Below are 72,089 nucleotides of genomic sequence, written 5' to 3' on the forward strand. Positions count from 1 at the left end.
CAGAAGCAGAATATATTGCTGCAGGAAGCTGTTATGCACAGATTCTTTGGATGAAGAATCAGTTACTGGATTATGGGGTAACATATTTTAAAATCCCTATTTACTGTGATAATCAAAGTGCTATTGCTATGACATGACAGGTAATCCAGTTCAACACTCAATAACAAAGCACATCAGCATTAGGTACCACTTCATAAGGGAACATGTGGATAAAGGTACAGTGGAACTGCACTTTGTTCCAACAGATCAACAACTAGCAGATATCTTCACAAAACCACTGTGTGAAGCTACTTTTACAAGATTGGTAAATGAACTTGGAATGGTTTCAGGTTCTTTCTCTAAATTTGCTTAGCTTTTGTTCTGATGCATCAGACTTTATGATCAGTATTTACAGAAATTACTCTCTTTGTGTATTCTGTGCTTAATTGAAAATTGCTTAAGTACTGATTGTTGTTTGATGTGAATTTCTAAACTCTGATAGTGAACTGACTGTTTCTGTGAATATTCAATCCTATGAGGATAAATGTGCTAGATGATGACCTAATAGTCTTTAACATACTAAAGATCCCATGTTAGAAGTAATGATTTATGTGGAAATCTATTGACACAAGCAAATTATGATATTGAGCTTAGTCACGTTTACATTGTCTATCTTATTACTAAGTCAAAAACTAGAATAATGTTTCTAATCTGTTAATTTCTGATGTTAGTAAATCTGATGGATGTACTAAGTGCTGATAAACCTCACTCATCAAAAGAAAAAGTAAAAGAAAAAGGAATAAAAATCAGGTACTCCTTTGAGATCTAGAGTAAAAATGTGGAAGGGACGACCCAAGTGCATTGCTGGTATTACGTATTATGCATCAGAAAAGCAAATAATTATTTTTCTTGGTGACTTTTCACACTCTATGATTACTGGAGAAATACTCTGATAAAAGCATAAATTCTGATAAGCAGTCGTGACTCACTTACACTGAGAAGCCATTGTAAAATGGAATTTCAAAAGATGCATAAAATAAGTACAAAATAGTTGAGGTGGACTCGTGCATGAACTCATTCAAAAGTAAACTTCAGAATAAATGACAGATTTTTAGTAAAGTTCTTAGTTATGCCTTATTTCTAAGATGTACTGAAGTGAATCAGACTTTACTCTTTGTCTGATATTTTGCTTAATGCACACACTTACACTCCATATGAATGATGAAAATTACTGTGGCGTTCAATGTTGTTTTAGATGAACAGTTTATGTGCCAGATTGCATAAATTCTGAGGACAAGTTCTGATGGAAGTTCTGATAAATAAGTTCCGAAGAACCGAAATCAAAATTTGTGTGAAGAATCACAGAGTTAGGCATTCATTTTTCAAGTTAAGAAATCATGTTCTGATGACTGTTAAGTTCTGATATAAGTCTAAGTGCTGATATTAAATTCTGATCCTCTATTTGACTTATTTGTGGTTAAAATCTGAAACAGTCTTATTTTAAATCAGAATATGTACGGGTGAGATATTAACAGTCAATACAATTAGGGTTAGTGGAAACGTACATGCACAGTAATATTTACTTGTTTCTTGTGCGCATTAAACCCTGTTTTACACTTCCAATGACTGTTTTTCTTCTTCCCAGTCTAGGGAGACTAGGTAGAATTATTTTTACCTATCAGCATTAAATTTCCTTGCATCTCCTGGCATTCTATTGCCTATATAAACCAACACCTCAAATCAGCCTACACATCATTTCTTTTCTCATATACTCACTCTCTTTTCCTTCATACCAACACAATCATGGTCAACTACAATATGTTTTTAAACTATGAGACCTTCAACATGGAGTTGAGCTGTGAGGACTGGCAGCAGGAATGGCACGTAACTGTCATTCCTGATAAGATTTGGGACTCGGTTCCCTAGGAGGTTCTCATACACCTCCTGTTCTTTTACATGGACTACCATCGCCATCTGGAGCGATTGGAAGAAGAAAGGTTGGAAGCTCTCCGCCAATAAGAGCGAATCATTCGACTCGCTATTCTTTTTATAGAGAGTCGGAAGAAGAAATAATTTGTTTTCTTCTTCCTGTTTTTCTTCATCGTCAGCTTTGTCCGGCTTCTTAGCCAAGGACAAAAGCTGTTGATGTTGGAGTTTGTAGCTTAGGACAGTCTTGTAATGTTCTGATGTAAATTTCAATTTTATGAATGTATTCTCTTAATATATTAATGGAATTTTATATTTTTGCAAGATTTTGTCTCTGAGATGTTTTAAATTCTGCTGCATTTTTAAATCCTGATATATCCATATTCTGATGACCATTTTAATTACTGATATAAATTAAGTTCTGATTTTAAAATATCAGTACTTCTTTACTTGATTTTTTTTTGGTCATTCTCACACTTGAATATTTTTACAGAATATTGGTTTTGCACTAAAAATGATTGAATAAGTGGGAACAGTTTAAATTTTGAATTAAAACTACTTTACCTCAATTAATGGGATTACTTAGTAAGTGGAACGGTTTTTCCTTGAAAAACTGCATGTGATAGGTAATGATTACTGTTTTCACGTGCCCATTAACTATTCATTATTGCTGCATGTTTGACAGGTGTCCAACGGTTATTTTTTTTCACCATGTATAAGTAAGAGAGATAGAAGATTATACCATCTTTTATTTACTTTTACACTTTATCTCTCTTTCTTTACTTTTACTCTCTCTCATCTCCTGATGTTGGTTTTCATACAGACATTTTATCAAATACCTTACAGGCAACCTAAATTCTCAAATTTTTTTAATGGCACCTAAGGATTTGATTATAGATGGAGCCAAGTTCGTTCCCAACAATTATGCTGCCATCTTAAATCATGATGAAGCTCCGTCTGAGTTGCATTTTGTGCAAGATCTTCTCGCACACAGTGAAATTGGGTATGCATTGACCCAGCCACCAGTCTTTTCCAGCCAACAAGTTTTGACGTTTTGGCGGACTGGGCATTTTGATAATGGTGGTGCTATTGGTACTCCCAGCATTATTTTTAAAGTCAATAATGTTGAACATGTGGTAACTCCTGGAACAGTTCGTCAAGCTCTACGTTTACCAGAAGGCTGTATTTTCTCAATACCGGAGGAACCAGTTCTACAGCAGCTCATGGTTAATTTGGGGTATGAGAAGAGTTTGGCTAAGCTTGGACAGTTGAAACGAGCTCATATCAGAAAGGAATGGAGATTTTTCTCCGACTGCATCACTAAAGCCTTCGGGAATAAGTGTTCCAACTTTGATGCCATTCCAATAATGAGTCAGCACATCGGGTATGCTATTATTAACCAAACTTATTTTGATTTTGCAAGTGCTGTGCTAGGTTTTATAGGGGATAGGACGACAGTGTCACACCCCTAACTTAACAAACTAAATAAATATAACTATTACAATATTTAAAAGAATGTAAACATAACCGAATCCAAGATCTTACAATTTAGGGTTTGGAACAGCCCAACACTACCATCTATTACAACTGATTTTTAATATCGAGTCCTCACACAAAACAATCTTTTATTCTACCTGAGCTCTGACATACGCATCGACGTCACAGGTCTTACATGCTGGCTGCTTGAACCTAATCATAGCTGCTAGCTGTAATATCAGGGTAAAGCAAGGAGTGAGCCAAATGCTCAACAAGTGCTAAACTATATGATACAAAACATGAATCGAGAGATATATATAAAAGAATGACATTGTGAGGACATAACCAATAATAACAATAGATAAAACTTTGGGTGATGGCATCATTTGCTTGAATCAAAACATTTTCAAAATCATAACTTAAACAAAATCATTTTATGACGCTACGGATTATAGCCGGTGATCAGCCGCGAAGTAATCCCGAACCTCGCTAGGTTCTAAAACATTAATGGGATCCCTAGGCAACTTTTAAACCTACAATATAAATGTGGAAAGGACTCGCGCCTCAATTCAGATCCACTATTCAAGAAAACATTTATCCCCCGTTGGGATTGAAAATCCACATTTTAATCATTTCAAAAACTGATGCCGATTGATAATAAAATCTCTTAAACAGTAAACATTTTTATCAAGGGATTATAGATCAAATTTGAACACTGGAAATATGTCACAAAATGCCAGGGCCATGATCCACTAGACTTTACTTTATTAAGGTAATTGAAAAGTTTCCATATACAAGAACTTTGACAAGGTGTTCAAGCAAGGATATTGGATAATATGAAAGAGTAATGCCGAACTAGGCTTAAAGCAAGGATTGTAGACAAGGTATAGGTATTATAACATCATGAAGATAAGTATCAAAGGTTACAAGTATACTAGAGGTGTTAAGGTATAATGAAAGTGACCATTAGCTTAAGGTATCTCAGGATGTCAAACTTTAGGGTAAGGACAGAGTTATGAAACAATCATGAACAACTCCAAAGAATATCTGGTTTTTAAGTATCAAGGTAAGGTTTCTAGTGGGGTTCAAGCATTAGGGTGAGATGTCAAGATTTTAGGAATCAATAGTATGTTGATCGAGAGGATCAAACAAGTATTATAACAAATCTTTATTTTTATCATGACATTCCAATTACTTTGATGTACTAGCATGATAGGACCTTCGATCTACTTGCAATATGTAATTGAGGGTTCATGGCATTTTTATATAATACGAGAATAGATTTAAGAATCACTTGGTTCTAGTATATCAAGATTACTCAGGATACTCGCATCAATATATGAACTAATTAACACGCATTTGCAGTGTAAATGAAAAAGAGGTTGAATCACTTGCCTTGAGAAAGGCTGGTCTGGTCTGGCTGGTAGGAGCAACTGGAAGCTTCACTCGACCTTTATGGCAAGTTTACCCTCATCTCGAGATCCTACATAAATAATAATAATAATTCTCATTATAATATTCTTACCAACTTAACCTATTTACAACACAAATGGCACTTAGGCCTATATGCACGCAATTTATATTCACCTTATAAATATAATTTTACACATAGCCACATATACTCACATATCATATTTTAATACCAAATAATATCACACACACCATAATGCAACACTAGGTTTGGATGATCTCGACTCACAACTTAAGTCACTTGGTCGCTAAACTAGACAAAGTTTCCAAATTTTGGCTTCCTTACTCAATGTGCCTTTACTTAACTATCCAAAACCTATTGACCCTTACTTGGGCCTTTAACTCTAATGGCTTTATACTAACTTGCAACCATAATGGTCAACCTAGGTCTCACTCCTAAGTGTTCTAAAACTATGTGATAAATGAAAGTGCTCACTGGAGTAAATTTCAGAATGACATCTATGGTTTCTTGAGTGCATTAAACACTCTTAAACTACTAGTTTAACTCCAAAACTTCTTCACTAGACTCTTCTGACCATAAGGCATCTCCCAAACTTGATGTGGATCAAGGGCCTTGCTTGGGCCTCCTTGGGCCTAAGCTTAAAGTCCATGGTTCCCCCGTTTTTCTGGCAAAAAAACGCCCTGACTTGAACTAACTTGTGACACATGGTTCTAAACCAAATCCTATGAACTATGGCTGGAAAAACTCCTCTGACACTCCCTCTAACTAAGGCCCAACAGGACCTAATGAGGGCCTACCCATGACATGGTCAAAACATCCTATTTCTAAGTTGTAACAAAACTGTCCCCTGCTGGACAGATTTTGTGATTCCACTCGTACACCTAACCAAACGACTTATAAACCTCCAATAAACACCTAAAACCTTTTATATACTCCTAGTCCTAGCTTCTGGTGGCTTCGGCTTTAAAGTGCACAACCAATGCTCATTCAAAACTTCCCCATAACTAGTGCATCAAATCTTGCTAACACTAACTAATCCCTTTCCACCTTAACTCCCACTTAATAACCAAGCATCCAAATCTTTCCAAAGCAAACCTAATGTCTTAATTTCGTAAAATAGTGCCTCAACAGAAGGGGAGATCATCCATGCCCAAGAATCAACAATATGCAACTAAAAATATAACATGCAACTCATGGAAAACACATAACAAGATTTCGGCTAGGCATAAAGTTTAAATACTTACAAATTCCACTTGTACCTATTACTCATCCTTAATAATCATGAAATATATCTTCTCTTAACTATTAATAAGAAATTTATCATGGAAACAATCTATTTTAAGCACACATATTTTGAATTTATAGAATTTTAGACATAGCAACATGATTTCGAAAAGAGTAGCATGAAAAACATGGTTGATCATCATTTTAATATCTTAAAACTAGCATGTATGGATAAACATAAATATATAATGAAAATTCAGTAGCATGCAAAGGATTTTAAAGCATGATATCTCCATAAAACACTTAGTTAGCACATATATAAAATATATCTCATAGAGAGCTCTTGAATTCACAAGAATCGAGAGTTTCTCTTTGGAGATCACATAAGAACTACACATGCATCCATGGAACTTCAATATCCAAGTCACAAAACTCTTGGAAAGTATATATGATGAATGTAGGTAGAAGATTTACACTTGGGAAGATGAAGAATGAAATGAAAAATGGAAGGGGGTAGGGGAATGGGGCTTCGGCCGAGAGCAATGGTGGGAGGGGGAGGAGAGAAAAATGTGGTATGTTGGAGTGTGGAGTGAGTGGAATGACTTCTCCCACTTTGATTTTAGTTTTATGCTTTTTGGTTGACAAAATAATGAGTGGAAGTGAGAATGTACAAAAATGTCCTCTATCTAAAGTTAGGCCATTTTGCATACAAGGTTAGTGTGGTAATTTGGTAATCAACAAATGAGTTAGTGGGGTTGGAAAGGTCTTATTTGCCCTTTGAGAGAATAGAAGGGTGATTTGCATGCAAGGTCTTCTATCTAATTTGATAAATAATAAGCAACCAAATTTTCAAAAATTTATTTTTATATAATAAAATAAAAGTTCAAAAATTATAAAATTTATACCATAAAATAACTTGGATTTTTAGAGATTTTATAAAATCATTTTCAAAATTTGTGAACAAAATATCTTTTAAAAGAAAAATTTTCCAAGGCTTAGAATATTCCTTATAAATCAAAAATAAAGGAAATAATTAAACTTTTGCTTTGAAAAATCATATACTACACGTAACAATTTTATAATGCAGAAATTTTCACTCGCACAAACGTACAATTAGTGAACATATTTTTATTCAGCTTTAATATTATACCAAATCCACAAATAATATTACACGAAAATGCCGGTCGTAACATACTCTCCCCCTTAAGGGATTCTGTCCCCAGAATCTAAGAGAACAGATGAGGATACCGGGAACGCATATCAGACTCTAACTCCCAAGTTGATTCTTCGACCTTGGGGTTTCTCCAAAGTACTTTTACTAACTTTACCGACTTATTTCTAAGACTCTTTACTTGCCAGTCGAGTAATTTGACAGGTTGCTCCATAAATGACAGGCCTGCCTGAATTTCTACAGGTTCATATTCTATCACATGGCTGGCGTCAGGATTGTACTTCTTAAGCAACGACACATGGAACACATTATGCACATGCTGATACTGAGGTGGTAAGGCTAACTCGTAGGCTACCTTCCCCACTTGACTCAAAATTTCAAAAGGATCTATATATCTAGGTGTTAACTTCCCTTTCTTGCCAAATCTAGACAACCCTTTTCTCGGTGACACCTTCAACAAAATAGCTTCGCCTGCTTGGAATCGAACATCCTTACGTGCTGGATCCGCATACTTCCTCTGTCTATCTTGAGCAGCAAGCAACCTTCTCTGAATTAACTTGACTGTCTCATGTAGTTGTTGTACCAATTCTGAGCCTAGAATCCTTCCTTCTCCAACTTCATCCCAATTTGTCGGTGATCTATACTTTCGTCCGTACAAAGCTTCATATGGTGGCATGCCAATACTGGAGTGATAGATGTTGTTGTAAGAGAATTCAATCAATGGCAAGTGGTCATCCCAACTTCCTGCAAAATCGATTGCACAACTGCGAACATGTCCTTGATTATTTGAATTGTCCTTTCGCTCTGACCATCAGTCTGCGGGTGGTACGCCGTACTCATGTTCAACTTCGTGCCAAGACTTTCTTGAAATTGCTTCCAGAATCTCGAGTTAAATCGGGGATCTCTTTCTGAAACTATCAATACGGGTACTCCATTCCTTAGTACGATTTCACGCACATACAGATGAACCAATTTGTCCAGTGACGACTTGTCATTAATTGGAAAGAAATGCGCCGACTTCGTAAGGCGATCAACTATAACCCATATAGCGTCATGTCCGGATTTCGTTCGTGGTAGTCCCACTATAAAGTCCATAGCAATATTTTCCCATTTCCATTCTGGAATCTTTAGGGGCTGAATTAATCCGTTTGGTCGTTGATGTTCTACCTTCACTTTCTGACAAGTATAACACTTTGCAACCCATTCTGCCACGTCTCGTTTCATATTTGGCCACCAAAAGTTCTGCTTTAAGTCCCGATATATCTTGGTGCTTCCCGGGTGGATTGAAAATCTTGAATTGTGGGCTTCTTGCAGGAGCTCATTCTTCAATTCAGATACATGAGGAATCCAAATTCTTGAGGAAAACCTTAGTATACCTTGCTCATTCTTTTGAGTGCTGATCTCTTCTTCAGTTAGCTGATTCTTCTCTTTCTCCATTACTTCTTCCTGACATTTCCTTATCCTTTCCACTAGGGTTGGCTGAAAAGTCATTGCACAACAAACTTCTTCAACTTTTCCACAATCACAAAGTTCCAGTCCAAATTTCTTAATCTCTTCAGACAATTCTTTTGGTGTTGGTATCATATTCAGTCTCTCCTTCCTACTTAAAGCATCGGCTACAACATTCGCCTTTCCAGGATGGTAATTTATCGAGCAATTGTAGTCCTTGATCAATTCCAACCATCTCCTTTGCCTCATATTGAGCTCCTTCTGAGTGAAAATGTACTTTAAACTCTTGTGATCCGTATAGATTTCACACTTTTCTCCGTAGAGGTAATGTCTCCAAATCTTAAGTGCGAACACTATGGCGGCTAGTTCCAAATCATGCGTCGGGTACTTCAACTCATGTGGTTTCAACTGTCTTGATGCATACGCGATCACCTTACTGTGTTGCATTAACACACATCCCAATCCTTTATGTGAAGCGTCGCTGAATATCAGAAAGTTTCCTTGGTCATCTGGTAGTACTAACACCGGAGCTGTTACCAATCTCTGTTTCAACTCTTGAAAGCTATCATCACATTCTGCACTCCATTCGAACTTCTGATTCTTCCTGGTTAACTTAGTCAATGGCGTGGCAATTTTCGAAAAATCCTTGACAAACCTTCTATAGTACCCTGCCAATCCTAGAAAACTTAGCACTTCTATAGGTGTCTTTGGCCTCTCCCAACTCATAATCGCCTCAATCTTTGCCGGATCTACTTTAACTCCTTCATTTCCAATGACATGCCCCAAAAATTGAACTTCCTTTAACCAAAACTCACATTTAGAAAACTTGGCATACAACTTCTCTTGCCGCAGTATCTCCAATGCTATCCATAGATGCTGCTTATGTTCTTCTTCCGACTTTGAATAAATAAGGATGTCATCAATGAATACCACTACGAACTTGTCCAAATACTTTTTAAATACCAGATTCATCAGATCCATAAATGCGGCCGGGGCATTAGTCAATCCAAACGGCATTACTAGGAATTCATAATGTCCATATCTGGTCCTGAATGTTATCTTAGGAATATCTTCTTCCTTGATCTTTAATTGGTGGTATCCTGATCTCAAGTCAATCTTTGAAAAGCACTTTGCTCCTTTCAGCTGGTCAAAAAGGTCATCAATTCTTGGTAGCGGGTAGCGGTTCTTGATCGTTACCTTATTCAACTCCCGATAATCTATACATAGCCGCATACTTCCATCTTTTTTCTTTACAAATAGAACAGGTGCTCCCCATGGCGACGTACTTGGCCAAATCACTCCTTTATCCAATAATTCTTGTAGTTGGCTCGCCAACTCTTTCATTTCTGCGGGTGCCATCCTATATGGGGCCTTTGAAACTGGTTATGTGCCTGGAGCAAGGTTGATCTCAAATTCGATTTGTCGATCTGGCGGTAAGCCCGGTAGTTCGTCTGGAAACACATCTGAGAACTCGTTAACTACGGGGATATCTTCTATGCTGGGGTTGCCCTTTTTCTGAATCCACTACATAAGCTAGGAATGACTCACAACCTTTTCTAAGTAGCTTCTTAGCCTGAACGATTGTAAGAAACAGTTGCTCTTGCCTCTATCCCTTAAATACTACCTTCTGTCCATTCTTTATCTTTAAATATACTTTCTTGGTCTTACAATTAATCTGGGCGTTATTCTTCCCTAACCAATCCATACCTAAAATTATATCGAACTCTCCCAACTTGAAGAGTATCAAGTCGGCTAAAAACTTTTGCCCCGAAATATCGATCTCACACTTCGGACATAATTAATTCACAGGAATCTTCTCTTGGTTCGCAATTACCACATTTACTACCTCGCTCATAATCATTTTATCACATTGAAGTTTATCAACAAAAGTTTCTGATATGAAAGATCTTGTTGCTCCCGAATCAATCAATACTTTAGCTTTGACATTATTGAGTAAAAGTGTACCTGCTATCACCTCAGAGTTCTGAACAGCGTCCTTCATTTTCAGATCGAATGTCCTTGCCGTTGCTTGCAGAGTTGTTGTAGGTGGTGGAGGTAATGCCAATACCTCGGATGGCACGCTTGCATTGGTACTTGCCACATTCATTAGAGCTTTGACTGGTCCGGTTGCCTTGCACTCCCTAGCTATGTGTCAAGTCTTTCCACACTTGTAACATGTAACTCCCGGCTTCCGCATCTTGCACTCATTTGCCAAATGTCCCTTCTGGTTGCACCTATAGCATGTCATGCTCAGCTTATTACATACTCCGGGGTGCCTTCTTCCACAATGCTTGCATTCTGGTCTCTGGAACCTATTTTCTCCACTTGCCCTTGGCTTGCCTGGTTGTTCCCTTTCGATTCTTGTCTTTTGCCTAAATTCCCTTTCTTTTGAAAATTTCCACCCTTATGAAATCAAATCCTCTTTACATTCCGATCTTGTGAATTTCCGGCTTCCGACTTTTCTCCATAAAATATAATCTTTCTCTTCTTGTTATCTCTTTCCTTCCTTGACTGCATCTCATTATTCTTAAATTAGAGCAGCTTTCTGTACTACTCCCGCATAAGTATCAAGCTCAAACATAGCTACTCTATCTCTGATCCAAGGCTCCAATCCTTGTTGAAATCTCTTCACTTTTTCCTCCTTAGTGCTGGTATACTTTGTCACAAACCTTGACAACTCAGTGAACTTCTTCTCATACTCCAGTACAGACATATTCCCTTGCTTCAACTCAAGAAATTTAAGCTCCATCTGATTCTGCATGTACTTAGGGTAATACTCTTCCAGAAATAACTTCTTAAATCTTTCCCAAGAAACCTGCTGAGTTGCTTCCATAGCTTTTACTGATTCCCACCAATAGATGACTTCGCCCTTCAGCAAGTAGCATATGACGTCTTCTGATCGTCTCCTAACTGTACCAACTCAAAAGCCCTTTCCATTTCCTTAATCCATCTGTAAGCTATTATTGGATCAGTGATATCATGAAATGCAGGTGGATTCACATTCTGAAAAGCCTTGAAAGTGACAACTTGTTGAGGTGGTACTAGTGGTTCGGGTGGTTGGTGTGGTTCACGGTTATCTTGGTTTTCAATTCATTGTTGAAGAGTTAGTTGTTTTGAGCTATAGCATTGGTTTGCTGTTGTAAAGTTTCCAGTAATCGAAGAATATTTGGATATGTGGTGGATGTGGTTGTTGGGTTCTTCTTTTTGGGTGGCATGATCCTGAAATAAGAGTTATGTCAAAACAGGTATGAATGATGAAATAATTCGAGGGTATCGCATGGCATTCTTATGAGGTCAAGTTCAAATTAAACAAATATGGTGATGCATATAAAGGCGTAAAATAATAGTTGATAGAAAATGGAACGATAGTGCATAATATTGGAAATCCAAAGGTCTCATTACATCAAGATCAGGATAAAGTCTGACTCTAGGAATAATATGCTTATTTAAAGGAAACAACTGGGAATTCTACGAAGTCTGATAGTACTACAACATGGAAGGTAGATAATGGAAAGAACTAAGGCTGCACTCCATCAGAACGGGGCTTGGTAGTCTTCTCCTCTTGAAGCGTCTTCATAATGCTCTAGAGCTCATCCGCCACCATCTGGATGATATACTGACTGGTACGGTCTCGGTATGAAGGCATTTCCTCAAGCTTAGTGTTGACGTACTGAACCAAAGTTTCAAGTCTCGCAGTCATCTGCTCTTTAGGCTTCCCTTCATAGTTTCGGCTGTCCGGATACACATTCTTTAGTCGATCTATCAGTCGGTCGTACTTGCCCTGAAGCATGTCAAACTCGCGCCTCAACTCAGCATACACGGAGAAAGCAATAGTGTCGTCCGACCCAGAGGATGACGAGATATGCGCCCTTTGCTGATAAACCAATAAGAGGAGTATTAATAATAAATTTACTTAACCTAATCTCTTGCATATTATCTATATCCTATACATATATCCTATAACCTATTTAGGCTGTCCAGGGACTCTAAACCGTAGCTCTGATACCAAAACCTGTCACACCCGTAACTTAACAAACAAAATAAATATAACTATTACAATATTTGAAAGAAAGTAAACATAACCGAATCCAAGATCTTACAGTTTAGGGTTTGGAACAGCCCAACACTACCATCTATTACAACTGATTTTTAATATCGAGTCCTCACACAAAACTATCTCTTATTCTACCTGAGCTCGGACATACGCATCGGCGTCACAGGTCTTACGTGCTGTCTGCTTGAACCTAACCATAGCTGCTAGCTGTAATATCAGGGTAAAGCAAGGAGTGAGCCAAATGCTCAACAAGTGCTAAACTATATGATATAAAACATGAATCGAGAGATATATATAAAAGAATGACATTGTGAGGACATAACCAATAATAACAAGAGATAAAACTTTGGGTGATGGCATCATTTTCTTGAATCAAAATATTTTCAAAATCATAACTTAAACAAAATCATTTTATGACGCTACGGATTACAGCCAGTGATCAGCCGCGAAGTAATCCCGAACCTCGCTCGGTTCTAAAATATTAATGGGATCCCTAGGAAACTTTTAACCCTACAATATAAATGTGGAAATGACTCGCGTCTCAGTCCAGATCCACTATTCAAGAAAACATTTATCCCCCTTTGGGATCGAAAATCCACATTTTAATCATTTCAAAAATTGATGCCGATTGATAATAAAATCTCTTAAACAGTAAACATTTTTATCAAGGGATTATAGATCAAATTTGAACACTGGAAATATGTCACAAAATGTCAGGGCCATGATCCACTAGACTTTACTTTATTAGGGTAATTGAAAAGTTTCCATATACAAGAACTTTAACACGGTGTTCAAGCAAGGATATTGGATAACATGAAAGAGTAATGCCGAACTAGGCTTAAAGCAAGGATTGTAGGCAAGGTATAGGTATTATAACATCAAGAAGATAAGTATCAAGGGTTACAAGTATACCAGAGGTGTTAAGGTATAAAGAAAGTGACCATTAGCTTAAGGTATCTCAGGATGTCAAACTTTAGGGTAAGGACAAAGTTATCAAACAATCATGAACAACTCCAAAGAATATCTGGTTTTTAAGTATCAAGGTAAGGTTTCTAGTGGGGTTCAAGCATTAGGGTGAGATGTCAAGATTTTAGGAATCAATAGTATGTTGATCGAGAGGATCAAACAAGTATTATAATAAATCTTTATTTTTATCATGGCATTCCAATTACTTTGATGTACTAGCATGATACGACCTTCGATCTACTTGAAATATATAATTGAGGGTTCATGGCATTTCTATATAATACGAGAATAGATTTAAGAATCACTTGGTTCTAGTATATCAAGATTACTCAGGATACTCGCATTAATATATGAACTAATTAACACATATTTGCAGTGTAAACGAAAAACAGGTTGAATCACTTGCCTTGAGAAAGGCTGGTCTGGTCTGGCTGGTAGGAGCAACTGAAAGCTTCACTCGACCTTTATGGCAAGTTTACCCTCGTCTCGAGATCCTACATAAATAATAATAATAATTCTCATTATAATATTCTCACCAATTTAACCTATTTACAACACAAATGGCACTTAGGCCTATATGCACGCAATTTATATTCATGTTATAAATATAATTATATACATAGCCACATATACTCACATATCATATTTTTATACCAAATAATATCACACACACCATAATGCAATACTAGGCTTGGATGATCTCGACTCACAACTTAAGTCACTTGGTCGCTAAACTAGACAAAGTTTCCAAATTTTGGCTTCCTTACTCAATGTGCCTTTACTTAACTATCCAAAACCTATTGACCCTTACTTGGGCCTTTAACTCTAATGGATTTATACTGACTTGCAACCATAATGGTCAACCTAGGTCTCACGCCTAAGTGTTCTAAAACTATGTGATAAGTGAAAGTGCTCACTGGAGTAAATTTCAGAATGACATCTATGGTTTCTTGAGTGCATTAAACACTCTTAAACTACAAGTTTACCTACAAAACTTCTTCACTAGACTCTTCTGACCATAAGTCATCTCCCAAAATTGATGTGGCTCAAGGGCCTAGCTTGGGCCTCCTTGGGCCTAAGCTTAAAGTCCATGGTTCCCCTGTTTTTCTGGGCAAAAAATGCCCTGACTTGAACTAACTTGTGACACATGGTTCTAAATCAAATCCTGTGAACTATGGCTGGAAAAACTCCTCTGACACTCCCTCTAACTAAGGCCCAACAGGGCCTAATGAGGGCCTACCCATGACATGGTCAAAACTTCCTATTTCTAAGTTGCAACAAAACTGTCCCCTGCTAGACATATTTTGTTATTCCACTCGTGCACCTAACCAAACGACTTATAAACCTCCAACAAACACCTAAAACCTTTTATATACTCCTAGTGCTAGCTTCTGGTGGCTTGGGCTTCAAAGTGCACAAACAATGCTCATTCAAAACTTCCCCATAACTAGTGCATCAAATCTGGAAAAATGCAAACACTAACTAATCCCTTTCCACCTTAACTCCCACTTAATAACCAAGCATCCAACTCTTTACATAGCAAACCTAGTGTCTTAATGTTCTAAAATAGTGCCTCAACAGAAGGGGAGATCATACATGCCCAAGAATCAACAACATGCAACTAAAAATATAACATGCAACTCATGGAAAACACATAACAAGATTTCGGCTAGGCATAAAGTTTAAATGCTTGGAAATTCGACTTGTACCTATTACTCATCCTTAATAATCATGAAATATATCTTCTCTTAACTATTAATAAGAAATTTATCATTGAAAAAATCTATTTTAAGCACACATATTTCGAATTTATAGATTTTTAGACATAGCAACATGATTTCAAAAAGAGTAGCTTGAAAAACATGGTTTATCATCATTTTAATATCTTAAAACAAGCATGGATGGCTAAACATAAATATATAATGAAAATTCAGTAGCATGCAAAGGATTTTAAAGCATGATATCTCCATAAAACACTTAGTTAGCAAATATATAAAATATATCTCATAGAGAGCTCTTGAATTCACAAGAATCAAGAGTTTCTCTTTGGAGATCACATAAGAACTACACATGCATCCATGGAACTTCAACTTCCAAGTCATAAAACTCTTGGAAAGTATATAAGATGAATGTAGGTAGAAGATTTACACTTGGGAAGATGAAGAATGAAATGAAAAATGGAAGGGGGTAGGGGAATGGGGCTTCGACCGAGAGCAATGGTGGGTGGGGGAGGAGAGAAAAATGTGGTGTGTTGGAGTGTGGAGTGAGTGGAATGACTTCTCCTACTTCGATTTTAGTTTTATGCTTTTTGGTTGACAAAATAATGAGTGGAAGTGAGACTGTACAAAAATGTCCTCTAGCTAAAGTTAGGCCATTTTGCATGCAAGGTTAGCGTGGTAATTTGGTAATCAACAAATGAGTTAGTGGGGTTGGAAAGGTCTTATTTGCCCTTTGAAAGAATAGAAGGGTGATTTGCATGCAAGGTCTTCTATGTAATTTGATAATTAATAAGCAACCAAATTTTCAAAGATTTATTTTTATATAATAAAATAAAAGCTCAAAAATTATAAAATTTATACCATAAAATAACTTGGATTTTTAAAGATTTTATAAAATCATTTTCAAAATTTTTGAACAAAATATCTTTTAAAAGAAAATTTTTCCAAGGCTTAGAATATTTCTTATAAATCAAAAATAAAGGAAATAATTAAACTTTTGCTTTGAAAAATCATATACTACACGTAACAATTTTATAATGCAGAAATTTTCACTCACACAAACATACAATTAGTGAACATATTTTTATTCGGCTTTAATATTATACCAAATCCACAAATAATATTACACGAAAATGCCGGTCGTAACAGACAGAGGATAGGAATGTTGTCTACTTTGCTAGATTCTGTCAGCTTATATATAATATCTGTTGTGCTAATGAACCCCAACCTACCACTGACTTATTTCCACCCTTTAAACTTGCAAAACGGGCTTTTAATGACTTGGTAAATGCTGACCTTAAGAAAACGGTGGTTAGACCTTTACAGATTCCTCAGTCTTTAAACAGATCCTGGTAAATGCTGATCCTCAAACTTATAGATCTGTTTATCCTCAACCTACCACCACATCCCAAACACCACAACAACCATCAGAACATACCACTCATACATCTATACCTCAATCCTCTATAAGAACACATCTCAAACCTTCACAGATAGCTCAACCTTCATCATCAGCACATACTGTGAAGCCTTCATCTTCCAATCCCAAGAGGACAAAGACTGTCCCTCAGACACCACAAAAGAGAAGGAGGATTCTTTTGAGAGATGAGTCTGATAGTGAGGAACAGTTTTCTGCATCAGAACCTGTTGTTAAAGAAGCTGAGAAGGTCCCTTCTCAGAAGGATTCTGGAATTGGGGGATCTAAGCTTCTCAAAAGGCTTAGAAGAATGACTTCTACTGAACCTCCCAAGAAATCCCCACCTTCAAAAAGATACAAGAAACAGAGAGCTAAACGGCCAGCTTCAGATGATGACGAAGCAGCAGCTAAGGAAGGAGATCAGGAATCTCTGATCTCAAAAGAACCAAAATTTGTTGAACCTACTGCATCTCCCTCTCCATTGTCCCCACCTCAGGGAGCTGCTACAGACAAGGCAAACACACCATCTGTGTCTCCTGTACATGAAACTGTATCTCCTGTAGACCCAGGCACAAGTGCTGAAATTGATATTTACAACCTGGTTGTGCATGAGGTTCTCTACTTAGAAGCTCCAACAGCAAATAATCCATCAACAACACCTTTTACTGATACTACTCAAACTCCGGAATTATCTACAACACCTTCTCTACATCTAGATGTTGATGATCATAATATAGGTGAGCATCAGGATATGGTTGTTGATCAGAACTTGGAAACAGATCAGCACTTAGAGGATGATGCTGAAGCCTCAATTGCTTCTCATACTGCTGTTTTATCAGAAGATGCTGGTTCTGTCAGTTCTGATGCTGCAAATGCTGATACTACTGGTGATGCTGCTATTAATGCAGATGCTAATGAAGCTGGTCCTTCAGGACATGCACCTCAACAAACTGTTCATAAATCTGAACTAGTTAAGAAGTTTGTTGCAAGAGCAGTAGCAGTACCTTGGAGTGAAATTCCTAGAGGACAGGAGTGGAATAAGGAATGAAACTCAGTTATCTTTGTTCCATCTGACAAGATTCTTGCTGAACACTTGGCAAAAGCTGATGAAATGTTAATTAATTATGATTTCAAGACACAGCTTCGAGTCACTACATTGAGTACTAGACATCTGCAAGGTCTCCATTCAACAACTCATGCAGAGTTACATAAAATTCAGGAAGAATTGCTAAAGAAAGAAACGGTTAAGAAAATTGAAAAGAAAAAATTCTTCCAACCTACCTTTGACAGAGTTGCTTACATTGAGAAAACCCAAGAGAAGCGACAGTCTCAGATTGATGATATTTTGAAAAATCAAGCTTCTCAGCAATCTCAACTTGATGAAATCCAAGCCTCAGTGGAATTGCTTGTCTCTCTTCTCTTACCTGCTGATGCCAAAAAGGGGGAGAAAGTAATTAAGTCCAAATGCAAAACTGATCAGACACTGAAGGGGAAGGATGATGAAAAAGATGACCAGGGAAACTCTGGAATGGGTGGAGGTCATGGTCAAGGTAGAAGTTTCTCATTAAGAAGAGATGAAATTACAAGTCACAGGACAAGTTCTGATGCTGGAAAAAGAATTACTTCTGCTACTGGTAAAAGGATAAGTTCTGATGAACTTTTGGATCTTGATGAAGAAATATCAAGACAACTATTTCTAAAAGAAAATCCAGGAATGGACTTTGAGAGTCTGATGGAAGAAGAAGCTAGACTTAAGTCAGAAAAAGTCAAATCTAAATCGGAAGCTTCTGTTGGTAAAAAGAAACTTCCAAAGGCCAAAGGCATTGTGATAAAAGAAAGAACAAATCCTGAAGCAACCAAGGCTAAATCACAGTTGCAGATAGATCCAAGGTCCAAGGGCAAAGAGAAAGTTGGTGAACCTATCAAGGTTTATGTGCCTCCTGTGGTTGAAAAAATTATTGTTGAAGATGCCGATCTTGCTCTGACTTTAAGAAAAATTTCTAAGACAACCTCTGACATGGCTCAAGTTGTTCAGAGTAAAGATATAGTTAGTTCTGATATCTCAAAGAAGCAAGTAACCTCTGACATAGCTCAAGTTAACTTGATATCAGAAGATAAATTAAAGGAAACCTCTGACATTGCTCATGTTAAACCTTCAAAGATGCTCCTACCAGGATTCACCAAAGCCAAACAGACTCAACCTTTGAAGACTGATGTAAGTGGTTTTGAAGCAAGAGTGGTTACTGGAAAATAAGCAAGAGATAAATCTGGATTGGGTAGTGCTGATGAAAGAAGAATATAGAACACAACCAATGATCCAACTTCCTTAAGTGAACCAGGTATTGGAGCAACTCCTGAAAGATTGAATCAACTAGAATCTGTACAGATGGTTTACCATACCTACTTGAAAGAACACATCTTGTTGTACTTCATGACAGATGGTAGGGTTTATCATATAAGGGAAAATGCCATTCCACTAAAGTATTTTGAAAAATTGGAACATGTATTATTCTTACTTCAAGTGAATGACAAAATAACAGAAAGTGTTGTAAACTATTTGAAGAGTCAAATTCAAAAATAGAAAAGGCTCTATTCTGTAAAGTCTGACATCACATATCTTCCAAAGTACAGAGATCACAAGGGTGATATTGTTGAGATGAAGCCTAACTCTGCTAAGAATATAACTACCTTTCTGGGTTACAAGGCTGTGGAATTCAATCTTGAGTCTGACAAGGCGTATTTGATCAGACTCGATCAGGACATAAAGAAAGCTAAAATTAATGATCTCAGGGCTGCAATCTTTCAAACTGGTGAAGATTCTGCAGAAATTAAAGATGCTAAAAGGAGGATGATTGATGAACTCAGATATGCTGAGAGATGTTTATTGAAGAATTATCTCATAACAACTCCTGACATCAGAGAGATCAAAAAGTGAAGCCAAGTCAAGATCTATAATTGCTCAAATTCTGATATGTATACAGACTGAAGTTGTTATCAGAAGTTAAAGTTGGTAAAGCTTTAAGGACTATAAGTTGTAGTTATCTAGTCAAATTCTCATGCATTTGTACTTAATGTTTTTGACATCATCAAATATCTGTTAAATTTGTATATTATGCTAATTTACACGTTAGGGGAGATTGTTAGATATATTTGATAATGTCATGTCTAATATGATTTATGTTTAGTTTTCAGATCTTACTTAAACAGGATAAATCAGTACTTAACTGAAATCAGCACTTATACTGAAGTCAGAACTTAAGTCATCAGTACTTAAGGTTCAGGAGATATTTATCAGAAGATAATATCAGGACTTAAAGGAAACGTTCAGATAAGGAAGGCGGCTGATTGAAAGGAAAAGAAGATCAAGACAAACGTAAGAAGAGATATGCATGAAGAAGGAATTCTATGAAAAATAGAATACTTGGAAGAAAAGATATTTGATTGATATATTTTAGGAAGCAGAATTATATTCCATATCAATTAACGATTATCTTGTAACTGTGTAGTATATAAACACAGACATAGGGTTTACACTATAAGTGTTATCATTATCGAGAAGATTATTCATTGTAACCCTAGCAGCTCTCGTGATATATGTTTATCACTGAGAGAGGACAGTTCCATACTGTAACAGAGTTTATTGTTTTAAATAAAGTTTGTTTTCTATTACTTGTGTTATTAGATTTTGATTTGATTGTGCTATACACTGTATTCACCCCCCCCCCCTCTACAGTGTGTGTGACCTAACATATGGGTTAGTAAAGAAGCCAAAAAAATCAGCCATTCATCACTCTCAAATCAGGTAAATATCTGTGAATGAAATGAGCATGAAGAATCTGGAAAGAGGACAACCATCCTGCATCAAATCTCCAAAGGCTAAGCTAATTTTAAAGCCAAGGGTGAACTATCCAAAATCTTCACTAAAGAACCCCTTGGACACAGTGTATGAGACACCAAAGCCTGATGAAAAGAAGCTGTTGGCCAGGTCCATAGCATTCTACAAGGATCCGGCTGATTCAGCATTGAAAAGAAGAATTGCTAAAGTTTTCAGGAATGGTAAAGAAATTTGTGTGGTGGCTGGACAAGGCAAGATTGAAGCAAAAAAAGAAGCAAGCTGCTCTAGATGCTAAAAAGGTCAAACAAAAGAAGGAGCAAGTTGCTATCTTGGCTAAGCTACAAGCTGTGAAACCTACACAACAAGTTTCTGCACAACCATCTCAAACAGTTAAATCTCAAGATCAAGTAATGCAAAATGAACCTTCACAGACAAAGAAGCCAAGGTACAAGCAAATAATAAAGAGAAAGCTGGACTTCAGTGATGAGGAGATGGAAGGGTACTTTCCCAAAGAATCTATTTCTACAACAACTCAAACATCCATGCCCTCTGTGGCACATGGAGATTTCAAGATAGATCCATCCAAGAACTTTCATGGTGAACCTATCATTTCAAAGGATGAGCCAATAGACTGGGATAGTCTACCAATACCTGAACTCAATCTACCTCAATTCATGAAGCCAAAGAAGACAAAGACAAGAGCAGTCAAGAAAGTGAAGCGATCAACTCTCAGATCCAAATCTCTAATCAAAGCTCAAACCAAAGTCAACAAGGGAGACATCATGTACATCTGTGACATCAAGGAATTCTCAGACTTAAACCTCTATCTAGATGAACTGGAAGAAGTTAGAGGGATTGATGCTTACAGGAATCTGCCTGAAAGGTTATATTCAAGTACAAGGGAGGAAAGGAGATATAGTGGCCACTTTACAGGATCCTTCAAGAAAGCCAATCTGTGCTGATAAAGGTTTATTCATCCTTCAAGAAGAACTTTGGATTCAATGTGACAGCTAGAAGACTTATTCTAAAGAAGATTGAAGAACTGAGGAGTATTAGAGCTAAAGATGCACTCCCAAAGACTCTAACTATTCCTTATACAGGGAGTAGAGTGCATCTAAGGCCATACTGGCTGATGGAATTTATGGATGACAAAGGAGTTAGAAGATTCTTCAGATTAGAAGACAAATTGAGCATCCCTAGCAATGAGACTCTTTTGGAAATGCAAGAAATGCTAAATCTCTCAGAATCTGATGAACTGGAATTCCACAGATAGCTCCAAAATCAGATAGAAGAAAACAACAAAAAGCTTGGAAAGAGATCCTGATCTTCAAGGAAATAGATTAATCTGCTCAGGCTAGAGGAGCACCTTGAAAATGACTGTGAGCAAATTTTTGTACATTTTGTTAACTGAAGCACTTTATAGTTTTATCTACTTCCATTTAAATTTATATTTTTAGGATGTTTTGTTATCATCAAGTTTCTCTTAATTTATGGCTACAATTCTAGTAGACATACATTGGGGGAGATTGTTGTGAATATGTTGTGAACTTGATGATTTCATTAGCAAAACATCTTAGTAGATTTAACTTGGTGAAAAATATAGCACTCGACGGATAAGGAATATAGTCCCGACGGATGACTCAATATAGTCCCGACGGATGATGATTTATTATCCATCGAGTGAGTAGCTTATGTAACAATAAGTCATGTAGCACATTTCTGCAAACACCTTTGTTTAGATTCTATAGTAGCATATAAGTCATATTGACTTTAATTAGATATGCAGAATAGGTTGATTAATTGTACATAGATGATGTCTTGTAATTCTGCATAAATGAAATGAAGTCAAGTGCCAAAAAGCTACTCGACGGATGATCAACAATGCTACTCGACGGATGATCAACAAAGCAACCCGACGGATGATCATGTACCCGACGGATAATCAATTTAAACATCTGTTGACAGTGACAACACAGTAACATACGTCGAGTGTATGCAAGAGGAATGTGGAAGCCTATTCAATTGGGTTTTTGAGAATAAAGAAGCATTACCATTTCCATGCTATTATGATGATATTCAAAGATGCTAGAATAGAGTAATGAAGCAGAAAAGTATTAGACTTGATAGGTTTTGTTTTATTATCTTGTCTTATTACTGTGTAATCTTGGTGATATATAAACCAAGAGTAGCAATTAGAACAACAAGAAGACTAAGCAAGTAAATTCTCAGTGAAACATTTGTAAGCTGTATTCTTAGCATTTCTCTGTAAGTTTAGTTATTCTCATTTGTAAGCAGTTGTGAGCTACTCAAGCTTCACAGAGTTCTCTCGAGATATTTATATATCTCTGGTGGATACTTTCTAATCCACCAGATAGTTTTAAAGACTTGTGTTTTTATTACTTTGTGTTTTGATTTTTATTTAACTTATTATTCCGCACTTTGCAAGTCAAAACACTGTCATATATATCTTAAGTTAGAACATTTTTATATTTCTGAAAAAGGTTCAAGAATTCCATTCAACCCCCCTTCTGTAATTCTTGTTACATTGTTAGGGACTAACAGTTAGACATCACATGTATGTATCAATACTAATTCTCATCTAATTCTACACATTACGAGCTTCTAACTACCCTTTGTTTCACCTAAATCCGACGTACGGATTGAAAGTTATGATAAAACCGTCAAACAATGCACATACAATCATATTATACAGCAATCAGATCACATATAACACGTAGCACGTAAGATATTAATCAAAATAATTTTTCAAAGAAGATTCAGAGTCCGAATGATTTTCCAAGTATTTAATACAAATTTTTAAATATTTTTCGGAATTAAAAGGGGTCTCTGAATCATTTTATAATTAAATAAAAGGGTTCGAACACCCGAATATGACTTTAAAATGATTTAATAATAATTATCGAGATTTGAAAATAATTTTAAATAATATTTGAAAGCTCGAAACTATTTTTTAAAATTTTTAAATCCAAATAAATAATTAAATCTACTTGAATAATTAATTAAAATTAATTAATAACAAATTAAATTAATTAATTAATTAATATTTAAATTAATTGACTAATTAAATAATTAATTATCAACTAAAATTAATTAATTAATTAAGATTTATTTTAGAATTAAAAATAATTTTTAGAAATAAATAATAAATTTTGGAATTTTTAAAATAATTAAAAAAAATTCTGAAGAAAATTTTAAACATCAATATCGTTTTTATAAATTTTATAAACAGAATCTAAAATTTGCAAAATATTGAAAGTTTAGTGACTGAATTGCAAAAACAAGTTTTGAGATTTGATTTTGGAAAAATTTGGATCAAAACCGGGTCAAGCCCCGGGTCTAAATTGACCTGATCGGGTTACCTAATAGTTGAAGAACTCGCCAGAAAAACAGAATCCCGCGAGTCTAATTCGAGCAAATCCTGCATCGTTTTGGTTTAAATCTTTGCTGCAACAGATTCCTGAACATGATAGCAACCCAAGGGTATGATTTGTTTGTGTTTATAACCCCGTAGTTGAGTTTTCCGGTGAAACGCCCTTAAAACCGGCAAGCTTCAAGGTTTTTCCGGCAAGTCGATACAAGCAGCCAACACAACAATCAAACACATGAATTGGTTCATTTTAGGACGCTCTATAAGTTGGTATTAATCACTCATACCCAGAATTAACAGAAATGAAATCCCCAAATCGAATTAAGAACATTCAAATAATTAAAAACCCTAATTTTACAATTTCAAGATTCAAACGACAATTTCTATATGTTATTAAACTCCAAATTCAACATATAATATACCAAAATGATCAGGACAATATTATCTATATAATTCAAGCATCAAATCATATAAACAACATCAACATAAAAAATTCCTCTTTTAATTACTAATTAATTCAAATTAAAATAAATTAATAAGGAAATCACCTTGATTTCTGCACTGAAATGGATGATTGATTCTGAAAGAACTTTTCAAGAGTTTCGATTCGGTATATAGCACGTTCGATTCTGAATTCGATAACGCCTTCGTTTGTGAGTTTGATTTTCAAGAACGCGATAATTAATTAGGGTTTTCTCTGTATTTTATCGGTTTTTACTGGTTGATTATGATTATACGAATAAAATGAAATAAGAAAAGGGCTATTTATATTTATAGAATATTAATACATGTTGGATCGTATTGGATCAAAAAATAAGTTGCTTAGCCGTTAAGTAACTACGAAAATGATCCGATTTGATACCCGTATTGGATAATTATCCAAACTGGGCTTCTTATAAAATACTTTATATGAAAATAATGTAATAATATCCCATCTTTCGAGAATACAGATTTTATTGATCGATCGAAATGATTATCGTATCGAAAGTCTTGCGTCGGGACGCGTAAGGGTCAAATCGTAATCCGGATTGAAAAAGTTAAAACACGAAAAATGTCCGGAATTATCAGATTAGGTTAAGAAGGAGTTTTCCAAAGAGTTTCGGGTTGTAAAAACGTAAAAACGGTTGAAGTTGGACGATTCCCGGCTTTATAAAATAGTTTTATAATTATTCTGAAAATAATTAATAATTTCATAAATCATTTTAAAATCATTTAACAATCCAAAAATTACCAGAAAAATATTACAATTGTCTATATTTTATTCTAAACATAAATAAATTAAAATACTTATATCTGATCACATATAAACATCTAAATATTAATATCAATGATCAGATAATTCACCAAAATTCACATAATAATCACACAATTATCATTTATTGATAAAAATAATTATACACTATGTCCCGGATATTACATCCTTGCCTCCTTAAAAGGATTATGTCCTCAAAATCTCCTAAGTAAACACATGAGGGTACTTTTCTCGCATATCACTTTCTAACTCTCAGGTTGACTCTTCAACCTTTGGGTTTCTCCACAACACTCTTACAAAATTTACAACTTTATTTCTCAGTACCATTACTCTCTTTTCTAGAATCTCTATTGGATTCTCTACATACGATAAATCTGCCTGAAGTTCTATCGGCCCATACTCGATTACATGCCTAGAATCTAGATTATACTTCTTAAGCATCGATACATGAAATATGTTGTGAATGTGCTCCATGTGCGGGGGTAACGCTAATTCGTATGCTACCTTGCCGACACGTTTCAAAATTTTAAAAGGTCTAACGTATCTAGGACTTAGCTTTCCTTTCTTTCCAAATCTCGTCAATCCTTTCCATAGTGATACTTTTAATAATACTAAATCTCCTTCTTTGAATTTCATATTCTTTCTGGATTGATCTGCATACTTTTTTTTATGATCTTGTGCTGCTATTAACCTTTTCTGGATGACTTCCACAACTTCTTTTGTCTGTTGCACCAACTCGGGTCCAAGTATCTTACGTTCTCCGAATTCTTCCCAATATAGCGGTGATAGACATTTGCGTCCATAAAGAGCTTCATAGGGAGACATTCCGATACTGGCATGATAAATGTTATTGTAAGCAAATTCCACTAATGGCAAATGCTCCTCCCAATTTCCTTTGAAATTAATAGCATAAAGATGTAACATATCTTCAATAGTCTGAATTGTTCTTTCACTTTGGCCGTCAGTCTGTAGATGATAAGCTGTACTCATATTTAATTTAGTTCCCAAACATTCTTGAAAACTTTTCCAAAACTTGAATTGAATCATGGATCTCGATCTGATACAATAGACACAGGGACTCCGTGACGGACTACTATCTCCTTCAAATACATGTGAACCAACTTATCCAGTTAAAATCTTTCATTGATAGGCAATAAATGAGCTGATATGGTTAGTCTGTCCACTATAACCCAAATGGCATCGTGTTTTGCTTCATCCTTGGTAAGCCGACTATGAAGTCCATATCAATGTGCTCCCAATTCCACTCTGGAATCTCCATCGGTTGTAATAATCCACTTGGTCTCTGGTGCTTCGCTTTAACTCTTTGACATGTATAACATTTGCTAACCCATTCCGCAATTTCTCTTTTCATGTCTGACCACCAATAATTCTCTTTCAAATCTCTGTACATCTTGGTACTTCCCGGATGGATTGAATACTTTGAGTTTTGAGCTTCTTGTAGAATTTCATTCTTCAACTTTGCCACTAGAGGAATCCAAATTCTGGAAGAAAATCTGAGAATACCTTGATCGTCTTTATGAGTGCATAAATCTTCTCCAACCAAATGATTGATATCCTGATCCACTATTTGCTCTTCACATTTCTTTATCTTTTCTAGCAATTCTGGTTGAAAAGTCATGCTATACATATTTGCTTCATTAGGCTTACAAATCCTGACTTTTAATTACAACCGCTGAAATTCCGTATATAGCTTTTCAGGTACTGTTAATACGTTCAGTCTTTCCTTTCTACTCAACGCATCTTCCACCATATTTGCTTTTCCTGGGTGATAGTTAATTGTGCAATCATAGTCTTTGATCAGCTCCAACCATCTCCTTTTATGGTCCGTATAGATCTCGCATTTTTCTCCATATAGATAATGTCTCCAAATCTTCAAGGCAAACACTATTACCGCGTTCCAAATCATGAGTAGTATACTTTTGCTCATGTGGTTTCAGTTCTCTAGATGCATATGCAATAAATTTATCATGCTGCATCAAAACAAAACCTAATCCTTCATGAGAAGCATCACTATAGATTACGAAATTTTCTTGATCATCTGGAAGTGACAAAACAGGTGTCGTGATTAGTCTCTTCTTCAATTCCTGGAAACTTTCTTCACACTTCTCGTTCCATGTAAACTTCTCACTTTTCCTAGTAAGCTTCGTTAAAGGTATCGCAATCTTTGAGAAATATTGAACGAATCTTCGATAATATCCTGCTAATCCCAAGAAACTTCTCACTTCTGTTGGTGTTTTTGGCCTTTCCCAATTCGTAACAGCTTCAATCTTCGCTGGATCCACCTTGATCCCTTCATTACTTACGACGTGTCTTAAGAATTGAATTTCTTGTAACCAAACCTCACACTTTGAAAACTTGGCATACAATTTCTTCTTTCTTAAAATTTCCAAAGATATACTTAGGTGCTCCGCATGATCTTCTGCTAACTTTGAGTAGATCAAAATATCATCAATAAACATAATTACAAATTTGTCCAAATATTCCTTAAAAATCCTGTTCATCAAGTCCATAAATGTTGTCGGAGCATTGGTTAATCCAAAAGACATTACTAAGAATTCATAATGACCGTACCTTGTTCTGAAAGCTGTCTTTGGTATATCTTCAGATTTAACCTTCAACTGGTGATATCCGGATCTCATATCAATCATAGAGAAATATTTGGCTCCTTTCAGTTGATCGAATAAATCATCGATTCGAGATAATGGATACTTATTCTTGATAGTAAGCTTATTCAGTTCTCGATTGTCGATGCATAACCTCATGCTTCCGTCCTTCTTCTTAACAAATAGTACCGGTGCACCCCATGGGGATACATTGGGTCGAATCACTCCTTTTTCTAACAATTCTTACAATTGCTTTTCCAATTCCTTCATTTCCACTGGCACCATTCTGTACGAGGCCTTGGATACTTGTTCTATTCCAGGTGCTAAGTCGATTGCAAATTCGATTTTTCTATCTGGAGGAAGTCCTGGTAACTCGTCTGGAAACACGTCTAGAAATTCATTTACCACAGGAATGTCTTCCAGTTTTGCTGGCTCCTGACTTCCATCTATTACATAAGCAATGAAATGCTCGCATCCTTGTCGTAGTAACTTCTTAGCTTGAATCATCGTCAAGAACTTCTTCACTTGCATCTGACCTCTAAACGTCACCACTTGCTCATCTGGCGTCTTCAATATTACTTTCTTATTACGATAGTCTATCTGAGCATCGTGCTTAGATAGTCAGTCCATTCCTAAAATAACGTTAAAGTTCCCTAACTTAAATGGTATAAAGTCATCATCAAACTTATTACCAGAATTCTCAATCTCACAACCCTTACACACTTGGTTAACCGATACACGCTCCTGATTTGCTAATTCTACCGTCATAATTTCACTTAGCAATTCAATTGGACAATTCAACTTATTAAGAAAATCTTGAGAAATAAATGATCAAGTTACTTCCGAATCTACTAGCACTTTAGCACATAAAGAATTCACAGTAAGCGTACCTGCCACAACATTAGTGTCCATGTTAGCATCTTTCACAGACATATCATAAACTCTAGCTCTGGGAGGTTCATTCACTGTTGGAAGGGCTCACATGATCCTCAGCATATTATTGACTGGAACTGGTGCCTTACAATCCCTTGCTATATGTCCTGGCTTTCCGCATATGACACATTTATACCCAATTGTTGGGACTTTGCCAGCCTGACTCCTGGTAAGCTGATCCTTGTTGACTGGCTCTCTGGATGGCTGGTTACGACACTCCCTTGAATAGTGCCCCCTCTGGTTGCATCTATAGACTGTTAGTGTATACTGAAAATATTTATTTGAAGTATATACATTTATGTTGTGAATATGTTGTGCACTTGATGATTACCTAAACAAAACATCTAAGTAGATTTTACTTAGTGAAATAATGTAGCACTCGACGGATAAGAATTATAGTCCCGACGGATAACTCAGTTTAAGTACCGACGGATGAGTAATTTATTATCCATCGAGTGAGTAGCTTATATAATGATAAGTTTGTAGCACAGTGTTGTATGCACCTTTGTATAGAATCTGTAAGAGCATATAAGTCATGTTGACTTTAACTAGATATGCAGAATAGGTTGATTAACTGTACATAAGCAATGTCTTGTAATTCTGTATAAGTGAAATGAAGTCAAGTGCCAAAATAGCTATCAACGGATGCTTAACAAAGCTTCGACGGATGATCAAATGACTTTCAACGGATGTTCAAAATAGCAGTCGACGGATGATCAAGTAAGTAATCGACGGATGATCTGAAAGTCGACGGATGATAATATCAAGATTCAAACATCAGTTGAACAGTGAAAGCTGACACACAGCCGTCGAGATTGGATACAAACACTGTGGAAGCCTATTAACTGGGTAATAGAGGACGAAAATCAGCAAAGATCAAGACTGTTAGATTTTATATTTATTCAGTTCTTTTGACTTTGTAATCTTGGTAATATATATAAACCAAGAGAGTAGCAAATATAAAATAACTAAGAAAACTAAGTGAGCTTAGAAACAAACATAGAGAAATCTTTGTAAGCACTATCTTTAGCATTTCCTGTGTTCTTAGTTGTTCTATCTTGTAAAAGCAGCTGTGAGCATTTCTGCACACAGAGTTCTCTCGATATATTAATATATATCTCTGGTGGAATTGTTTAAATCCACCAGAAAGTTTTTAAAGACTCTTGTTTTTAATTACTCTTGTTTTGATTCAGTAAAGTTTATATTCCGCATTGTGCTAATCAAAACAGATATATCTATAATCGAGTTGAACATTTTTATTTCAAGAAAAAGGTAAAGAATTCCATTCAACCCCCCTTCTGTAATTCTTGCTATATTGTTAAGGGACTAACAATTGGTATCAGAGCAAGCTCTTAATCTACAAAGAGTTTAAAGATCAAAATAATTCAGCAAGATGAACAAGAAAGATGTTGGAGTCAAGATTCCTTTTCTGGATAAAGATAATTACCATCATTGGAAGGTAAAGATGCATCTTCATATGCTTTCTCAAGATGAGGCCTATGTGGACTGCATAAAAAGAGGCCCTCATGTTCCAATGAGAGCTGCAACAGGAAATGAACCATCAGTTCCAAAGCCAAGGCATGAATGGTCTGATCCTGATCTTGAACAAGTCAGGAAAGATAAAAAGGCCATGAACATTTTGTTCAATGGTGTTGATGCAGATATGTTTGATAACATCATCAACTGCAAGACTGCCAAGGAAGTTTGGGACACAATACAGATAATCTGTGATGGTACTGAGCAAGTAAGAGAAAATAAAATGCAGCTCCTGATTCAGCAATATGAGCATTTTCACAATGAAGAAAGTGAGTCACTCACTGACATTTTTAGTAGATTCCAAAAGCTACTAAATGCTCTTAAATTGCATGGAAGAGTCTATCAAACTAAAGACTCCAATCTGAAATTTCTCAGATCTCTTCCAAAGGAATGGAAACCAATGACAGTCTCATTGAGAAACTTACAAGATTATAAGGAGTTTACTTTGGAGAGACTGTATGGCATTCTAAAGACCTATGAGCTTAAAATAGAGCAGGATGAAAGAATGGAGAGAGGAAAGAAGAAAGGAGGATCCATTGCACTAGTTGCTGAACTGGAAAAGGAGAAGGAAGTGAAGATGGAAGCTGTGGAATCAACTTCAAAGGCCTGTGAAAGCAAGGGTAAAGGGCTAGCTGCAGAAAGTGAAGATTCTTTGAGTCAAGATGACATGGAGGACATTGATGAGCACCTAACATTCCTTTCAAGAAGATTTGCCAAGCTCAATTTCAAGAAGAACTTTGGAGCTGCCAAGCCAAATAGAAACATGGTGGATAAGTCAAAATTCAAGTGTTTCAAATGTGGCTTGGCAGGGCATTTTACAAATGAGTGTAGAAAGTCAGATTCTAGTAAGAAGAGATTTGAGTCTGTGGATTATAAGCAAAAATACTTTAATCTACTCAAACAGAAGGAAAGGGCTTTTATTACACAAGAGAATGACTGGGCAGCTGATGGTTTGGATGAAGATGAGGAGATCAGCTATGTCAATCTAGCCCTTATGGCCAAGTCTGATGAAACAGAGACAAGTTTCTCAAGCAATCGGTTAATTACTACAAACCTTGCACATTTATCTAAAGCTGAGTGTAATGATGCAATAAATGACATGTCTACAGAATTGTATCATTTGCGTGTTACACTTAAGTCCCTCACTAAAGAAAATGCTAAAATCAAAGAAAATAACTTGTTTTTGAGTGAGAGGAATAATGTGCTTGAGTCTCAGTTTGTTGAGTTTGAGAAACTAAAAATTGAGTGTAGAATTGCTAAGGAGGAATTAACTGAGTCCTTGAAAAAGGAAGAAATTTTAAAGAAGCAGCTCGATCGTGAACAGGAGGTGATTAAAGAATGAAAAACATCCAGAGATGTTCATGCTCAAATCATTAAGGTTCAAGGAATTGAGTCCTTTTGTGATGAAGCCTGGAAAAAGAATAAGGAGAAACTAGAACCTATTTTGGTAGATTGATTGCTGACAGATGTAGACTCGACGGATGATGAGGACTATCCGTCGGATAACAAAATGTGTTATCCGTCGAATGATAAAAATCCTCATCCGTCGGCTGTGAATAAACCCATTAGTAAAGCCAAATTAACCAAGCTAAATGAAAAGTATGGGTCTGTTTCCAAGAACTTTGTTTCAGGGGAGTCAAGTCAAGCCAAGAAAGGGAAGAAGGCTAATGTTGGTCACATGACTGTCAAACAGTTGAGTGACAGACTTGAGAAGATAGAGGTAAAAACAGAAACTAAAAGGAAAAACAATAGGAATGGTAAAGTAGGGATTAACAAACATAACAACTACACACCTGACAAATATGCTCCTAGAAAAATCTGTGTCAAATGTGGTAGTGTAAATCATTTGTCTGTTAATTGCAAATCTGCCATGCCTACTCCCGTGTCTGTTCAGCCTCAATTCTCTAACATGAATGCCATGCCTCCTATGCCTGTTAATGTTATGCCTACACAGAACATGAATGCACAGTTTGCTAATATGCCATTTGCACCTAATCCATATTATGCTGCATACAATATGCCTCAAATGCCATTTAGCATGCCTTACTGGAATAACATATTTGCACCAAGCATGCCATTTCCTGTTAGCCATAACATGCATAATAATTCTGTAGCATCTAGTGGTTTCAAAGGCCCAACCCAAATGACTAAGGAAGAATCTGAAATTCCTAAGTCATATGAGTTAAAACCTAAGAAACAGAAGAAGAAAGCTAACAAGGCAGGACCCAAGGAAACTTGGGTACCAAAATCAACTTGATTTGATTTTGATGTGTTCAGGGAAACAGAAGGAATCTTTGGTACTTGGATAGTGGTTGTTCAAGACACATGACTGGTGATTCTACCCTGCTCACAGAGTTTGAAGAGAAAGCTGGCCCAAGTATCACTTTTGGAGATGACAGCAAAGGTTATACTGTGGGATATGGCTTGATTTCAAAAGACAATGTCATCATTAAAGAGGTTGCCTTAGTGGATGGTCTCAAACACAATCTGTTGAGTATCAGCCAGCTTTATGATAAAGGCAACTCAGTAACCTTCAACAAAGAAACCTGTGCTGTGATTAATAATCAAAACAACAAAGTGGTTCTCACTGGTGTGAGAAGAGGAAATGTGTATCTAGCTGACTTCAACTCAAATAAAGCAGAATCTATAACTTGTCTTCTCAGTAAAGCAAGTCAAGATGAAAGTTGGCTATGGCACAAGAAGCTATCCCATTTGAACTTCAAGACCATGAATGAGCTGGTAAAGAAAGAGCTAGTTAGAGGCATTCCTCTGGTGGAGTTTACAAAGGATGGACTGTGTGATGCCTGCCATAAAAGGAAGCAAATTAAAGCATCATTCAGGAAGAAACTTGATTCAGCAATTGAAGAACCTCTGCAACTGCTTCACATGGATTTGTTTGGACCAGTCAATGTTTTGTCAATCTCAAAGAAAAGATTTTGCCTAGTAATTGTAGATGATTTATCAAAGTTCTCTTGGACCTATTTCCTAAAGTCCAAAGATGAAGCTAGTGAAATCATCATCAATCACATAAGGCAAGTTAACAATCATCCTGATTTCAAAGTTAGAAGAATCAGGAGTGACAATGGAACTGAGTTCAAGAACTATGTCATGAGAGCATTCTGTGAGGAAAATGGGATCCTGCATGAGTTTTCAGCAGCAAGGACTCCACAACAGAATGGAGTAGTGGAAAGAAAGACTAGATCTCTTATTGAAGCTGCAAGGACAATGCTTGAAGAATCAAAATTACCAACATATTTCTGGGCTGAAGCTGTCAACACTGCATGCTACACTCAGAACATCTCTCTGATTAATCAAGCAAAATGCAAGACACCTTATCAATTGTTCAAGAACAAGAAGCCAACTCTGAACTTTCTTCATGTCTTTGGCTGTAAATGCTATATTCTGAGAAATTAAACTGATCAAAATGGGAAGTTTGATGCTAAAGCAGATGAAGGAATTTTTGTTGGATATGCTGTTGGTAAAGCATATAGAGTCTACAATCTAAGAACCAACATTGTTGTTGAATCTATACATGTTGTGTTTGATGATACAAAAATTGAAGGACTAAAAGATGGAGATTACCATGAGAACCTCAAATTCGACAATATTGAGATGGTCAGTGAAGAAAGTGATGATGAAAGTGATCAAGAAACAGTGTCTAAGGATAATGCAGACAAATTTGCTATAAATGAAGCACAAAACTCAACATCCGTCGAGTTACATAATGCTTCATCCGTCGGAAGGCAATCTGTATTATCCGTCGGAAGACAACCTGCCTCATCCGTCGGTACTCAAAATTCACCATCCGTCGGGTTATCAAAAGGAGCAGGAAGTCAAGGCAGATCACCCATAGAAAGCACCCCAATTTTAAATCAAAGATCCACAAACTCAGGGGAAGTTTCTACCAATCAAAACTCAATCACACATCAAGACAACATTGAGGTCTCTTCATCTAGGGCTAATCTACCTCAACCAAGAAAATGGACAAAAGATCACCCCTTTGAACTGATTATTGGTGATGTTTCTTCCAGAGTTCAAACCAGGAGAGCAACTCAAGAAGAATGTCTATACAGCAGCTTCTTGTGTAAGGAAGAACCAAATAAGGTAGAAGAAGCCTTATTAGATCCTGATTGGATTTTAGCTATGCAGGAGGAGCTAAACCAATTTGAAAGGAATAAAGTATGGAAGCTGGTACCCAAGCCTAAGGGAAAGAATCCAATAGACACCAAATGGGTATTCAGAAACAAGATGGATGAAAATGGCATAGTAGTAAGGAACAAAGCAAGATTGGTTGCTACAGGCTATTGTCAACAAGAAGGGATAGATTTTGATGAAACATTTGCTCCTGTTGCAAGACTTGAAGCCATCAGAATCTTCTTAGCCTATGCAGCCCATGCCAATTTCAAGGTCTATCAAATGGATGTCAAAAGTGCCTTTCTGAATGGAGATTTGGAGGAAGAAGTGTATGTAAGTCAACCTCCTGGCTTTGAAGATCCAAATTTCCCAGAGTATGTCTACTATCTATTGAAAGCACTTTATGGACTGAAGCAAGCACCTAGAGCCTGATATGACACTTTATCAAAGTTCCTTTTGGAAAATCACTTCACAAGAGGTACTGTAGATAAAACTTTATTTTTCAGAAATGTGAATGGCTCTAGCATACTTGTTCAAATTTATGTAGATGATATTATTTTTGGCTCTACAGATTAAAAACTTTGTAAAAAGTTTGCCAAACTGATGCAAAACAAGTATGAAATGAGTATGATGGGAGAACTAACTTACTTTCTTGGTTTACAAGTTAAGCAAGTTAGTGATGGAATATTCATTAGTCAAACTAAATATATTTTTGATCTTTTAAAGAAGTTTGATCTAATGGATTGCACATCTGCAAAAACTCCCATGGCCACTGCAACTAAACTTGAACTAAACACTACTGAAAAGTCTGTGGATATTTCAAGTTATAGAGGCATGATTGGCTCACTTCTGTACTTAACAGCCAGTAGGCCAGATATAATATTTGCTACATGTTTGTGTGCTAGATTTCAGGATGATCCTAGAGAGTCTCATTTGATAGCTATTAAAATAATTTTCAGATATCTCAAAGGAACACCAAACCTTGGCATTTGGTATCCTAGAGATTCTGGTTTTGATCTAACTGGTTATTTAGATGCAGATTATGCAGGTTGCAGAATTGATAGAAAAAGCACAACAGGAACCTGTCAATTTTTAGGAGACAAGCTTGTGTCCTGGTTCAGTAAAAAGCAAAATTTAGTTTCTACTTCTACAGCTGAAGCTGAATATATTGCTGCTGGCAGTTGCTGTGCACAGATTTTGTGGATGAAAAATCAATTGCTAGACTATGGTTTGCAAGTTGAAAGGATTCCTATTTTCTGTGATAACACAAGTGCAATTGCCATCACTGAAAATCCAGTGCAACATTCAAGGACAAAGCATATAGACATCAAGTACCATTTCATAAGGGAACATGTAATGAATGGTACTGTAGAGTTACATTTTGTTCCAAGTGAGAAGCAACTTGCAGATATTTTTACCAAGCCACTGGATGAATCCACCTTTTCTAGGTTGGTAAGTGATTTAGGTATGCTTAATTACTCTTGAATTTATCTGAATTATTCTTGCAAGTTGAAAAGGAGCCAGAAATTTAGTTGATTTTTAGTCTTGGATGAAATTTTGGCTAAGTCAAAATTTGTCTCTCGACGGATGACCATTATCCATCAGGTTGAGTCATCCGTCGATATACAAATTGTAAATAAAAATTAATTACTTTTCTAGAATATTTTAAAGCTCGACGGATAACATTTTATCCTCATCCGTCGAAGTGTCTAAATCTTAAGCATTAATTCCCTGAACATTGTCCATCGAGTATACTTACAGTTTATAAGCATTACACGACGGATAATGGGTGGAATTTTTAAAGTTTATTTTAAAACGGTAATTTAGGCAGTTTCTATTGGGTAATTTATTTCTCTTTATTATTTTTATCCGTTGAGTTTGAGCAAAGTATAAAAGCCTATTTCATTCTAATCATTTTCTTTTATCATTCTCAAATTCAACTGTCTTATTTTATTCTCTCTCAAGCAAAAATCCTCTTTCTCTTCAAGCTTTTCTTCCCTAACAATGGCACCCGTAGTAAAGATCATGTCACAGACTGGGTTCATCTATGAGAAGAACAACTTCACTGCCTTGGTCAATAAGGGGATTCAGCAATCTGAAGACTATCATAAGATGATGGACTTCGTGAAGAACTGCAAATTAAGTTTTGCTATGCTGGAATCACCCACAATTTATTGTGAAGTTGTTGAGGAGATGTGGACAACAGCAATCTACAACTCTACTGACAAAACCATCACTCTGACCATCAAAGGTAATGTTTTCGGTATCAATAGTGATGTCATAAAAGCATGTTTCAAGATTTCTGATGACAATGTTACTGCACCACACACTGACACTGATATTGTCAATATGCTAATTTCCATGCATTATGCACTTCCTACTGCAAAACTAAGTGAAATTAGAAGACTAGGTCTTAGGAAGGAATGGAGTTACTTGTGTGATGTAGTAACTAAGGTCTTTTCTGGAAAAATCAGTAATTTTGATTCTGTGAACATTTCCATGCTTAACATGCTATACATGCTAGTTACAGACAAATATTACAACTTAAGTGATCTGGTTGTGTATGAGTTAGGTTATAAACTAGGTGACTTAGCCAAAAGAGGAAAGAATATTTACTATGCTAGATTTTTTATGCTTTTGGCTAACCATCTTTGTGAAGAGATTGTACTTGAGAACCCAACCAACAAATTAGCGTGTTGGGTTCAAGAGAGAAGAATCATTGTAGATTTGAACAGAGCCAACCATCACAAGGATGTGCCAATGTTCTATTTTCCTGTAATGCTGGCACCTCAGGTAAGTGAGGTAAGTTCATCTACACTCTCAACTATTCCAATCCCTTCTATTTCTTTGACTTCAGGCATAGCTATGGCAACTGTGACAATGACCAAACAGTTGCCTACCAAAGCTGCCAAAACAACTGCAATTCTTAAATCCATATCAAAGAAAACCCCCTCTGGTATCTCTCAAAAGGTACCAGTTGAAAATTCTACCAAATACAAAGAGGGGAGTGTGAAGGAGGGTAAGATAGGTGAGGGAAGGGGTGAACATCAAAGAAACCCCAAGGATAAGGTTGGAGAGATAAGTGAGTCCCAGCCTAGCCACACTGCAGTTTCCCAATAAACTGTAGTGCTTAAAAAGGACAGAAGCTCACTTCTAGCTGCATCCTCCCAAAAGGATGTGGCTATTGAACAAAGCTCTCATCCAAGAGCACAGGCCAAGAGGGTTAGGGACACAAGCCTACACCAAACTTACACTAGAAAGAAGAAATCCAAAACAACTGGGGATGCACAGGACACACACTTAGTGCAAACTGGTGCTAAAGACACAGTTCCTGCACCTTCTCAAATTCAGATTGATGTGGCTCCAATAAATGTGGAGTCACAGCCAAAATCTCTCTTGATAGAAGCCACTGAAACACAATACTCACCAACCAACTCACTGGAAGTGGATATGATAAACACTTCAATTCCTGATTCCCCTTCTTTAACTCTGTTGGGGAAGCCAAAATCTAGTGCAAGTGAGCATCATCTTTTAGATGATTTGTTGGCTCACTTGCCAATTCTTTCTGATACTATTGTGACATATGTGCCTCAAATAACTTCAATCAACACAGAGTCAACAATAGTTTCTCTTCCCACCTCATTCATTTCTACTCTCTCGATGGATATTGCTCATCCGTCGAGTAGTGATTGTATCCCGACGGATAAGCTTAACAGCAGTTATCCGTCGGATAGCTTTACCACTCACCCGACGGATATCATTTATCCGTCGAGTGTCTCTGCACAACTTCAAACTTCAATAATTTCAAGTGCAGAAGATTTGGTGGTAATACAATCACTCTTAGGACTGAGAGAGGAGAGTGTATTGAGTGAGAGGCTGGGTTGCTCCCAGGCAAAAGGAGAGGAAAAGAGTGAATCTCAGCAATCCATTCATTCAGGATTAGCAAAAGTAAGTGAGAGGAGTCCCACCTTAGTAGGTGAAGGTGAGGGTGTGAGGGTGGGGAGCCAGGGTGAGACCCTGATGCAACAAAAGAGAGAATATGAGAGAAAAGCAGGTACTGGAGCAATAAGGATGGAGCCAGCCATTGCTAGTGAGTCAATGATTTTGGATGATACTGAAAAGGAAAGACAATTTCAGCAATATTACAAAGCTGTAATTGATATCATTTCCTTGGATGCTGACACTTTTACTCACCCTGTTTCAGCCTATCAACTGTTGGCTGCTCAGGGCAATGTGGAGGCAGAGCAGACTTTACACTTAGTGCACACCACAGAATCTCTTCAAAGAGATAAAGCTGCTGTCAACAGGATGCCTCCTCAAGCTGGAGAGCCATCTGAAGAATTTGGAGTAAATTCTGATGATGATGACTCTAGTTCTTTGAATGGAAGCATGAACTTAGGGGGAGCTGAAGGCCAAAGTTCTGCTTTAAGTTTACCTGAATGGGCATGGGCAAAGGACTTTTCACCAGGACAATTTGAGGTGTCTTTGGTAAGACAAGTAACAGTTATTCAGCAAGCCCTTCAGGAAGTTTTAGATGCTGGTACCAAGGCTGTTCTTAAAGCTCATCTAGACTCCTTGCACTTAATGAAGATCCAACACTCCAGACAGAATATCAGTGTGGATGAATTGAAAAAGGAGATAACTGACTTAAAGACATACAACTCTGAGAAACTGGATTCAATAATGCCATATGGTACCATGCATGATTTATTATAAAGGTTGAGAAGAGAATCAGATTCTGAAAAGAAGATAGCCAAGCTGGAGACTAGAGTTCAGGTTATTGAGAATTCAGTGGCCCTACTTCTTCAAAATCAACAGACTCAGACAAATCTTCTCATGCAACTGGCTAAAGCACAAGGCCTAACTCCTTCACTTGATGATAACAAAAAGGGGGAGAGAGAATCAAGTAAGGGGGAGAAAGGACCAACTAAGGGGGAGAACATTGTAGTTCAAATCAGCAAAGTAATTGTACCTTCAATTATTATCTCCAAGCCACCAGTTGCAGATGGTATAGATCTTATAAATACAGCAGCAGCAAGTTTGAAAGATGCTGATAAAGAAGAGTTGACTCTGATCAACTGGAAAAAGATTGATGAGGAAATATAAAGAAAGTTTCAATTAGTCAAGGAACCAGATCAGTCAGCAATCCATCACTCTCATGTCAAGCCAATCAATGTGAATGACATGAGCATGAACTATCTGGAGAAAGGACAATCTTCCTGTATCAAGACTACAAAGGCTGAGATGATTCTTAAACCAAGGGAAAACTATCCAAAGTAATCTTTGAAGAACCCTATGGATACTGTGTATGAGTCACCCAAGCCTGATAAAAAGAAGCTTCTGTCAAGATCTATTCTTCTCTATAAAGATCCAGCTGATTCAGCCTCAAGAGAGAGAATTGCAAAGATATTCAGAAATGGGAAGGAAATTTGTGTGGTAGCTGGACATCCACAATTTGCTCAAGCAAAGGAAGAAGAAAAAGCCAGATTGAAGCAGGAAAAGAGGCAAGCTGCTCTAGAAGCAAAGAAGTCTAAATAAAAGAAGGAACAATTTGTTATCTTGACCAAGCCACAGGCTGTGAACTCTTCTCAACAAATTCCCTCTCAACCAACTCAAGCTACTGGATCAAAGAAGAAGATTGAAGAACAGAAGAAATCTCCAAGAAAGAAAGAATTGGCTAAAGGAACAAAAAGAAAGTTGGATATTGTTATCAAGGAATTGGAAGATCAATTTCCAATGGAATCCACTAAAGCTGAAATTCAAGCATCAAAGCCCTCTGTGGTATTTGAAGACATAAGGGTGGTAGACCCCTACAGGAACATACATGGAGAGCCTATTGTGCCAAAGGATGAGCCAATAGAGTGGGATAAATTACCAATTCCTGACTTCAACTTGCCAATTCTCACCAAGCCAAAAAGGACAAAATCAAGGGCAGTCAAGAAAGTGAAGCTGTCACCTCTCAAATCCAAGGCAGTAGTCAAAGCTCAACCCAAGATCAACAAGGAAGACTACTTGTACTTGTGTGACATCAAGGAATTTTCAGACCTAAACCTTTATCTGGAGGAGCTGGATGAGGTAAGGGCAATTGATGCATACAGAAACCTACCTGAAAGGTTGATATTCAAGTACAAAGGAGGAAGGGAGATTCAGTGGCCTCTTCACAGGATACTTCAAGAAAGTCAAGCTGTGTTGATCAAAGTCTATTCATCCTTCAAGAAAAACTTTGGGTTTAATGTAACTGCAAGAAGATTAATATTGAAGAAGATTGAAGAGCTAAGGAGTGTTAGAGCCAAAGATGCACTACCCAAAACTCTTATCATCCCATACACAGGGAGAAGAGTGCATCTAAGGCCCTACTGGCTGATGGAATTCATGGATGACAAGGGTGTGAGAAGATTCTTCAGACTAGAAGACCAATTCAGTATCTCTAGCAATGAGACTCTTTTGGAAATGCAAGAAATGCTAGATCTCTCAGAATCTGATGAATTAGAATTCCACAGACAGCTCCAGAATCAAATTGAAGAAAACAACAGAAAGCTTGGAAGAAGATCCAGACCTTCAAGAAACTAGAAAAATCTGCTCAGGCTAGAGGAGCATCTTGAATTGACTGTGAGCCAAACCTTGTATACCTTGTTTAAATTGAAGCACTTTCAGTTTTATCTACTTATCTTTAAAGATATATGTTTAGGATGTTTTGTTATCATCAAGTGTCTCTTAATTTATGGCTACAATTCCAGTAGACATAAATTGGGGGAGATTGTTGTGAATATGTTGTGCACTTGATGATTACCTAAACAAAACATCTAAGTAGATTTTACTTAGTGAAATAATGTAGCACTCGACGGATAAGAATTATAGTCCCGACGGATAACTCAGTTTAAGTACCGACGGATGAGTAATTTATTATCCATCGAGTGAGTAGCTTATATAATGATAAGTTTGTAGCACAGTGTTGTATGCACCTTTGTATAGAATCTATAGTAGCATATAAGTCATGTTGACTTTAACTAGATATGCAGAATAGGTTGATTAACTGTACATAAGCAATATCTTGTAATTCTGTATAAGTGAAATGAAGTCAAGTGCCAAAATAGCTATCAACGGATGCTTAACAAAGCTTCGACGGATGATCAAATGACTTTCAACGGATGTTCAAAATAGCAGTCGACGGATGATCAAGTAAGTCATCGACGGATGATCTGAAAGTCGATGGATGATAATATCAAGATTCAAACATCAGTTGAACAGTGAAAGCTGACACACAGCCGTCGAGATTGGATACAAACACTGTGGAAGCCTATTAACTGGGTAATAGAGGACGAAAAGCAGCAAAGATCAAGACTGTTAAATTTTATATTTATTCAGTTCTTTTGACTTTGTAATCTTGGTAATATATATAAACCAAGAGAGTAGCAAATATAAAATAACTAAGAAAACTAAGTGAGCTTAGAAACAAACACAGAGAAATCTTTGTAAGCACTATCTTTAGTATTTCCTGTGTTCTTAGTTGTTTTATCTTGTAAAAGCAGCTGTGAGCATTTCTGCACACAGAGTTCTCTCGATATATTAATATATATCTCTGGTGGAATTGTTTAAATCCACCAGAAAGTTTTTAAAGACTTTTGTTTTTAATTACTCTTGTTTTGATTCAGTAAAGTTTATATTCCGCATTGTACTAATCAAAACAGATATATCTATAATCGAGTTGAACATTTTTATTTCAAGAAAAAGGCAAAGAATTCCATTCAACCCCCCTTCTGTAATTCTTGCTATATTGTTAAGGGACTAACAATTTATTTCTGGCCAATTTAATTGAGAATCATTTGAATGTTTACATGTTGTCTAATATTATATATTGTGAACAATCTAGTATCAAATGGGATACAGAATATTAGATTGTTAAATACGGTTATATAATATAATAAGGTTCACAGCACAGGTGGTGTTGGACAATCCACTGGTATGGCTGTAGTATTATTTAGATTAGTTTATATTGACTAATAAATAATGCTAGTATACTTTGTGTATATTGAACAGGATCAAATTTAGAATTGTTCCCTTAATACTGATTAAGAAGGAGAACTAAGATTCTATGTTATTATTAATGCTTAGGTTCTTAATCCGGAAATAGTAATTGACACGTGTATATTATTTACATGCTTTGATTTATATATGAAATAATTCTTTTGAATTATATCATTATATTTTGGGTGATGGAATTATATACATGGTGGATATTATTTATTGAAGGAATCCATGTCCTGATAATATTCGGGTTAATGATATCCCCTTGAAAGCTCAAAAAGATTTAATTATGTGAAACCCTGCAGGTGGAATTTATTCTGGCATAATTAAATAAAGGTTGAGTGGATGATCAAGGATAAAAGATATTAATTAAATAAATTATCAGTAATTTATTTAATTAATGGACATATGATATTTTAAACATGGGGAATTTAATAAGAAAATAATATTGGAACCGAATTAATTAAATTACGGTATTAGGAAAGGTAGTGCAAATATTAATTCTTTAGTGGATTGAATTAATATTTAATTACATTGGGCTAGGCTCAAGCTGTAATTAGAAGGCCCAGCCTAATTATCCATGGTCCCTATTGTAGCCTATATATATTCTTATTCTCTTCTTGGTTGGCAATTGTGTGAAAATATATTGTAGCCACCAAGGAGCAAGAAGAGAGGATAACTTAAGAAGACGGAGGCCACACTTCGCTCAAGGGAATTTGGGAATACAATAGAAGAGCGTGGAATCAACCATTAACAAGGTAATCCTCTTTTCGTAATCTTTATCGTAAAACATAGTAACACCCTAAGTCCGTGGTTCCCAACAATTGGTATCAAGAGACTGGTAATGGGTTCTACGTTTTATGATATAATGTCCATGTCGTAATTATATATGCGTGTATATAGTGTTTTTCTTGTATTGGTTTTGATGCAGGTTGTTAATCCACTATTATGGCCATGTATATTTTAATTATGTATTTGGATCCCACGTGGTTTAATCGTGGTTAATTTTTGTTTTGGTTTCCACGTGGTTTAATCGTGGTTGTAATTTACACGAGGGTTGATCGTGTTAGAATAGATTTTACAAAATTAGTTTTGTATTAGATCTATTTTTTTGTAATTGTTCCGGGTATTTTGTAATAGTTATGTGCGATCGGAAATCAATTCCGGTAGTTTTTTTGTTCCGCTGTGCGATTACAAGGGGCTGCGGCGGCAGCAGGGACTCCTGGGGCTGCTGGTGCTGCTGGTGCTGCTGCGGCTGCTGGGGCTGCTGGGGCTGCTGGGCCTGCTGGGGGCGTCTGGGCGCGCTTGGGGCAGATTTTTTTTGAGAGCTGGATTTTTTTTCAAGGGCCATAATAGTGGAAAATTTATTTTAATTTTTTCCATTAAATTTAATTATTGCTTTAATTTATTGATTATGTATGTCGTTAATTATGTGTGTAATTCTTTTAAAATTGCATGTTTAACTTAATTAGGACGACATGGACATAAAGTTTATTTATTGCTTTAATTAAATGTTATATGTTGCTAAAATTATGTGTGTATTTTGAATGCATGATTAGACATAATTATAACAACATAGGGCCCCATTTAATTTTAAAATTCCTCAATTTTAATAAAAAAATTCTAAGTGGGAGAGGGAATTAATATGAAATTAAATCCCATGGTCTCCATTATTGGTTGTAGGTAATTGAACATAAAGACGAATATAAATTATATATACGTCACCCATCGTGGCATGTAATTTGTGGTGTTTAGAATGTTATAGAAATTACTAGAACAAACTTCTTAAATTAATAAATTTTGAAAGGAATAAATACGGATTTTCTTTAATTCTGATTTGGGGCGATTTTGTCGAAAACGGGTTCATCGAACTTGTAAGGCTGTGGATTTTAAGCGAGACCGATGTGACTCCTCCACTACCTGCTGGGGCTGCTGGGGCTGCTGGGGCTGCTGGGGCTGCTGGTGCTGCTGCGGCTGCTGGGGCTGTTGGGGCTGCTGAGGCTGCTGGGGCTGTTGGGGCTGCTGAGGCTGCTGGGGCTGCTGCGGCAGCTGGGGCTGCTGGGGCTGCGGGGGCTGCTGGGGCTGCTGGGGGCGTCTGGGCGCGCTTGGGGCAGATTTTTTTTTGAGAGCTATATTTTTTTTCAAGGGCCATAATAGTGGAAAATTTATTTTAATTTTTTCCATTAAATTTTAATTATTGCTTTAATTTATTGATTATGTATGTCGTTAATTATGTGTGTAATTCTTTTAAAATTGCATGTTTAACTTAATTAGGACGACATGGACATAAAATTTATTTATTGCTTTAATTAAATGTTATATGTTGCTAAAATTATGTGTGTATTTTGAATGCATGATTAGACATAATTATAGCAACATAGGGCCCCATTTAATTTTAAAATTCCTCAATTTTAATAAAAAAAATCTAAGTGGGAGAGGGAATTAATATGAAATTAAATCCCATGGTCTCCATTATCGGTTGTAGGTAATTGAACATAAAGACGAATATAAATTATATATACGTCACCCATCGTGGCATGTAATTTGTGGTGTCTAGAATGTTATAGAAATTACTAGAACAAACTTCTTAAATTAATAAATTCTGAAAGGAATAAATACGGATTTTCTTTATTTCTGATTTGGGGCGATTTTGTCAAAAACGGGTTCATCGAACTTGTAAGGCTGTGGGTTTTAAGCGAGACCGATGTGACTCCTCCACTACCTGGAAATCAAACCATTGATGAATATTGAATTGAAGTATTCTATCCAAGGCAAAATTACGAATATTGAAAGGTATACACGCCACCCATCGTGGCGTACCAAGTTCCATAGATTTCGAGTAATTTAAGATTTGATGATGGTATACACTTAGCTATAAAAAATAATATAGTCCACCCCAACGTGGCATATTGTTTAGTAATAGGACCGAAGTAACATTTAAACAAAATTAGGTGGTATACATGTCACACATCGTGGCGTACCAGAAGCTTATGGTGTTTATATGTTAGTGCATTAAATTTTAATAATTGGTAGAGGAATTAATAGATCTTAATAATTAATGCACCCTTATTTATGTGATGTTTTTATGCATGATTCTCAGGATAAAATGGGTTTTAATCCACTATTCACCATACTTAAGGATAACAAACTTACCGGACCTAACTATATTGAATGGAAACGAAATTTGGACATTGTGTTGACTGCTGAGGAGTACAAGTTTTGCACTTATGAACCCAAGCCTGAACAACCTGTTGTTGATGCTCCAGAAGATGAGAAAGAGTATTATAAACGGTGGATTAAGGCTGATGAAATGTCGCGATGTTACATTCTGGCAGCAATGTCGGGTGTTTTGCAGCATCAGCATCAGTCTATGGCCACTGCTTCGGATATGCTCTTTAATCTCAAGGAACTTTTTGGAGATCAGAATAGGGCTGCTAAGCAAGTAGCCATGAAGGCTTTAATGAACACTCAGATGGCTGAAGGCACACTTGTAAGGGATCATGTTCTCAAGATGATGTCTCATCTGAATGAGATAGAGATCCTTGGTGCTGAACTTGACGGGGAAACCCAGATTGACATTATCCTTATGAGCTTGTCCAAGAGTTTTGAGCAGTTCCGCTTGAATTACAACATGAACAAGAGGCAGTATAGTCTCGCGAAACTGCTGACAGAACTTCAGGCAGCTGAAGGATTATTTCGGCAGAGTGTTCAAGTGAATGTGGCTGAGAAAGGTTCTTCCTCTAAGCCGAAAGGTATTAAGAAGAAGAAAAAGGCTCAGACACAGAAAGCTATGAAGGCAGTGGGAGTTCAGGGTGGTGTGAAAAAGCCTTAGGGTAAGTGCTTCAGATGCAAACAGTCAGGTCACTGGAAATAGGATTGTCCTCTTCCTAAGAAGATAAACAATACTGGTATGTCTCTTTCTCTAGTTACAGAAACATTTATAGCGGCTATATCTACGAGCACTTGGTGTGTAGATACAGGAGCCACTGATCATGTTTGTAATTCTATTCAGGGGTTCCAACTATCCAGAATGCTTAGAGATGGTGAGATATACGTGTTCATGGGAGATGCTACGAAAGTAGCAGTAGTTGCAGTAGGAGTTATTCATTTATCTTTTGGTTCTGATAGGATTTTAGTTTTGAACAATTGTCTTTATGTACCTTCTTTTAGAAGGAATTTAATTTTGGTTTCTAAACTTGCTTTGGATGGTTATAATGTTTATTTGGATCGTAATGTTTCTATTATGATGAATAAACGAATTATATGTTCTGGTACATTGCAAGATAATTTGTATATAATTAATCCTAGTCAACCTGCACTGCAACTGTAATTTAGGGAATTGAATAACACATCTTCTAACTCTACTAAAAGAAAGGAACCTTCTAGTTTGAACCAAACATATCTTTTTTACTTGAGATTAGGTCATATTAACTTGAGGAGGATTCAAAGACTGGTAGTAGATGGGCCTTTAAGCTCATTGGCAGTGGAGCCATTTCCAGTTTGTGAATCCTGCTTGGAAGGTAAAATGACTAATAGGCCTTTCAAGGCAAAAGGGAATAGAGCCAAAAAACTGTTAGAATTGGTTCACTCTGATTTATGTGGACCCATGAATATCCAAGCAAGAGGTGGTTATGAATATTTCATCACTTTCATTGATGATTATTCTAGATATGGGTACGTTTATTTGTTGCACCGTAAGTCTGAGTGCTTTGATAAGCTCAAAGAGTACAAAGCTAAAACGGAGAAGCGACTTATTTAAAGTATCAAGTCACTACGATCAGATCGTGGTGGCGAATACTTGCTTGGAGAATTTAGGGAATATTTATCAGAAAATGGGATAGAATCCCAATTAACTGCACCAGGCACACCCCAGTAGAACGGTGTAGCAGAGAGAAGGAACCAGACTCTTTTAGAGAGTGTTAGATCGATGATGAGTTATTCGGATTTACCCAAGTCATTTTGGGGACATGCCTTAGAGACATCAGCTTATCTTCTGAACTTAGTACCTTCTAAGTCGGTTCCTAAAACCCCCTTAGAATTGTGGACCGGGGATAAACCGAGTCTAAGACATATTCGAATATGGGGTTGTCCATCACATGTGCTGAACAAGAACGCGACTAAGTTAGAATCTCGTACAGAAGTAAGGTTGTTTGTAGGCTACCCCATGGGAACGAAAGGATATTTATTTATAGTCCGAAGAATCGGGATGTCATTGTTAGCACCAATGCAAGATTCTTGGAGGAGGACTATATAATGAATCACAAACCCATGAGTAGTGTTATTTTAGAGAAACTAGTGGGAGGGACAAATAATACCCATGAAGCTGTAGTACAAGTAGAACAACCACAACATAATGTACAACCTGTCACTAATACCGCACCAGTGCCTCGTCATAGTGGGAGGGTTGTTCAACAGCCTGATAGATTCATATTTTTGGGAGAGTCTTCAGACTTAGTCCCTGGTGAACATGATGATGATCCCCGTACATACGAAGAGGCAGTACAAGACAAAGATGCGGATCTTTGGCAAAAGGCGATGGAATCTGAGATAGAATCAATGTATTCTAATCAGGTCTGGGAGCTCGTGGAACCACCCAAAGGTATAAAACCTATTGGATGTAAGTGGATCTAAAAGAAAAAGAGGGGATTAGATAAAAAGGTGAAAGCCTGGAAAGCAAGACTTGTTACGAAAGGGTATACTCAAAAAGAAGGTATCGATTATGAGGAAACCTTTTCACCGGTAGTCATGCTTAAGTCAATCCGTATTCTTTTATCTATAGCAGCTCATCTCGATTATGAGATTTGGCAAATGGATGTCAAGACAGCTTTTCTTAATGGAAGTCTTGAAGAAACCATCTATATGCAGCAACCAAAAGGATTCATTAAGGAAGGCCAAGAGCATCTGGTATGTAAGCTTAAGAGGTCTATTTATGGACTTAAACAAGCTTCTAGAGACTGGAATATTTGTTTTGATCAGGCAGTCCAGTCATATGGATTCGATCAAAGTCCAAGCGAATCGTGCATGTATAAGAGAAGTGAAGGTAATGCAGTGGTTTTTCTAGTACTATATGTAGATGATATTTTACTCATTGGAAACAATGTTGAGATGTTGTCATCAGTAAAGGCATGGTTGTTCAAACAATTTGACATGAAGGACTTAGGTGAAGCGGCATACATCCTTGGGATCAAAGTTATAAGGGATCACAAGAAAAGGATGTTGGCTTTATCTCAAGAGCCCTACATTGATGAAGTATTAGCTCGTTTTAACATGCAGAACTCCAAGAAAGGTTTTTTTTACCTTTTAAGCATGGAGTTGCTCTATCTAAGAAGCAGTGTCCTTCGACACCTAAGGATATAGAGAGCATGAAAGCAGTTCCTTATGCTTCAGCATGTGGAAGCTTAATGTATGCTATGTTATGTACGAGGCCTGACATCTGCTTTGCTGTAGGCATGGTTAGTAGATATCAGTCGAACCCAGGTCAGGAACATTGGAGTGCAGTAAAAACTATACTCAAGTACCTGAGAAGGACTATGGAGTATATGTTAATTTACAAGGCCTCAGATCTATTTCCTTTGGGATATACTGATTCAGATTTCCAATCAGATAGGGATAAGAGGAAATCAACCTCGGGATATGTTTTTACTTTGGGAAGTGGAGCCGTTATATGGAGGAGTGTAAAGCAGAAATGCATTACAGACTCCACCATGGAGGCCAAGTACGTGGCGGCCTCTGAGGCTGCCAAGGAGGCTGTATGGTTCAGGAACTTCCTTTTGGACTTAGATGTGGTACCTAATTTTCCTAGGAGCTTGACGGTGTATTGTGATAACACTGGTGCTGTGGCAAATTCAAAGGAACCGCGAGACCACAAAGCAGCTAAATATATTGAACGTAAGTATCATCTTATACGAGGAATCGTAAAGCGAGGGGATATAGTTGTGGCTCACATATCATCAGAAGACAACCGAGCAGATCCTTTCACAAAGAGCTTGCCAACCAAGGTTTTTGACAAGCATGTGGAAGCGATAGGAGTCAGATGGATGGACACATAGATTTTTATGTAATAGTGGATTAAATAAACACTGATATACACATAGAATATTTTGAGTATAAGTGGGAAATTGTTAGTGTATACTGAAAATATTTATTTGAAGTATATACATTTATTTCTGGCCAGTTTAATTGAGAATCATTTGAATGTTTACATGTTGTCTAATATTATATATTGTGAACAATCTAGTATCAAATGGGATACAGAATATTAGATTGTTAAATACGGTTATATAATATAATAAGGTTCACAGCACAGGTGGCGTTGGAAAATCCACTGGTATGGCTGTATTATTATTTAGATTAGTTTATATTGACTAATAAATAATGCTAGTATACTTTATGTATATTGAACAGGATCAAATTTAGAATTGTTCCCTTAATACTGATTAAGAAGGAGAACTAAGATTCTATGTTATTATTAATGCTTAGGTTCTTAATCCGGAAATAGTAATTGACACGTGTATATTATTTACATGCTTTGATTTATATATGAAATAATTCTTTTGAATTATATCAATATATTTTGGGTGACGGAATTATATACATGGTGGATATTATTTATTGAAGGAATCCATGTCCTGATAATATTTGGGTTAATGATGTCCCCTTGATAGCTCAAAAAGAGTTAATTATGTGAAACCCTGCAGGTGGAATTTATTCTGGCATAATTAAATAAAGGTTGAGTGGATGATCAAGGATAAAAGATATTAATTAAATAAATTATCAATAATTTATTTAATTAATGGACATATGATATTTTAAACATGGGGATTTTAATAAGCAAATAATATTGGAACCGAATTAATTAAATTACGGTATTAGGAAAGGTAGTGCAAATATTAATTCTTTCGTGGATTGAATTAATATTTAATTACATTGGGCTAGGCTCAAGATGTAATTAGAAGGCCCAACCTAATTATCCGTGGTCCCTATTGTAGCCTATATATATTCTTCTTCTCTTCTTGCTTGGCAATTGTGTGAAAACATATTGTAGCCACCAAGGAGCAAGAAGAGAGGATAACTTGAGAAGACGGAGGCCACACTTCGCTCAAGGAAATTTGGGAATACAATAGAAGAGCGTGGAATCAACCATTAACAAGGTAATCCTCTTTTCGTAATCTTTATCGTAAAACATAATAACACCCTAAGTCCGTGGTTCCCAACATAGACCACATTCAGCTTGCTGCAAATTCCTTCATGCTTCTTTCCACATACTTGGAAGTTAGGTAAAGCAGGCCTCTGCTGGGTTGGCTGATTCCCAGTGGCTGAACGGGCCTTGTCCTCCATTGCCTGTATTCTGCCTTTTAAAATTCCTTATGGGCTAAAACTTGCCTCTCTTCTGATTGAAATTTAGAAACTCCCCTGCCTGGGACTGTCCTTCACTCCCTTCAAACTTTTTTTTTCTTACTTTCTTTTTCCTTCTAAGACATTTCACTTTCTGTCTCCACAATCATAGCTTTCTGCACAACTCCCGCATACGTATCTAATTCAAATATGGCCACCTTCCCACAGATCCATGGCTTAAGACCTTGTTCGAACCTCTTAGCTTTCTTCCTATCAGTGTCCACATACGATGGTACAAACCTAGACAATTCCTCTAACTTACTTTCATAATCTGCCACTGACATATTCCCCTGCTTGAGCTCCAGAAATTTCAATTCCATTTGATCCTGAACAAACTGAGGAAAATACTTCTCTAAAAAAACCTCCTTGAATCTATCCCACGCAACATCATCTGTACCTTCCAATGTATTAACAGTTTCCTACCAGTAGGTGGCTTCATTTTTCAGATAGTAACTCGCAAACTCAGTTTTATATTCCTCTTTCACCTTGACTAAGGAAAATGCCTTCTCAATTTCCTTCAACCAGACTTTTGCATCAATAGGATCTACAGAACCTTTAAATTCCGATGGGTTCACCGCTTGAAAAGTCTTAAAGGTTACCTAAGAATTAGTCTGCCTCTACTGTTGTTGAGTCAGGTGGACTTCCTGTTGGGCCAAGATTAGAAGAATCTGGGCTACAGTAGGGTCTATGGGACCCGGATTGACATTCTGGTTATTGCTATCTTAGGTGTTATTGTTGTTGGTTTCTTCATTCTGGTTGGTAGAATGGGTATTTCTTCTGGGAGACATTTTATGTAAAGAATCAAACAACTTATTTAGCTTTTAAAACAAAACCCTTTTATGAAAAGTTTTTTTTTGTACAACAGAAATATCTCTTCTTAAAAAAAAAATTCAATCATTGAACTAAGTAAATTGCATGCTTCTTTACAGAATGTAAATAATTAGGAAATAGGGTGCATGTTATGACAAGAGTTTATAATTGGTGCAATAAGTAGGGTAAAACAGGTTCAGTAATATAAATGACAATGCTGGAAAAAGGAAATGTACTGATATATATATATAAAGTTTAGTAGTACAAGCGCGAAACATTTTATTAAAGGCAAAGGTACAACAGGTCTATCCATTATTCAGCAAGTCTAGTTTATTTATACACCCACCAAAAGTCTGATAATACACATTACACAATATTACACCTATATCAACTGTCACATCATTTTCGTTGTTTAACTTTAGGGAAGATCTGGTCCACCAAGCCTCCCAAAATCCTCCAATGCCTCTCTGGCCCACCCCATAAGAGCATCTGGGGCTGCATACTCGCAAGTAGCTCCATGAAGTCTGGCCTCAAGAACTCTCCGGGTCACCTGAATCTCATTCCGAAGCTTCTTCACATTCTTGCCAATATCTATAGTCCTGATAATGTGCTGTAGCTCCTGGATCTGTGCCAACAGGGCTTCTCGCTCCCAAATAAGAGCCTCATACATATAATAGGGAACATGGTATGGAGTAAACTGGAATGATGCACCCGCCATTGAATGTCCATTCGAGTTAGAATCAGCAGGTGGGGGTCCTCGAATAGGTGGTCTCACACCTGGAGGTGGAATAGCTTACAGCGGTGCAACCGTCACAACCAGTATTATAGACGACACCGGTGGAAGAGAAGGACGTGGATCAGATGACGGTCTTCCGACTGAAGGCTCCGAGTGATCAGATGATATCGAAATAAAGGAATCTGCCATTGCTGTTATCTGAAAATTACGCTACTAGATAAGAATCTTGAATCTCATCCCTAATCATACTAAAACCTACTATTTAGTCACACTCAACCTCTCGATGTTCTATTTATTTATATCCTAATACTAATCCTAACCCTCTACCCATTCCCGACAACCTAGGCTTGTGGAAGTGACTTTTAAACTGTAGCTCTGATACCAAACCTGTGACGCCCTCCAAACCTGGATCTGAAGTTTGGGGTCCATAACACACACACACCATATATAAACATGTTTATGAATATAATAATATATATGCAATGACCCTACTTACCATATTTCACGGATCGAAGCATTTTAAAGTATGCCCACAAGCCATAACCTTATTTATATTACAATATATAAAGTCCCGGTTTATTTATCTTACAACGGAAGTAAAACTTTATTACAAACTATCAACACAAACTAAGCCAAACATCATCTGCTAGCTTATTCCATTTCAACCAGGAAACCTAGTTCGCGCACTTCTCTAGGGATCCTCGCTACTACCAATTTCCTTTTTCACTAGAAAAGAATATAAACAGATTTGCAAGAGTGTGCTAACTAGCTCAACAAGTCATAATGACAACACTGAGATTAAATAATGATCAACTTAAATGATATAATGAATCAAGTTTCCTGATAAGCAATAACTAGAATTGGATATTTACTTTTATTTTAAAAACCAAGGTTATGCTGCTGATCAGTCACGCACTAACCCCGAGAAAGGCTCCCATCTTTGCTCTATATACTAGATCCAAGGCACACATTGGCCTATTATGAGCACGAATCTGGTCCGACCACGAATTTGGTCCATATTTAAAAATAATCCAATTCCATAATATTAACATGATAAATAATGTAAATCAATAAGCTGAATCATAAACAATATTAATCTTGAAGCATAAGGTAATTCATAGTACCCTAAAGGTGTAACAAGGTAAACAGGAAAATTAACTTTCAATCAAGGAAAGAATCAGAAAATAGAAGACCAAGGGTTCACTGGTTACAAGGATTGGTCTTCTGTTATACAAGGTATAAAGGTTCGTATGTTAAACAATTCCATATCAAGAATCAGTATGTGGTAGATATGTATTTATGGAGTAGTATCGTATTTGTGTGGTTCATATCTGAGAATTCAACATTCAATGGTTTACAAAGAATAAGGTTTATGGCTCAAGATCAACAACAATAATCAGGGTTTAGGGTTAAGTATTGCAAAGTACTTATAATATAGAATAAGAACTATTTGGAATAATTGCAACATAATGAAGAGAATTCGAAAATACTTGCAATACATTACAAGAAAGAGCAAAAGCACTTGCAAATATATTACAAGAATGTTCAGGGACACTTGCAATATAACAAGCAGGTTCGAGAGTACTTGCCTTATCAATTCGCTTTTACTTTACTCATACTCGTCAATTGGTTCCCACTCACTGACTACTTGTTTTCCCTTTCTACATCTCGATTTCTCTGTTAGACATCACATGTATGTATCAAAACTAATTCTCATCTCATTCTACATATTATGAGCTTCTAACTACCCTTCGTTTCACCCAAATCCGAAGTACAAATTGAAAGTTATGATAAAAACCGTCAAACAATGCACATACAGTCATATTATACAACAATCAAATCAAATATAACACGTAGCACATAAGATATTCAGTCAAAATATTTTTCAAAAAAGATTCGGGGTCAAAATGATTTTCAGGTATTTAATTCAAATTTTTGAACATTTTTCGGAATAAAAACAGGTCTCTGAATCATTTTATAATTAAATAACAGGGTTCGAACACCCGAATGTGACTTTAAAATGATTTAATAATAATTATCGAGTTTGGAAAATAATTTTAAATAATATTTGAAAGCTCGAAACTATTTTTCAGAATTTTTAAATCCAAATAAATAATTAAATTTATTTAAATAATTAATTAAAATTAATTAATAAGTAACTAAATTAATTAATTAATTAATATTTAAATTAATTGAATAATTAAATAATTAATTATCAACTAAAATTAATTAATTAATTACTATTTATTTTAGAATTAAAAATAATATTTAGAAATAAATAATGAATTTTGGAATTTTCAAAATAATTAAAACAATTTTCGAAAATAATTATAAACATAAATATAGTTTTTATAAATTTTATAAACAGAATCTAAATATTGAAACTTTAGTGACTGAACTGCAAAAACAAGTTTTGAGATTCGATTCTGGAAAATTTTGGATAAAAACCGGGTCAAACTCCGGGTCAAAATTGACCCGATTGGGTCACCCAACAGTTGAAGAACTCGTCGGATAAAGCAGAATCCGGCGAGTCTAATTCGAGCAAATCCTGCATCTTTTGGTTTGAATCTTTGCTGCAACAGATTCCTGAACTTGCCAGCAACCCAAGGCTATGATTTGTTTCCGTTTATAACCCCGGAGTTGAGTTTTCCGGTGAAACGCCAATAAAATATTGGCAAGCTTCAAGCTTTTTCCAGCAAGTCGATACAAGTCGCCAACACAGCAATCAAACACATGAATCGGTTCGTTTTAAGACGCTCTATAAGTTGGTATTAATCACTCATACCCATAATCAACAGTAATGAAATCCCTAAATCGAATTAAGAACATTCAAACAATTAAAAATCCTAATTTTACAATTTCAAGGATCAAACCTCAATTTTTATATGTTATTGAACTCCAAATTCGACGTATAATATACCAAAATGATCAGGACAATAGTATCTACATGATTCAAGCATCAAATCATATAAACAACATCAACATCAAAAATTCCTCTTTTAATTACTAATTAATTCGAATTAAAACAATTAAATAAGAAAATCACTTAATTTATGTAATGAAATGGATGATTGATTCTGAAAGAGCTATTCGAGAGCTTCGATTCCGTATATAGCACGCTCAATTCTGAATTCGATAACTCCTTCGTTTGTGAGTTTGATTTTCAAGAACGCGCGATTAATTAGGGGTTTCTCTTTATTTTATCGGTTTTTACTGGTTGATTATGATTATACGAATAAAATGAAATAAGAACAGGGCTATTTATATTTATAGAATATTAATACGCGTTGGATCGTATTGGATCGAAAAATAAGTTGCTTAGCTGCTAAGTAACTACAAAAACGATCCGATTTGATACCCGTGTTGGATAATTATCCAAACCGGGCTTCTTATAAAACACTTTATACGAAACTAATGTAATAATATCCCGTCTTTCGAGAATACGGGTTTTATTGATCAATCGAAATGATTATCGTATCGAAAATCTTGCGCCAGGACGCGTATGGGTCAAATCGTAATCCAGATTGAAAAAGTTAAAATACGGAAAATGTCCGAAATTATCAGATTAGGTTAGGAAGGAGTTTTCCGAAGAGTTTCAGGTTGTAAAAACGTAAAAACAGTTGAAGTTGGACGATTTCCGACTTTATAAAATAGTTTTGTAATTATTCATAAAATAATTAATAATTTCATAAATCATTTTAAAATCATATAACAATCCAAAAATTACCAGAAAAATATCACAATTATCTATATTTATTTTGGACATAAATAAATTAAAATACTCATATCTGATCACATATAAACATCTAAATATTAATATCAATGATAAGATAAGATAATTCACCAAAATTCACATAATAATCACACAATTATCATTTATTGATAAAAATAATTGGACGCTATGTCCCGGATATTACAAGTATCTTCATCAAACTCTTCATTAGGATCATCATCATCAGCTTCAAAGTCAAATTCATCATCAACTGTAGGAGGCATGTTGGAGATTGCATCTTTTGCCCTTTGCAAAGATTAAGTTCTGTGTACTAAATTCAATGTACTTTCTGCCTCCTCATTGCCTTGAACACCCAAGGTTTGATAGGCTGTTACAGGATGAGTAAATGTCTCGGCATCCAAGGAAATGGAGTTTATAATAGTTTTTTAATGTTGTTGTAACAACCCGCACTTTCGAACTATTAATTCTAAATCAAAAACTAAAACAAAACAAATTTACTAATACGAAATTCTATTACAAAGATGACTACTATAAAAGCGCAACTAACGGAAGTCCAAAAGTCAATCTAGTCCAATTATAAGTCCTCGAAACTCCAATGATATCCAACTCGAACTCTTAGATGAAACCTGAAATATTAAAAGGATGAGCTGTGAAGCCCAGCAAGAAACCAATCGATCCAACTAGCAGGCCAAGTAACACATACACATATAACAGAATACGATGATCTATACGATACGATATACGAAATAAACACTTTCGATACATATTCTTATTCTTATTCGATACACATAATACATATACCATATAAATAACAATAATTTAAACATATAATTCATGCCACAACCACTACAACCCGGTTATAACGGTCCTAAATTTTCAGAAAACTGTCACTACAATCCGGTGACTGCGGTCCTAAGTTCTTATTCGATATTTTCACAAACCATGGCACAAATCAAAGATCCAAAATTATCGTTTAGACACCACACATACACAACAATACATATAACTTCAAACATAATACTCTCAAATATATAATCACTTAGCCCAAGTTTTGGTAATCAAATATACACGTATCACACAATTTTGAAAATCTAGCAAGATCGATCGAAAACTTACCTCAAAACCTGACCAGGTCTGAATTTAGCTCTTTTGACCCTCTAAACGATATTTTCTTGGAAAACACGAAACATGAAAGTTGTAGAAAATGAAAAGGCCTTTCCGAAAAGTCCAGAATCAACGAATTCTGACTTGCGATAAATTTTATACAAATTTTACAAGATTGCTGATTTATGTCGAGAAGAGCCCAACGAATTTTATGAATAAAAACGAGGAAGACGGATATGATGTATTTATAACGATACAAAATCCTATATCTTAACCTACACGTTATCCATATTAGAATCTAATCCAAATTTTAGGCCCGTTAGTCCAATTCAATTTTAAATCCTAATCTTTATTTAATTTTAAACTTTTTTCTATTATTCTATTATTAATCTAATTTTAAAAATTACAGGATGTTACATACTACCCTCCTTAAAAAGAATTTGGTCCCCAAATTTACAATAAACCTATAATCTAAAAATTCGGCACTAATCTCCTATAGGTCAAATTTAATTATGGTCCACAAGATCGAATCATAAGAAATGTACTAGTCCTATACCTAATACACCCCGAAAGATAACCTGCTCTGATACCAACTATAACAGCCCGCACTTTCGGACTATTAATTCTAAATCGAAAACTAAAACAAAACAAATTTACTAATACGAAATTCTGTTACAAAAATGACTTCTATAAAAGCACAGCTAACGGAAGTCCAAAAGTCAATCTACTCCAATTCTAAGTCCTCGAAACTCCAATGCTATCCAACTCAAACTCTTAAACAAAACCTGAAATATTAAAAGGATGAGCTGCGAAGCCCAGCAAGAAACCAATCGATCCAACTAGTAGGCCAAGTAACACATACACATATAACAAAATACGATGATCTATACGATACGATATACGAAACAAATATTTTCGATACATATTCTTATTCTAATTCGACATAATACACATACCACATAAATAACAATAATTCAAACCTATAATTCGTGCCACGACCACTACAACCCGGTGATAACGGTCCTAAATTTTTAAAAAAACTCACTATAATCCGGTGACTGTGGTCCTAAGTTCTTATTCGATATTTTCATAAATCATGACACAAATCAAAGATCCAAAATTATCGTTTAGACACCACACATACACAACAATACATATAACTTCAGACATAATACTCTCAAATATATAATCACTTAGCCCAAGTTTTGATAATCAAATATACACGTATAACACAATTTTGAAAATCTAGCAAGATCGATCGAAAACTTACCTCAAAACCTGACCAAATCTGAATTTAGCTCTTTCGACCCTCTAAACGATATTTTCTTGGAAAACACGAAACATTAAAGTTGTAGAGAACGAAAAGACCTTTCTGAAAAGTCCAGAATTAACGAATTCTGACTTGCGATAAATTTTATACAAATTTTACAAGATTACTGATTTATGTCGAGGAGAGCCCTACGAATTTTATGAATAAAAATGAGGAAGACGGATATGATGTATTTATAACGATACAAAACCCTATATCTTAACGTACAAGTTATCCATATTAGAATCTGATCCAAATTTTTGGCTCGTTCGTCTAATTCAATTTTAAATCCTAATCTTTATTTAATTTTAATTCTTTTTCTATTATACTATTATTAATCTAATTTTAAAAATTACGGGATGTTACAGTTGCTGATATAGCCTTTCCTTTTCAGCTTCATTGACATCCGTTGACTCATGTACAATGGTTTCCGCCCTTTTTTGTACCTGTTTTTCTCTCATTTTCTCTATCTTTTTGCATAAGGGCCCCCCCGGCTCACTATCCTCACACCCTCAACTTCATCTGCTAATGTGAAACTCCTCTCACTTTATTTTGCCACACCAAATATTGTACATAATTAAACTCTCATCCTCTTCTTTTGCCTGGAAGCAACCCAGAATCTCAGTCAAATCACTCCCTTCCCTCAGTCCTAAAAGTGATTGGAGAACCACTAAGTCATCTGCACTTGCTATAGATTTTGAGATATCAAGTGTTTGTGCAGAGACTGTCAACTACTGTGAAATAGCAGTTGAAGGTGTAGTTGTGACTATCAATGGATAACTGATGTGAGACATATCCGTTGAAGGACATTCACTTATCAACGGATGATGGATATCCATTGATGAAGAAGAAATAAGGGGAATGGAAGTTGAAACTATTATGGAGTCTGTGGAGATTGATTTTAAATTTTGATGAACAGACCCTTTAATAGTTTGTGAAAGAATTGGTTGGTGATCCAACAAATCATCAATTAGATGATGATCACTAGTTTGGGTGTGGGGCTCTCCCATGAGTTTAAGAGATGGAGAATCAGGAATTGATGTAGAAATCATGTCCACATCTAGAGAGATAGTTGGAGAGTTGTGTCTTTGAGGTGTTTCGATTGTTAGAGAGTGGGGCTGTTACTCCACATTTACTGGAGCCACATCAATCTGACTTTGAGACTGTTCAGATACCAAGTCCGTGACTCTGTTTTGTACTACATGTACACCCTGTGATTCCCCCATGGTTTTCGATCTTTTCTTCCTGATGTAAGTTTGAGATAAGTCTTTAGTGTCCCTACCCCTTTTGGCCTGTGCTCCGGGTCGGGAGCCTATTTCAATTGTTACACCCTTTTGGGGGGATGTAACTAGGGACATGCTTATATCCTTTTGTAGCACTACAGTCTTTTGAGAGACTATAGTGTTGATGGCTTAGGTTACACTAACCTCACTCTCCTTATCATTGGGGCTTCTTTGATGTTCACCCCTTCCCTCACCTTTCTCACCATCCTGAACACTCCCTTCGGGTGCCTTAGTGGATTTTACAACTTGTGTCTTTTGAGAGACACTAGAGATATTTTTCTTTGATTTGGATTTCAAGATTTTTGGGTTAGTGGCTTGGGTAGGAATATGTTTGATCACTATCACAGATTCCATTGCCATTGTAGAAAGCAAAAAAATTGAAGGTTGGGAAGAGATAAAGATAGAGGTGGTTACCTGACTTACTTGAGGTGCCTCAAAGATAGGAAGATAATTGAGAGGCACCTCACTGTTGAGGTTGTTCCTTATGAGGTCTGCAAGCACCCTATTCTCTTGAACCCAACAATCCAGTTTATTGGACAGGTTCTCAATTTTTAGGTTCTTAGAAACATTGTTAGCAAGCATCATAAAGAATCTAGCGTAGTACACATTCATTGGCCTCTTTTAAACATCTCTAACTTATACCTATCTATAACATGACACAGTTGCTAAAGTTATAAAATCTATCAGACATGAGCATATACAACATGTTGATTAAAGCCAAAGTAACAACATCAAAATTACTTAATTTACCAGAAAACATTTTGATAAAGGCATCACACAAATAACCCCATTCTTTCCTAGTCCTTTTCTATTAATGCTACCTATACTAGTAGTGTCTAAAGCATAACCCATGGACTTAAGCATATTAATTACATCAAAATCAGTGTATGGAGTGTTTGTGTTATTTTCTGGCAATTTAAAGCATGCTTGAATCTCATCACAGTTGATACAGTAGTTATTATCTTTGACAGTGAAGGCAATATTCATGTCCTTAGAGTTGAAGACAGCAGTAGTCCATATCTCCTTAATAACTTCACAGTAGATGACTGGTGACTCGAGCATAGAATACTAGAGTTTATAGTTGCTTATGAAATCCATCATTCTGTGATAGTCTTCATGAGCAACGCTCTTGTCCACCAGAGCAACAGAGTTGTTCTTTTCATAAATGTACCCGGTTTGAGATATAATCTTTACAACTGGTGCCATTTTTACTGAATTTGCAATTATAGAGAGAAAGAGGGTTTTGGGAAGAAGGGGAATAAAATTTGCCTTGAACAGTTAAAGAGAGATAAAAATGAGATCTGAAAATGAATTAGCTTTTATACTTTCTTAAATTAAGGCACATAAATGATCAAAATAAAAATTAACATCCAATGATTTATGCCAAAAATAACTGTTTAAAAGTAAAGTAGACTATAAAAATTATAAAACTATCCATCAACGTATACATACACGACTGTAAGTATATTTCAACAGATGATGTTTTAGAATTAACAGTCATGATTGATAAAAATCAACGGTGTCAAAGATACCATTATCCGTTGAAGGATAATGTATACAGAAATATATTTGACTTTCAACAGATAAGGAATATCCGTCGAAGAGTAATTTTGACTTAGTCAAAATTTCACTTTTCATGTCTTGATCAAGAAAATCAAACTTATTTCTGGCTGCATTACAAATTGTGTAGACATCAATAATAAAAAAATTAAGAGTAGTTTAGCATACCCAACTCACTTAACAACCTAGTAAATGTTGATTCATCAAGTAGCTTGATAAAGATGTATACAATTTGCTGTTCACTTGGAACAAAGTGAAGTTCCAAAGTACCATTCATAACATGTTCCATTATGAAATGATACTTGATGTCAATGTTGTCCTTGAATGCTGCACATGATTTTCAGTAATGGCAATGGCACTTGTGTTGTTACAGAAGATTGGAATTTTGTCCACATGTAGACCATATTCCAACAAATAATTTCTCATCCATAGAATTTGTGCACAATAACTGCCAGCAGCAATATATTCAGCCTAAGTTGTAGAAGTAGAGACTGAGTTTTGTTTCTTACTAAACCAAGGCACTAGCTTGTTTCCTAGAAATTGACATGTTCCTGTTGTACTTTTTATGTCAATCATGCAACCTGCATAATTTGCATCTCAATAGCCAATTAGGTCAAAACCAGAATCTCTAGGGTACCAAATGTCAATATTTGGTTTCCTTTTGAGATATCTGAAAATCTTTTTAATAGCTATTAAGTGAGATTTCCTAGGATCAGCTTGGAATCTAGCACAAAGATATGTAGCAAACATAATATTAGGTCTACTAGTTATTAAATATAAAGTGAGCCAACCATACCTCTAAAACTTGAAATGTCCACAGACTTTTCAATTGTGTTCAATTCAAGTTTGATGGCAGTGGCCATGGGAGTTTTTATAGATGTGCAATCCATTAAATCAAACTACTTTAAAAGATCATAAATATATTTAGTTTGACTAATGAATATTCCATCACTAACTTTCTTAACTTGTAAAGCAAGAAAATAAGTTAGTTCTCCCATCATACTCAATTCATATTTTCTTTGTATTAATTTGGAAAATCTTTTGCAAAGTTTATCATCAGTAGAGCCAAATATTATATCATCCACATAGATTTGAACAAGTATAGTAGCGTCATTTATATTTCTAAAATAAGTGTTTTATCAACAGTACCTCTAGTGAAGTGATTTTCTAAAAGAAACTTTGACAAGGTGTCATATCATGCTCTAGGTGCTTGCTTCAATCGATAAAGTGCTTTTAATAGATAATATATATAGTCTGAAAAGTTGGGGTCTTCAAAACCAGGAGGTTGGATAACATAGACTTCCTCATTCAATTCTTCATTCAGAAATGCACTTTTCACATCCAATTGATAGACTTTGAAATTGGCATGAGTTGCATAGGCTAGAAAGATTTTGATAGCTTCAAGTCTTGCAACTGAAGAAAATGTCTCATCAAAATCTATTCCCTCTTGCTGAGAGTATCCTTTTTCAACCAATATAGCTTTGTTCCTTATGACTATACCATTATCCATCTTGTTTTCGAATACCCACTTAGTATTAATAGAATTCTGGTTTTTAGGTTTGGGTACCAGCTTCCATACTTTGTTTCTTTCAAATTGGTTTAGCTCTTCCTGTATAGCTAAAACCCAATATGAATCCATTAGAGCCTCTCCTAACCTTTTTGGTTCTTCCTGTGATAGAAAGCTACTATATAGACATTTATGTTGAGTCGCTCTTCTTATTTGCACTCTAGATGTTACATCACCAATGATTAGTTTAAATATTTGATTCTTAGTCCATTTTCTTTGAGGTTGTAAATTTTCTCTAGATGAAGTGGCCTCATCGATGTCTTGATGTGTGACTGAGTGTTGACTAGATGATACTCTCCCCGAGTTGGTGGATCTTTGATTTGAAGATTGAGTTCCATCAAATAGTGATCTAGAATGACCTTTAGTGCCTATTGAGGAATGATCATCAACGGATGCTGTATTATGTCTTTCAATGGATGATGCACTTTGTCTTTCAATGGATGCTGCACTTTGTCTTTCAACAGATGCTGCACTTTGTCTTTCAACGGATGTTGCACTTTATCTTTCCACGGATGCAACACTCTGTGCATTAACTGTTGTTGCTTCATTTGATGACAAGTTTGAATATCCTTTTGCCATTCCTTCCAGACCACTTTCATCATCACTATCATCACAGAACATCTCAACATTATCAAATTTAAGGCTTTCATGGAAACCTTCATCTTCCAGTACTTCAATCTTTTTATCAGCAAACACAACATGTACAGATTCCATAACAATATTGGTTCTCATATTGCAGACTCTATATGCTTTTCTAACAGCATATCCAACAAAGATATGCGGACTTTGATTCTTATAGCATAGTTCTTATAGCTTCAGTCAATGACATGTTTTTTCTCTCCACCACTCTATTTAATTGTGGTGTCCTTGGAGCTGAAAACTCATGCATGATTCCATTTTCCTCACAAAATAACCTTATTATAGAATTCTTTAACTTAGTACCATTGTCACTTCTTATTCCTCTCACTTTGAGATCAGGATGATTGTTGCTAGCCTGATGTGATTGATGATAATTTCACTTGCTTCATCCTTTCATCCAAGAAAATATGTTCAAGAGAATTTTGAAAAATCATCTAAAATCACTAGGAAATCCTTCTTCTTCAAAATTGATAATACATTGACTGCTCCAAATAAATTCATATATAGTAGTTATAATGGTTCATCAATTGTTGTTTTAAGTTTCCTTTTGAATGATGCTTTCTTTTGCTTTCTTTTCTGACAAGCACCACATAGTCCATCCTTTGAAGATTTAACTTGAGGAATGCCTCTAACAAGGTCTTTCCTGACCAACTCATTCATTATCTTGAAATTCAAATGAGATAACTTCTTGTGCCATAACCAACTTTTATCTTGACTTGCTTTGCTCAAGAGACAAGTAATTAAATCTGCATCCGTGGAGTTAAAGTCAGCTAAGTACATATTTCTTTTCCTTATCCCAGTAAGGACCACATTGTTGTCATTTTTTCCAAGTGACAACACAGGTTTCTGAATTGAAGGTAACTGAGTTGCCTTTATCACACACTTGGCTGACACTCAAAATATTGTGTTTGAGTCCATCAACTAGTGCTACTTCATCAATGATGACATTTTCTTTTGAAATCAAGCCATATGCCATAGTATATCCTTTGTTGTCATCTCCAAAGGTAATGATATGGCCAACTTTTTCCTTAAACTCTGTGAGCAGAGTAGAATCTCCATTCATGTTCCTTGAGCTTCTACTGTCTAAGTACCATAGATTCTTTTTATTTCCCTGCATATATCAAAACCAAATCAAGTTAATTTTAGTACCCCAAGTTTCTTTGGGTCCTGGTTTTTCAGCTTTCTTCTTATGTTTATTAGACTTTCCACCCCTAGATTTAGGTGATTCAAGATCAACCTTTATCTTGGGAGTAGGACTTTGAAACACATGATTAGTTTGAGATTCATCAGACACATTGTGTTTAACATGATATGACATAGGTTATACGTACATGTTCTTCCATAAAGACATGCTATATGGCATTTATGGCATATTAAATGCAACATAGTAAGGATTATGTACAAATGACATATTAGTAAAATGTGAATGTGAATTCTGTGGAGGCATAATAGGCATGGCTTGTATAGGTGACATAGGCATGTTAGGCAAAGAAGGAGGTGCAAACATGGGTGCAAACTTAACAGACTTGCAATTAGTAGACAAATGATTAACACGACCACACTTCACACATGTTTTTCTAGGTGCATATTTATCAGGAATGTAGTTGTTGTGTTTGTTAATCCCTACTTTCCTATTTCTATTAGTTTTCCTTTTGGATTTTATTTTAACCTCCATCTTTTCTAATCTGTCATTCAATTGCGTAACTGACAGCTGTCCTACATTCACTTTACTTGCATTTTTGGTTTTTCTTGACTCTCCTGAGATAAAATGCTTTGTTATTGAACCATATTTATCATTTAGCTTTGCTAGCTTTCCTTGGTTAATGGCCTTTTTCTCCTTCAATGGATGAGCTTCATCATTCAACGAATGAGCTTCATCATCCATTGATTCAACATCCGTTGACAGACCATCAACTAAATCTAAGTTCAGTTTCTTTTTTTATTTCTTCCAGGATTTTTCACAAAATGATTCAATTCCTTGAACTTTAGCAATTTGAGCACTAACATCCCCGGAGGATTTCTAGGCCTTAATGACTTCTTGTTCTCGTTCAAGCTGCTTTTTCAGGATTTCTTCTTTCATCAAAGACTCTGTTAACTCTTCTCTAGCAATTTTACACTGAATTTTCAATTTTTCAAACTCAATAAATTGAGTTTCTAAGAAAACATTTCTATCACTCAAAATAGATTATTCTCTATAATTCTAGTGTTCTCTTTTATGAGTGATTTAAGTGTGACACGTCAATGATACAATTCATTTGACATTTCATTAATAACATCATTGCATTCTTCTTTAGAAAGATGTGAAAGATTAATAGTGATTACCTGATTGCTAGATGAGCTAACCTCTGTTTCATCTGACTTGGCCATGAGAGGAAGGTTGACATAGTTCATATCTTCATCTGCATCTTCTCCAACAGCTGCCCAGTCATTTTATTGAGTTATGAATGCATTCTCTTTCTGTTTGAGCAACTCGAAATATTTCTTTTTATAGTCTATAGGCTCAAACCTTTTCTTTTCATAATTTGGATTTCTGCACTCATTTGCAAAATGACCACTTAGCCCACACTTGAAACATTTAAATTTGGTTTTGTCAACCATGTTTTTGTTAGGCTTCACAGCTCAAAATGTTTTCTTGATTTTGAGCTTTTCAAATCTTCTAGACAGAAAGGCCAGATGCTCATCAACTTCATCTATGTCATCTTAACTTGGACAGCCTTCATCTTCAGCCATCAACCCTTTTCCCTTGCCTATCTCAAACTTTCCTTCACAAACATTAATGTTTGGTGCAGTTTTAAAAGCTTCAACATTCATTTCAACCATTCTATTATGCTCAGCTACCAATGCCACATACCTACCTTTCTTCCTTTATTTCTCTATAAGCTCATCTTGTTCCATTTCAAGTTCATAGGTCTTCAAAATTCCATACAATCTCTCAAGAGTAAAATCCTTGTACTCTTGTGAATTTCTGAGAGAGACTGTCATTGGCTTCCATTCCTTTGGTAAAGACCTTAGACATTTTAGGTTAGAATCCTTGGTTTGGTAGACTCTTCCATACAACTTTAGTCCATTCAACAGCTTTTAAAATCTACTGAAAGTATCATTCTGGGACTCACCATCTTCAAAATGGAAGTGTTCATATTGTTGTATGAGAAGTTGCATTTTATTTTATCTGACTTGCTCGGTTCCCTCACATAGTACTTGAACTGTATCCCAAATATTCTTAGGAGTTTTGTAATTTATGACATTGTCAAACATGTCTTGATCAAGACCATTGAATAATATGTTCATGGCCTTTTTGTGTTTATGTACTGCTTCAATATCTTCATCAGTCCATTTTGCTTTAGGCTTTGGAATAGTTTGCTCATTTCCAGTAGCATCAACAACATTTGTTACAACCCTGAGAGGAATATGAGGTCCATTTTATATGCAGTTGACATAGCTTTCATCTTGAGAGAGTAGATAAAGGTGCATCTTCACTTTCCAGTGATGATAGTTGTCTTTGTCCAGAATTGGAATATTCACTCCAATATGCTTCTTTCTAATGTTGTTTGATTGCTTTGATCTTTAAACTCTTTATAAGTTAAGAGCTAGCTCGGATACCAATTGTTATTTCCCAACAATACAACAATATAATTACAGAATTGGGGGGGGGGTGAACGGAATCCTGGTTTCTTTTTATTTTCTGAAAAACTCTTTATAAAATATACAACTATGTTTTTGAATAAGAAAGCATGCAAATAAAGATTTGAAGTATTCTACTCACAAAGTAAAAAAACAAAACGTTTACAAACTTTCTGGTGGATTTGTCTTTCCGCCGGAGATGTATATTTGAAGAAATCTATGTGATACAAATTGCACACAACTGCTTACAAGTATTTTTTTACAACTTTGAACTTGAGAGTATTTTCTAAAGATAAAGCTTGCTAAACTATTGAGTTCTTACTTGTTATCTAAATACTTGCTACACTTGATTTATATTGAACCAAGTTTACATGTGCAACAAAACAAGAATAATATTCCTAACAGCTAGGTCCAAGCATATGCTTCTTCATTTCTCTGTCCAATGTAATCCAAGAAAGATATAGCATCATTGAACAACCTTGTTTTGCATGGAAATGGAAATGCTTCATTTTCTTCTAAAACCTATAAGCAGGCTGCCACATTCCTTTTGTGCACTATCAACTCATGTGACTCTGTCAGCCTCTTTCGAGTCACTATCAACTGCTATCTTGTTGATAATCCTTTGACATTATGCTAGTGTTATCCGTTGAAGCTTCATTGTTGTCATCCGTTGACACTATGCTAGTGTCATCTGTTGAAGCTTTTTTTGATATCAATTGAAAACCTCTTGACTAGCTTATCCATTGAAGGCATATTGAGTCATCCATTGAAGTTTGTAGTTTAGCAGTTGGAGATGTTTCCTTAGGAGTTGATACTCTTTTACTTATAAAAAAATTACAAGTCATTTTATATCTACACTTAGCCCACCTATTTTGTATATCTTGATAGTAGTCAACATGACTTAAAAATCACTAAAACTCCCAAATATTTCAGCTATCATAGTGTACAGAATGTGCTACATACTTATTAATATAAGTTACTCCTTCAACGGTTAGACAGACTGTGGTTATCCGTTGAAGGCTAATAAATGAAACTTAACAATTTTACTTAAGATTGCGTTTGGATAGGAAGAATTTATTTCAAATGTGGGAATTTAATTCCTAGAATTGAAATTCAGAATTTTAAATTCTATTTTATTGTTTGGAAATCAATAAATTTCAAATGATGAATTTCAAATTCTAATATTGTTTGTTAATTAATAGAATTTCATTTGAAAATTCAATTTAAATATTTGAAAAATATAAATTTTTTCTTTCGGAAAAAAAATAATTTTTTAATTATAAAATATCAATTTTTATCTTATCATAAAATCTTTAATAATTCCAATTTTTTTATAGCATCCAATTATTAAATTATGTTTTTCTATTTCAACAATACTATTCGAAAATCAAAGAAAACAAATATAAGAATAAACACAGGTAATTGACATCATTTGCACAATCTGGAGACAACCTCGACAGTAAGACACCTAGCAAGCTAGCACTAACTTCATAAAAATCTCTCTCTCTCTCTCTCTCAATCTCTCTCCCTCGTCTTCCCCCTTTCTCTTAAATACAATCATGTTGATATACATATATTTATATACATGCATCATACATACATAAAACACATCGTACTGATATATAATATACATACACAGAGTCACACACTTGCTACCCATATACATGCGCTCCTTACTGGAGTTATCACCGGGCAGTATCTCCGCCCTATACCCGGCATCGGAGTTCATCACATAAACATATCTCATCATCATGTGAAGTGGCGAGAGGGATGGAGTCGATTGAGATCGAGAGAGAGGGTGAAAGATAAGGAACAATTAAAAAAATTAAGATGATTGTAATTTCAAATGACACCAAAAAATTTGTTAATTCAAATTCTCAGATTTTGACTTTGTTTTAAATAGCTGGAATTTGAATCAAATCCAAATCCTAATTCCTAATCTATCCAAATGGTGAATTTGATACAAATCCATCATTTCAAATGAAATGATGGTATCCAAACATGCCATAAGGTGTTTTGCTGAGTTATCATCAAGACTACAACATATTTCTAGCATAGTACTTAATCGATCTTGAAACCACTGTTGGTATGTTTGTGCCATTCTTAGAATGTATTTTAAATAATGGCTAGTATTTTGTTTAGAATGTGTTAGTCATTTGGAGATCGATCGGTACTGGATTTTTAGTAGTTGGTGGTTGGTGTTAAAACTTGTGGACTGGTCCAAATGTTGTTAGTATTTTGCTTGAATGTTTGGATGTAAATTGGTGGTAAATATTGGATGTTTTAATGTGAAAAAACTGGTAGTGTATTGGATTGTTGGTAATGAAAGTAGAATTGCCTTTTGCTTTTGGTTGAGATTATTATTTTTAGTTAATTTTGGTTCATATATATGCAAGCACGGGGTTCATATAGCAATCAAAACTAAAAGTAGTTTTTTAAGCTTATAAAATAAACTGATGTTGATAATTATAATAGACAGTGGTTTTTTTCACAAAATGCTAAGTTTAAATACCCAAAACATACCATTTCTAAAAGAAATAATTGATGCCTCGTGAAGGTTTGACGTTAACTGAAAACAATGAAACTGATGTCACCTATGAATAAAATACTAGTTCAATTCAAGAAAACCGATTAAATTACATATTTAACAACAGTTTAAAATTGATCACAAATACAGGCCTACAGAACTGATTTTTAAGAGCATCTTTAATAGGCTATTCAAACAAGCGCTTAAACCAAAATATAAAGAGTAAGTCAAAAACTCAAGCTTCAACAAGCTCCTACTGGCTCTTAAAAATCTTAAGAGCCTCTGTTCTGTCCTCTATTTTAAGTGCTACTAGATAGCTCTTAAATTTTTTTTGTTAATAAAATATTCACTTGCAAGTGGTTTAATCTAAATATTGGTCATGTTCAACTTGAAATATGAATATTATATGTTAGTTCTAGAGTACACATATAGAGGGGGGTGATTGCATGTTTATCATTTTTAATTTATTAATGCAGTGGAAAATAAATCAAACAATTCAACACACAATATTTGGGGTTAAGTTTTTATATTAAGAAAAATAACCACGAGGGTTTGCTTACAACACAGAATACAAGATATCAAATGCTATCTATCACTCTAAAAATATAAAGTCTTAATAATGATATTCAAAATAACTTTTAAAGCAAGATCTAATGAATGAGTGATATATGGAATGTAAATCTTTAATGATGTGAAGATATTTGAGCAACATTTTCCCTTGTAAAACCTTAATAAAATCGAACTATTCTCTCGCAAAAAGAATTTTGCAGAGCTTCATTACTATTTTTTAGAGAGTGCTTCTTTGCTCTTCAGGATCTGAAGGATATATAGGCTGATATGAATTGGTTAAGAAGATAGGGACATGTGGATCATTATAGTCCAAACAATTTGAGTTATAGTAGGTGGTAAGTTGTCCTGTAGTCCTAGAAATCAACTATACAAGTCTATAAATCGACCATACATTCTTCAAGGATCTAGAAATCGACAATACAATGTGGGACTTGCTAGAAATCGACCAATTACTTTGGACATCTTAGATATTGACCACATAGGGCCACCTAGTTGTTAGTACTCTACTCTTTCTTCCTTTACATGTAAAAATTGACAATGTAATATGGAAATGAGCTAAAAATCGATAATGCCTTGTTTAGAGCTCTTAGTAGTCGACCAAGGAGAGAGAAATCAAGTCTACTCCTTCTCCATGTACATGATAACGACACAATGCTTCCTACTAATCAACAATGCAATCAAATAAGGCTAGAAATTGACCCATGTGCTTGCTTTTAAGCCTAAAAATCGACAATGCAAGTCTAGGAGCTTTTACTTAGAGTATTTTTAAGCTTTTAGGTTATTCTTGTATGCCATGAGCTATAGTCCTTTATATCTCTGAGTCTTCAATCTTTTGTCATATAATCTTCCAATCTTAGAGTCTTCATAATCAAATTTTTGACATTAATCTTGATTATGAATAACACTTAACAGTTCTTCTGCGAATAATACTTAGTTCCCTTTCATGGATCATTGGCGCGTAGTGGAATTGGTCTGATTCACAAACGACTAGTTCCACTCTCAGTTCTTCGTATTATGAATTATATAATTCACTGTCAAGTCTTCTATTATATCAATTTAGCTTCAATTAGAATCCTTCAGGTCTTCACACTAACCCTAATAACTATTTCAAATGACTTTAACCTTATTCCTCCATTGCTTGAATATATTACTGAATTTCATATGTACTTTTGTTGACGTCTTCTTCATTACAGCTACTAAGATCACTATGTATATACCAAGTCATTAATCTGAACTGATTCTAGTGGATCATAGATTATTTACAAGTCCTTTATTCTATGTTAAGTAATCCAAACTTGTATTTTTGAGTTAAACATTCAGCTTCAATCTTGGCTCAACAATCTCTCCATATTTTACTTGTTACACCTAGTAGTCAAATAACAATGGAGAAGCAACAGTTTGGAGGATAACTCAACTAACTCCAAAAATAGATGTTCACTAAGCTTTCAACATTCTGCTGTGGACTTGTAAATAAAACTATCTTATACTTTCTGCATCTTCTATAAACTTTCAGCTTTAGCAGAGAACTGATTCTTCTCTTCCTTAAGTAAAGTTGCACATAAATACGTATTCCAATCTTCCAAATACTATCTTCAATCTTCAACTCTTCCCTTAAAGCACATAGAAAACATTTTGAAACTCAGAACCAATAATCTCTCCCCCTGAGATGAAGAACCTCCCCCTTAGTACAACAAAGG

Source organism: Apium graveolens, chromosome 1 (assembly GCF_009905375.1).
Source record: "Apium graveolens cultivar Ventura chromosome 1, ASM990537v1, whole genome shotgun sequence".
Taxonomy (NCBI): Eukaryota; Viridiplantae; Streptophyta; class Magnoliopsida; order Apiales; family Apiaceae; genus Apium; species Apium graveolens.